This window comes from Camelus dromedarius, chromosome 12, assembly GCF_036321535.1.
Source record: "Camelus dromedarius isolate mCamDro1 chromosome 12, mCamDro1.pat, whole genome shotgun sequence".
NCBI lineage: Eukaryota > Metazoa > Chordata > Mammalia > Artiodactyla > Camelidae > Camelus > Camelus dromedarius.
The window spans coordinates 4,282,527-4,352,799 of NC_087447.1; the positions used below are offsets into that span (position 1 = coordinate 4,282,527).

General features: G+C 53.5%; 2 protein-coding genes across 2 annotated transcripts; one reads left to right on the forward strand and one right to left on the reverse strand.

The window, feature by feature from the left end:
- Positions 1-16,942: 16,942 nt before the first annotated feature.
- Positions 16,943-42,483, reverse strand: IGHMBP2 (immunoglobulin mu DNA binding protein 2). The gene is made up of 15 exons (XM_031447899.2): positions 42,338-42,483; positions 40,453-40,622; positions 39,296-39,479; positions 38,983-39,080; positions 36,843-37,006; positions 35,145-35,339; positions 33,626-33,773; positions 27,409-27,583; positions 26,345-26,527; positions 26,028-26,146; positions 25,360-25,454; positions 24,277-24,400; positions 22,549-23,412; positions 20,229-20,401; positions 16,943-18,020 (listed from the first exon to the last, which is right to left on the reverse strand). Exons 1-15 carry the CDS (start codon positions 42,421-42,423, stop codon positions 17,823-17,825), a joined length of 2,976 nt encoding a protein of 991 aa, XP_031303759.2. The 5' UTR covers positions 42,424-42,483; the 3' UTR covers positions 16,943-17,822.
- A 52-nt stretch (positions 42,484-42,535) lies between these two features.
- On the forward strand, positions 42,536-55,005 carry MRPL21 (mitochondrial ribosomal protein L21). Its single transcript, XM_010998085.3, has 7 exons — positions 42,536-42,661; positions 45,816-45,873; positions 48,459-48,544; positions 49,784-49,947; positions 51,831-51,883; positions 52,263-52,366; positions 54,891-55,005. The coding sequence occupies exons 1-7, from the start codon at positions 42,562-42,564 to the stop codon at positions 54,953-54,955; spliced, it is 630 nt and encodes a 209-aa protein (XP_010996387.1). The 5' UTR covers positions 42,536-42,561; the 3' UTR covers positions 54,956-55,005.
- Positions 55,006-70,273: the final 15,268 nt, after the last annotated feature.

The following is a 70,273-nucleotide window of genomic DNA, read 5'->3' on the forward strand; positions in this document are numbered from 1 at the left end:
CCTCCATCGGCACCAACCAGGCGGGGATCTGAGAGCCTCCCGCACCCCTGCCCTGTGCTGCCTGTGCCTGCCAGCCGTGCACATCCCTGCCTCCCAGCTCCCAGTCCTGCTCCCACCTTTTCCTGACCCCAGCGTCCAGCGGTCACTTTGTAGGCAAACAGCTAGTGTGGGCCAGGTCCTGGGGATGGAGCGGAATGCAGTGAGGAGGGGGCCAAGCTCCCGGGCCTGGACATGTAAAACCTCCTGACAGCAGCCGGGCTTGAGCGCTGAGCTATTAGATACCCCCAGCCTTGGCAGGTGCCAGCCTGTCAGCTGCTGGGTCATCAAGGGAGAGGTTGGGGGGTCCTGGGGGAGGCTGAGCACCTGGGCCAATGAGGGTGCTCAGGGGGCTTGGCGCAAGGGCAAGTCATCAACCGTACCAGGATGGTCCCGGACTTTAATGGCCTCGGAGGCTGAGCGCCAGCCTGGGTGACAGGACGGGAGGGGCAGCCCATGCACAGCCACGTGAGTGGCACAGATGGCCCTGACAGGGGCCTGGGGTGGGCCTGGGGTGGGCCGGGGGCAGCGGGCAAGAGATGCGAATGGAGAGAGGGCCCAGGAGGGCGGTGCAGGTGGGCAGAGGCGTGCAGCCTGGGATACAGGGCTGGATCTGAGCTTCTAGACCTGGCCAGGGGCGGGGGTGGCTGTGAGGGGAGGGGCACTGGGGGCCACGTGAGACATCAGGGCAACGGGTCTCTGTGCCAGCCCTGTTCACATGGAGGCCTGCAGGCCAGGAACAGACCTGGGTTGGCTCACCCCCAAGGGATGGCCACCCCCCAGTGGTCAGTGGTCCCCAGGAGACACAGAGTGGGGCTGTTTCTGCTCAGCCACACCCTATGCCAATGGGCACGCTGCACAGACCATGCATACAGTAGGCATTTAATACCTGTTTGGTCGAGTGCGAGCCACGCTGCCCTGCTCTGAGCCTGATGTTCACAGGGTGCCCACATGTGTGTCCTGGCTTCACTGACCCTCTCCTCTGGGGCCCTTTCCTGCCTCCTTCTGCACAGACCCCTGGCAGCAAGGACTACCCACCCCATCCCACCCCCCTCTGCCCTCATCTCCTACAACATGGAACACTCACTCCAGCCCACCTCAGGGCCTTTGCACTTGCCAGTCCCTCTGCCTGGAATGCTCCTCCCCACACTGTGTGAGGCCCTCTCTCCCTCACCTCCTTCAGGTTACTGCTGTAATGTCTCCTCTACCAAAAGGCCTTTCCTGACCACCTCATATAAAATAAAGCAACACCCCCAGCACTGATCATCCCACCCGCTTCACTTCCCCGTGTGCTCACCACTGATCCGTGTTCACCACCAGGGAAGGGGCTGGGTCCATTTCAGTCACTGCTGTGCTCCAGGCCTAAGATGAGGCCTGGCCCAGGGAGGGGCCCAGGACATGTCTATGGAGTGCCCCACTTGGCAGGAAGGCCTGGGGGTGGTAACTCAGGTGGCTCAAGTCCACACTCATCTCTAAGAGAGTCCCCTCAAATGACACACCCATGAGGGTCCTCCATACCCGGGTGGGAGTGTTGGTGTTTATCTGTTGGATGTATCACTTATAAACAATTCAGAATTGGGTTGAGTTGCAACTTTGAAAATTAAACCCACCACTGCAGTGAGTGGGCCTGTGTGTCCTGACTCCCCTATCCCACCCAAGAGCCACTCCTGAGGGGTTGCACAGGTGAGCAGGTAAGAAGGCCCAGCCCTCACTGAGGGGCCCCAGCAATCAGGGAAAGGACTGGCTCTGGCTTTGAGCCTTGGCTCCTCCACCACCTCCCTGGGAACCTTTGTCCTCTCTGAGCTCATCTGTGATATGGGGACAACCACCTCCCTCTGCTACCAGGCTGCTGTACAGAGAGACATACGGATCCTGCATCCATCCATCAGTGGGCACTGAGACGTGTCATCCCTAAGGTGGAACCCTAGGCCTTCCAGTGAGCTGGCCTGCACTGCATTAGAGGTGTGGGGCACAGCCCAGCCCTGCCTGAGCCATCCCAGGCTCCCTCCATCCTGGGCCCACCAAGGGTTAGGGAAAAGATGTCAACCCCCAAAGGGACTCACAGGATCTCAGAGGTCGAGCTTTCATCCCAAATAAGGCCGGGACTTGCTTGGATCTTACGTAGCCTGTGCTGCATTTTCCAAGGCAGGGCTGTACCCAATTCTTGGCTCAGGAGTTCCACTTCGGACTTGGAGAGCCCAGGGCACACTCATGCCAGAGACATCCAGGGGTAGTAAACAGGGCAGTGAGGATGACCAAGGGGGCTGGATGACCAGGAGAGGCCAAGGTGACCAGGGGAGCCAAGGTGACGCCGTCCTGGCCAGGCAGCCTCCACTCCAGTCTGCTCCAGTCCACTCTGCTGCCAAGGCCTCCTGACCCCCAGAGACTCCTCTCAGCTCCCTTTTGCCAAAGGGAACATTTGCCTTTTCCAGATCTGACTCACTGCGGTCTGACTCAGGGACAGCCAGGAACAGGCAGAAGAGGGAAACACAAGGAGATAAAGAAAATTTCAGTCACCTTCCCAAACCTTCCTCCCTCCCCAAACTCCTGCCTTTTTAAGTAGCAATAGCGGGGTGTGGGAGGAGAGGCCGGAACATCCCCAGTGGGATGTATAAGCCCAAAGCGGCATCTCCTGCTCCCCCAAAGAGGTGCATGGACCAATCCCCAGATAGTGACCGGCTTGCAGAGTGCCTGGACCTCCAAGGCTGCCTCTCTACTGGACCAGGCTGTTCTGTGCGGAAACAAAACGTGGTAACCGGAAAGGAGACAGAATCAGGACCCTGGGCAAGCCTCACCCACCGAGCCCCACCCACCAGGCTCCGCCCAGGCAAGCCCCACCCCACCATGTCCCTCCCAGAAAAGCTCCTCCCCAAGCCTGCCCTGCACCAGAAAAGCCCCGCCTCCAGGCCCCTCCCAGCCCCAAGCCCCACTCTCCACATCCCAAAAGAACTCCCCAAAAGGGCCTGTCAAGCCCACACCGGTGAGGAAGGCCTGGGCCTGGCTGGGGTGGAAGGAGGCATGTAGCAGGGGGCCCTGGAGCTCAAAGGCCAAACTAGAGCCCCATGCCAAGCCGAGGGGCCCCTCATGCAAACTGCTGCCAGCCTCATGGCCTCACCATGGCTCCCATGGACCCTGAGCCTCTAGTCCCAGGGGTACCTGAGACCAGCTTCCCCCAGCCCCAGCCAGGTCAGGGAAGACCGTGTCCTGATGAGGCCCCCCTGCATGAAGACCCACTCAAGGGAGGAGGGTACAGCTCAGTGGTAGAGTGCATGCCTAGCATGCACGAGGCCCTGGTTTAATCCCCAGCACCTCCATTAAAAGAAAAAATAAAGACCCACTCAAAATGTGATTGTTAACTGGTCATGACTTGGACACAGGCGGCCCTCACTAGGGGCAGGGGCGCAGTCTCAGGCACCATGCAGACGAGCCAGTCAGTCCCCCATCGCACCAGCAGGTGGTCCCGCGGGCACCCTCCTTTGGCAGCGGAGGTGGTGGGGCACCTATGGGCTTGTCACGAAGCCGGGAGGCAGCAGGAGTGGACTTTGAGGCCAGGCGTTCTGCTCCAGAGCCTGTGAGCTCAACCCACGTGCCATCCTGCCGGTCAGAGCCAGCACTGACGTGGGAAAGCCAGTCTTCTCTGCACTGCATGCTCCAGCAAACCCGGACCCCGGCACCAAGACACGAGCTGGTAAACAGGTGCAGGCGTGAACCCTTAGTGTTCTCCATCCCGAAACAATCCAACCTCAGGTTTGCATCCAGTGACCCAGACAAGACTAAGAGCAGGGACAAGGCTCATTCTGAAAACCGGAGAGAAAGTGAAGATCCCTGCTGGTCAGGGGGAGCCCCAGCTTCCGGGGCAGAAGGTTGGAGGATTCCTGACTGGGCGTGTTTGTTCCCTGTGGCTGCTGTAAACACACATGACCGCCAGCTTCGCAGCTGAAAGCAATGCAGTTTCATCACGTTGCAGTTTGGGAGTCTGCAGTCTAACATGGGTCTGCAGGGCTGCATTCCTTCTGGAAGCTCTAGGTAAGAATCCATTTCCTTGCCTTTTCCAGTTTCTAGAGGCCACCTACCTTCCTTGGCTGGTGGCCCCCTCCTCCACCTTCAAAGCCAGCAGTATGACATCTTCAAAGCCCTCTCTGTGTCAGCTGCCATCACCGTGTCACCTTTTCTGTCTCTCCCAGGCCTGCCTCCCTCTTTCAAGGATGTATTGGGCCCCCCTGGACAGTCCAGAATAATCTCCCCATCACAAGATCCTTAACTTAGTCACATCTGCAGAGTCCCTTTTGCCATGTAAGGTCACGTTTTCACAGGTCCTGGAGATTAGGACATGAACACCTTCGGAGGACTGTCTACTGCACTGTGGAAGATGGCCTGCCCAGGAGTCAAGACATACAGACAGTATGTAAGGTTTTCCCAAAGTAACCAATGGTCCCCTTCCCGTAAACTGACAGTGAAACCATTAATCAACTCACTCTGCCTCCCCCCACCCCCCCGACACACAGAGCTTTCCATCAGCTTAGTGCTGCACTCTAAGATAAAAATAGAGTCCTGGATCTACAGATATTTAAGAAAAGTTTAAACATGAAAGACAAGGCACTAAAACCAGGAGGAGAAAGGAGCTCAGAGGGAACGGGCCCCCCCCGGGTGCCAAAGGAGCAGGCATGGCAGCAGGATACAGTGGCTTCCAGCTGTGGAGTGAAAATTATCTTCAGCCTGGGATCCACGCCATCAGTCTAAGTGTGAGGCTGGATGAAAAGAAAGGGTCTCAGAAAAATCTGCTTTCCGTTCACTCTCTCAGAAAGTCACCAACAGCAAAAACCAGAAGAAAAGGGGTGCTTCAGTTTTGTGAGAGTGTTTGGGGATGAATTCATGAAAGTACATGGATAATTAAGCAAGTGAAAAAAAAAGGCAATTAATAACTCTATGAGAAACAAAGTTGTATGAGAAAGGAAATGTAATCGGAGTTTGTGGCCCTTCTCTGTTCTGACTTGCCTCCCAGGTGGGCCCATTTAGTCCCATGGCAGGGCCGTGTTGCAACAAAACTTTACTGAGAGACACTGAAAGCTGCTTTTTATAACCAGTGTCATAGGTCACAAAATAGGATTCTTCTTTTGATTTTTCTTCAACCATCAAAAAATGTAAAACTAATTCTTAGCTTGGGGGCTGTACAAAAAAAAGGGCAGCAGGCCAGATTTGGCCTGGAGACTACAATGCGCCAACCCCCAATTTAAATAACATTAGGGCACAAGTGAACCTACTTACAAAACAGACACAGACTCACTGACACAGAGAACAAACCTGTGGTCACCAGCGGGGGAGGGGGTAAATTGGCAGTCAGGGATTGCAGATACTACCACATATAAAATAGATAAACAACGAGGTCCCACTGTTCAGCACAGGGAACTATATTCAATATCATGTAGTAGCCTGTAATGAAAAAGAATATAAAAAGGAACATATGTTTGTGTACGTAAGACTAAAACGTGCTGTGCAACCGGAAACTGACACAATGTTGTAAACTGACTATACTTCAGTAAAAAAAATAAAATGAAATAAGATGTTCATAATTGCTACCAAAATAAATGAAAACAGCAGGTTTACTGAATTTTAAAGAGCTCCATGACGTAGTGCTAGGAGGTGGTTTTATTTCTATCTTTTAACTGAAGTGCAGTCGATTTACAATGTTGTGCTGGTTTCTGGGCGCACAGCATAGTGACTCAGTTACACACACACATATTCCTTTTCTATTCTTTTCCATTATAGGCTATTACGAGATATTGAATACAGTTCCCTGTGCTGTACAGTAGGAACTTGTTGTTTATATGAGGTGGTTTTAAATAATGGTGACAAGTACCAAAAAAGACAGGAAAATGTTTATGACCCATGAAGTGAAAAAAAGCAGGACGCACGAGGGTCCGGACAGCCTGACGGCATCTGTTAGAAGGATGCAAACACGTGGCGGGTAATCGACAACCTGTTAAGGGAGCTGTGCTGGGTAAGCACAGAGGAGGAGTTTATCATTAGCCTTCACATTTTTCTTCAAGAAGAATCACTGTGATTCTTGGCTCCTGTTAAAGTGAGATTCCAGAGGTTGGAAGGGGCAGCAGAGTCAGTGATTAAAATAACTTTCAGCCAGAAATGGATTTGCACCAGCTCTGGTCCTCGCGCCAAGCCTCAGCCCCTCTTCTAGGAAAGCTGCGAGTGGGGAGTGGGGGGTTGTGGGTGGAGCTTCCAGCAGGTGCTCGGCACGTGGGAACTGTGGACAGAGAGGCCCCTGTCCCTTGTAGGCACCTCCCTCACAGCTGTTTCCTGCGTCTCTGTGGTCAGCCAGCGAGCTCTCCCGGGGCCGGCCTAGCCCTCACCAGCTTTCACCCAGCTCCTCCATCAGAGGGAGGTGGCCTCCATCGGAGCAGAGGCTGGAGGCCAGACCGGCCAGTGGTGGCCGATGAGGGGGTGGGGGTGGCCCCCAGCTCCTCTCGCTGCCCTCTGCTTCCTCACCTCAGATGGAGACAACCACCATACCCCACCCCGCACAGAGGACAATGATGGCCAAAGGAGATGCAAGTTATGAATAGTCCGGCTCAAGGGCAGGCTAGAAGGCTTTTCAAGAAGTCCAGGGGAGGCGGGACAGTATGGCTCAGTGGTAGAGCGTGTGCTTAGCATGCATGAGGTTCTGGGTTCAATCCCCAGCACCTCCACTAAAAAAAATGAAGAAGAAATCCAGGGGACACAGAGTGACCATATGACCCGGCACTTCCACTCTAAGAGGAGTGAAAACATTTTCACGTGAAAATGTGTTCACTGACGTCCACAGCCGTGCTGTTCACAACAGCCGGAAAGTGGAAAAAGCCAAATGTCCACCAGCTGAGGGGATGATTATGGATGGAAAAAAAATGTGGTCTACCCGTTCCATAAATCAGTGCTCAACGGTAAGGGGTGAACCCTAACACATGGATGAAGCTTGAAAACATTCTGCCCAGACAGAAGCCAGACGCACACAAGGCTACATACTCTATGACTCCATTTATATGAACCACCCAGAACAGGCAAATCCATAGAAATGGAGATTCGTGGTTGCCAGGGGCTGGAAAGAGGGATGAGGAGGGACCGCTGGTGGGCATGAGGCTTCCTTCTAGGGTGCTGATATGTTTTGGAACCAGATGCAGATGACAGGTGTAACACATTAAGAACGCCACTGGGGGAGAGCAGCAGCTCAGTGGTAGGCTGTGTGCTTAGCATGCGCGAGGCCCTGGGTTCTACCTCCAGTGCCTCTGAGTTTGAGGTTAACAGACACACATTACTATATGTAAAATAGGTAAATAACAAGGACCTACTGTAGAGCACAGGGAACTGTATGCAGTTTCTTGTAATGAGCTGTAATGGAAAAAAATCTGAAAAAAAAATAGAGGTATGTGTATGTATAACTGAATCACTTTGCTGTACACCTGAAACTAACATTATAAACCGACTACACGTCAATAAAAAGTAAGAATTAAATAAAAGGAATAACCCTGAATTGCTCACTTTAAAATGGTTTAATTTTATGTCATGTGAATTTTACCTAAAAAAGAAGTCCAGGGGGAGCTGGCCAGGGGTGGACACGGCAGCTGACCAGTGCCAGCAAGAACAGGAGAGCTGTCACCACCAGCACATCACACAGACACACCCAGCGAGGCTTCCGTCCAGCAGATGCACACAGGCATCTCCAAGGTCAGCAGAGCACACAGCCCGCAAACGCCAGTCAGCCACCCGACAAGGCTGGGAAATCCAGAATTCCTCACACTCGCACATTCCCAGGCATGCACAACTTCTGGGCTCCATGTGTGAGTTAAAAACGAGACAAATACAATTATTATTAAGAACACTTGGACAGAACTTCCTGAGCCATTAAGTCACCCGTCACCCAAGCCAGAAACGAGGAATTCTTCCCTGTCCCTCACCCCACGGTGGGTCAGACAACAAGTTCTGATGATTTAACCCATGAATGTTCAGTATTGTGCCCACCCCCACCCGATCAGCCCTCCAGACCCCTCCCCGTGGCCCTGCCACCACGATTCCTGTCCACCCCGGACACGTCCTCCGCATGGCTGTCCCCAGAGGAATTTTTCTAGAACACAAATGGGGCCACTCTCCCCTGACATGAGGCCCACCTCCCCCTCCTCCCGCACGTGTGGGACCCAGGCGCCCTCCTCCAGCCAACCAGGACCGCACAGGCCCAAGACGGAGGAAGCACGTGGCAGACCCCAGACCCAACAGGGATCGTTCTGTTGTGGCTACAAGACCAGTTCTCACCATCGTGGGAAACTAAACATCCCAAAAGGAGCACACGAAATACCAAGAATCCTACCAAATCCCAAAGGTCGGAGACGGTTACCATTTGACCTTATGATTTTCCATCTTTTTTATGCACATCACAGTGTTTTACATAAGCTAAAGCATGCTGAATACATCGTTTGGTGTCCTGCTTTTATCATTAAACATTAACAAAGTGACTCCACAATGTGATTGTAAAATGATTTTGTTTGATTTTACAAAGACATCTGCAAAAAGAAGAATTCCTAATTATTATGGAAGAACTTCTGGGTAAAGAGGGCAGACCAAACACATACCTCATCTGAAACTCACCCACGAGTCCAACAGACCCAGTCCACAGAACCACCGAGGCTTGGGAGTCTGGGGCCCTGCATGCTCAGAGAGTGGGGTGCGTGGGTGATGAAACAGGGGGCTGGATGAAAGCTTTTTGGAGAAGCAATCTCTCAGAGACAGAAAGAACAGAGGTTCCCAGGGCCTGGGGGAGGGAGGCGTGGGGGGTGATTGTTGAATGGGGACTGAGTTTCCTTTTGGGAAGATGAGAAAGTTTTGGAAGCGGACAGTGGTGATAGTTGTACAATATTGTGTAAGTACTTAATGCCACTGAGTTGTACACTTCAAAGTGGTTAAGATGATCAATTCTATGTTAAGCACATTTTAAACAGAATTTGTGGGGAAAAAAAGACGCCGTCAAATCTCATATCCTCCCAACCTGAGGGAAGACTCAGTGCGGGTCCCCTCTCTGCGGTGGGTGAGGCGGACACCCCTGCGCTGGGACCCAGGGCACAGTGGGGGCGGGGACTCTGCGCGGAGAGCCGGGCGGGCGTCCAGCGGCCGGAGGAACGGCTGGGGCTGCGCGCCTGCCCCGCCGCCGCCGAGGGTCCGACAAGTCCAGGGTGAAAGGCAGAGGCCGACCTCCGACCCCCAGCTCCGGGCAGCTGACTCTCCAGCAGGGCCCGGGGCCGGCGGGCCCGTGGGCGCTCGGAGGGTTCAAGCCTCACCAGGTACACGCGGATAATGACCAGGTCACGCGGAGGGCAGACGAAAGCAACGTGACGCGAACGCTTCGGGGAGAGGAACGCGTCGATCAGCACAGCAGCAAACAGCGCCTGAGGGAGGGAGGGAGGGAGGGAGGAGAGCGCGAGGTGGAAAGGAAGGACAAGGGGGGTTCTTACACCGTGACCACGCGATCGCGTGGGCAACTAGAACGGCTGGGCACGCAAGGCTGAGAAACAGCTCACAGAAAGAAAGCAAAGGACCGAGAGGCAGAGAACGAGGAGGTGAGAAAATGAGAAAACGGATCCAAGAGCAGCCCCAGGGACAGGGAGGGGAGAAGCCGCAAAGAGGGAACTGCTCGGCAAAAGGACCTAAGAAAATCCCCAGGGGACAGAGCCACCAAAGAGTGTTTGCGCTGGCCGCACTGGCCGCACCGGGAAAGTTCCAGGAGGCGCCCCGGGGGCAGACCCACCCCCGGGAGCTTTATAAACATTTCAAACTGAGCCGCAGGGAAAGAATTGCGTTTCCGTCACCACTTGGGACACACAAAGCCCTGAGCAAAAGTTTCATCAAACGAGGCGCACGTGGACGGGATTCATCGCACTCTGATAGCTGCCAGTCTCGTTTATTCTATTCTGTTTCATTGCACTTTTGGTTAAAACCCTGGTCACAACTCACCAGACTGATTTCACAGCCCACTGTTGGGGTGTGACCCACAGTTAAGAAGAAAGACCAGGAGGGAGGTTCGGGGGATAGAGCCTGCCGCACGGAGTCCTGGGTTCAGTCCCCAGGGCCACCATTTAAATAAATAAATAAACCTACGTACTCCACCCGCCCCCACCAAGATAAAACGAACTTTTAAAAAAGGAAGGAAGAAGAAAACTAAAACACTAAGCTAGAGGGGGAGGCAGATACTGTAAGGCTGTCGTGGTCAAGTCTCATGGGTTCCACTTTGCTGAGCTTTGAAACCCCCTCCATCCCAGAATCCCAGAGCCCGCCCTCCCTCTGACAACAGACTCCCGGCCCCTTGTCTCCATGTGGCAGAAGCGAGGAGCCAGATGAACTCCCAAGGACCCCCTGCCCTTGTTGAGAACAGCTGCCGGGCACAAGGCTGGAAGTTGGGAAACCAGGGCACCAGTGGGGTCCAGTCAGGAAGAACAGGCAAGAGGCTGGTTCTGGAGACACCAGAGGGAGCCTGTGAGGGGAGGCAGCTGCTGCTGCTGGAGTGACACTGAGAGGAACAGGAAAATAGGGGACCCAGGTCCCTCCTCCATCTCCCAGTCTCCCTCTGGAGCCTGCCACTGGCAGAGCAGGCGGATGAGAATGTGGTTGGCCGGGTGTGGGCCCAGCACCACAAGATAGAGGAGAGCGAGTGTGGAGAAGGAAGGCGCAGTGTAACAGCCGGTGATCCCTGATCCCCGGGTGGAGAGCCCAGCAAACGGGGAGGGGGCTGTGCCAGGATCCGGGGGACAGGGCAGCAGCAGAGGGAGCGGGAGACACGAGAGACACGGTCAGAGTCTGAGCGTGTTGTGAAGGCAGAGCAAAGAGGATCTGCTGGCTGGCCGCTGTAGGTATAAGAGAAAGAGGGGCTTGGGTGACTGTGAGATTCAGGGTGTGCAACCTCAGAGACAGAGCTACAGGTTTAGAAGGTGTGTCAGTGTCCTGGGGCGGCGACAAATGACCACGCCCCGGGTGGCTTAAAACCACAGAAAATTATTCGCTCATGGTTCTAGAGGCCTAAATCAAGGTGTCAGCAGGGCCACACTCCCTCCCAAGACTCTGGGGAGGACCCTCCCTGCCTGTCCTGCCTCTGGGGGCTCCGGTGTTCCCGGGACTGTGGCCTCATCCCTCCAGTGTCTGCCCCCGTCTCCACGTGGCCCTCTCCTCTCCTTGTGTGTCTGTCCGCTTCTGTCTCTTATAAGGACCCCGTCATTGGCTTCAGGGCCCACGGGCCACCAGGATGATGCCCTCTTGAGATCCTTAATTACATCAGCAAAGACCTTTCATCCAAAAACACCTTACTCATAGGTTCTGGGTATTAGGATGTGGGTGTAGCTTTTTCTTTTTGGTTTTTTAAAAGAATTACTTGGGGGGTATATCTTTGGGGGCCACCATTCAGTTCACTACCGAGGGGCAGACCAGGTGCTCAGACTGGGACATCCTGAGATCGAGATGCCTCTTAAATATCCAAGTCCAAGTGCAAGTGCGAGTCGGCCTCGGTTTGGAGCTAGGGGAAGATGGCAGAACGGTCCTGGGGAGCCACCCGCAGGTAATGGGAATGGCAAGCCCGGAGTGAGTGGCCCAGGCCCAGAAGCAGGCAGGCGCCGGGACTCAGGTGCCTGTGGTTCGCCGGGAGAGGACACCCAGGGGAAGAGGGTGCGGAAACAGGCGGGCTCAGGGGGGCTAAGCGAAGAGGAGGTCTTGGCGGGAGACAGGCACCTGCCTGACCCACAAAAGCTGGGATGCAGATCTCACCAGGGCCCTTCCGCCCCCGAGGCCAGGGCCGGCATTTTGAATCTCTGTGTCCTGCTGTGCTCTCTCCAAATTCCTGAGCCCTAGCCCCCATTAGCACGATGAATGCTCGTTTTATACCACAGAGTTTTGGGTAGATTTGTTATGTGGCCATGGCAACGGGAACCGCCTTTTTCCCCCCTCTGATGAATGGGAAAGCCCTGACAGGCGTTTAACTCAGTGTGACCCTGGCCCCTGGCCCCCGTCCCACCTCAGATTTGGCCCTTTTGTCCCCATTGCCCACAGGAAAAGCACCCCCGCTTCTTGCCAGACCAGGAGCCTAGAAGGCTTGCAGCTCTCGCCCCTCTGACTGCCCTATTTCTGTCTGTTTTCTGGAACACAGGAATGTTTATCTTTGGGGGGTGTGGCTCCTTGTTTTTAAAATTCTTTTTGCATTTTATTAGGACTTCTGGGTGTTGGGTCAGAGGTGGGGGTGAGGAGCTGGGCCCCAAACCTGGCAATGTCATCTTGACTGGAAGCCTCAGTTCTGTGCCTCCTGCCCTCCTCCCTTCATGATGGGGGTCAGGGGGGCCCCGTGGGGACTGCCCCTCCCGTGGCCTCCCCTGGGAGAATAAAGAACGAGATGGTACGACCACTGTTCGCAAGCTCACTGAGGCGGAGGGTCCTGCCATGGCCTGGAGGACGGCTGCCTGCCCCGAGGGAGCAGGAGACAGGCTCGTTCCCGGCTGAGGCCCCGGTTCAACTGCCTGCTACTTCTGTGCATTAAAGTATTTTCCCTGTGCACTCAGAGAGGGGCCAGCAGTCAGGACAGGATTTGCGAGGGCTGAGCCCCCTGGATCTCAGTGCTGGAGGCCGGGAGAGGAGACTTACCTGCAAGCCGCAGTCTCCATCCTCTCACTCCAGGAGAGGGTGTAAAAGACACCAGGACACCCCTCCATTCACTGAAAGGAGCGACCAGACATTCCCTGCCCTGGCTCGGCTGTGTGATCCAGACCTGGCCACCCTACGCCCACCCACAACCTCTGTGTGTCCAAGGCCACGAGCAGCATCTCTGGGCAAGCTGGGAACAGCAGCCGGTGCACGAGACTTGATAGGCAGGGCACAGATGGGTTTCAGCCCCAGCTCGCCCCCAGCAAAGCCCAGTCTGCACAGCACCACACAGAGGCCTGCTGCCGTCCACCCCGAGGGAGGCGAGCAGGGCCAGCCCAGGGGCAGGACCACTCTGCCGGCTGCAGTTTTCCACGTGGGGCTGAGGGCAAAAGCAAGTAGCATTACAGCCTCAGAATGGTGTGGGCCCCGTGTTTCACGGGGAACAGAGGGGCGCGAGAAACCCTTCGCTGGGTTTCTGTTTCTCTGAGCCCTGGAATCTCTCACTGCATGAAGAGACTCCAAGCACGCCTGCCCCATAGGGAGACTCAACTTCCAGTTTGCCGCAGACCCCAGAACAGGATTCTGAATGTTTCTGATCATATACTCCCATCAACAGCACGTGTAAAAATCACGCACTGTGATCGGGTGGGATTTGTCCCAGGAATTCAAGATTGGTTAACATTCGAAAATCAACGAACGTGATCTCCCATATTAACAACGGACAGCCCCTCTTGGGGTCATCACCATGGCACAGAAGAGCATATGACAAAGTCCAAAACCTATTTGTGATTTAAAAATTTAAACATTAATTGGGGGGGGTATAGCTCAGCGGTAGAGCGCACACTTAGCACGCACAAAGTCCTGGGTTCAATCCCAGTGCCTCCATTAAAAAATAAATAAACCCAATTACCTCCTCCCCCCCAAAATAAAAAAACCAAAAAAGTATTAGAGAGTTAATTAAAAATTTATTAGTAAACAAACAAAAACTCAGCAAACTAAGGGAACATCCTCCCATGATGCTGCAATCGGGAGGCAGAGAACTTGGCGGGGGTGAAGGAAGGCACGGCCCTGGGCAGTTACTGACATCCGCTGCATTGTGCGCTGGCAATGGGTAAGTTTTATGGTGTGACGATCACGCCTCCATAAAGTCATGCAACAAAGTAGCTTATTGACAGATGAGGGCAGGGGGAGAGGGCTGAACGGGGCTTCTAGCAGAGAAGGGCAGGGGGACCTCTGCTGAGACGGGCAGGCAGCCCAAAATGGAGAGACAAGGGAGAGATGAAGAGAAGTCACCAACTGGACGACCCAAGCTGGCAGAGCTGACTCTGCCCACCCAGATGAGTCCGCTCGCTCCACTTTTCCTCCCAGTGAAGAAGTTTCCAGACCAAATAAGGCTGCAGCTTCTGCAATGCTCCTGGCAGGGAACACAGTTCCTTTTAAATGCCAGGTTGTAACTCGGGCCCAAAACATCCCAGAGCAGCCTGGTGCCCATCGGCCCACTCTGGTCCCCTGGTAACACTCCAAACAAACCAGGGAAACACAGCAGGGCTGGCCCGGTGGCCCGCCGTGGCCCACCGGCAGGGGGCGAGGGTGAGCCCTGTTGGCCGGGAAGAAGTCCGGGTGCCCGGTGAGGCGCAGCGCTCGCCACACCAGCAACGTGGGCTGGCAGCAGACCTGCTCCCGGGCCCCGGGCACTCTGGCCTGGGCCCAGAAAAGGAAATACCATTTGCTGAACCTGTAGGAGGAGCCCCACGTGCCGCCCCGTGTCGCCTTCAGGGCAGCTCTGCAAGACGGTGACAAGGACAGCAGGAGCCTCCTGAGCGCTGAAGTGCCAAGGGCCGTTTCAAGGGCCTTGTGAGTTTAAAGCACTCACTGTTCACGGCAACCCTGTGAGACAGGTCCTCTTACCTCCCCATTTCACAGACACGGAAACTGAGGCCCGGGGCCGCACAGCCTGCACATGGTAAATCTGGGCGTGTGCCCCAGGGGCGGCACACTCTGAAGCCAGGGCTCCATCCTGCGCCGTGTTGCCCCCGCCACCAAGGAAGAAAACAGCAGGGTCCCCTCGCTGGTGCCCCCACAGAGGAGACAGCCCACCTGCATGGAAGGGGCTCCTCAACACTGGGCGGCTCCCTCAGGAAGGGTGCAGCCTGCAGATGCCGGCAGACACACCCCTTTGGCTTGGGAAGGTTTTGACTTTTGGGGGGCTACCCTGTCCTGGCCGAAGTATAGGATATTTTTTAAGCAGCCAACAAGGTCTCTCTGGGGTGAGAAATGGAAACTTCTGGGGTTGCAGCCTTCATTCAATTCATGACACTTTAATGACGCATCAAAACTGGCTTGAGGGAGGTCCGTAGTGGAAGGGTGAAGGCTCCGTGCAGGGCAGGTGGGCACGGCGACTGGGGCAAACCACACCGGGCACAGCCATGGAGCCCACTAACCCAGCCCGGGCTCTCACCAGCACACACTGCCCACCCCTACTCCGCTGACTTCTCAGCACCGCAGGCAAGGGGGCCGGTTCCAGGCCCCGTGACAGATGAGCAGCTGGGCTCAGAGGGGAGTGACTTGCTGAAGCCATGGGCGGTGGAGCCAGCCTTCAGACACAGGGCCTTTGGCTCCCCACCACTCCACTGCATGGTGCTGCCTGCCTTCCTCCACTCTGAGCTCTTCCTGGCAGGATGGTCCACGGGAAAAGCAGGTGGACGAAGGTACAGGGCCTGCTCTTTCCCTAATGAGGGGAGGTGCACTGACTTGGCCAACACCTCCACGCCGGGACTGGGTAGACCCAGTAAGATACGCAGACGGGCACAACTGGATCAGCAAGGATCCTTTTCAGCCACGATTGGCAGAAACCCCGGGCAGACTTTCTTCAGCTGGAAAGGGATTTCTTAGTTCAGGACACCGAAAAGAATGGAATGGGGGTCGGGTGTGGCTGGATCCGGGTGCTCAGTGTGATCAGGCACCCCCCATGCTCGCTGTGGCTGTTCCTGTGTTGACCGCCTCCTCTCCTGCAGACAGGCTCCCTCTAGGTGGCAGGGAGGGTGGCGGTTGGTCATCCCCAACAGAAGTAGAACCAACATATCTTTCAGCAACTGTGTGTGGACCCTGATGAGCCCTGTTCGGCCTTGCGTGGCCATTAGGGTTTCTCTGACAGATCAAGCTGAGGACCCAGAAACTCCTTGTGGCAGGGGATTAGGGCTCATGACCACAAAGACAGGGTGATTGGTGTCCTCAGCAGGAGAAAGAGCTGCCACCGTGCCCCTGCGCAGCCACACTTCAACCAGACACCTGGTCATCTCGTAATCATGTCCGCATTTCCCATAAGCCATGGGCCCCCGAGGGCAGTGGGCACTGTGGGTGACGTCGACACTGCCCTGCACACGGAGCTCTGTGCGGACTGTGTGTGGCTCTTAAATACACAGTGCGATGGGGTTCCCGCTCCTTCCTCTTCCTGAAAACTTCAGTCCCGAAACCACCTGGCAGGAGCAAACACGGAAGACACCCACACGCAGGGCAGGAGGGGGCCTGGACATGGGGATGGGCCAGGGTCCCCATGAGAGGTGACACAGAGGGGTGCCAGGCCTGGGGTGGGGGGCGGGCCCAGCACTGACAGAGGAGAGGCCAAGTGTGTGGGCCTGGCAGGGAGGATGGGCTCCATCGTGCTAGACAAATGGTGTTCAGGGGCCGATGGCACCAAAACCCCCGAGAAACTGCGGCCCGAAGCACAGACCCTGCACACCAGTCACCGGGACAGCTCCGAGACTGGAATGACAATTAGGGGGAGGGATCCGGGGGCGAGCCCAAGTCGGGAGGGCGAGAGCGGAGGGGCGAGCCCTCGGGCTGAGCAGGTGACGGGGAAGGCGTCAGGCCCACCGCGGAGGGTGGACCCCCAGGTGCCGGAGAGGCCCCCGCCCTGATGCCAGGCCCTCTTCTCAGCAGCGGCTCGAAGGCAAAGTGCCCTCCTCCCCACTATCTTTCCACCGAGCCTGGCCTTGTGTTTCCCTCGTATGTTTACAGCTCTCAACCTGCCAATCTGAAACTTCCATTCTAGTCGGTGTAAAAGTCAAGCAGATCAGTAACGTCTTCTCCCCATCACCTATGACAGGACCAGAACTTTCCCGGCTGCGGCCTGACACCCACCTTCCCCAGCAACCAGAGTATTCAGAGCAAACACTGGCTCACCTGTGCTCTCAGCCACTTCAGAGAAGTGACACTTTGAGCAAAGAGGGGAAGAATGTTCACTTAGACACAAACATACTGTGAGCCGCGTGCATATGTTTTTATTTAATTTTTAAATAATTTACATCCCTTTGAAACAAATAAAACTCTGAGACTAAAATAATACATCCGTCTGAGGTTCTCTCAACAAGGGACCCCGGAGGACACCTCCGAGAGGGCTCTGGACTGCAAGTGTTACCCCTCCGCCCTCGGGGACGGCTCTCTCCGCAGACCACCACCGGGCACGGCGCCGAGGCCAGGCTCACACCCGCCAGGCCCGACCTCCAGGCTTCCCGGAGCTGGGAACGGCCAGAGCTGTGTCTGCTGCCCTGCGGGGCCAGGGCGGGATCACTGCAGCCACCAGGAAACGGAAGACAGAAGCGGCCTCGGCGAAGTCACAGCGCCGATGAAGGGTGAGCCGGCCGCACGGGGACACGCGGGAGAAGGGCTGGGCGTCCTCAGGCACCGGCTCCCAGGGCACAAACTGAGTGCTCAGGTGCCGCCCTCACCTGACAAGCTGAAAGCTGGCCAGCCCTGGACAGTGGGGTCGTCACTTGTACAGAGCCTGAGGCCCAGGCGCCTCTCCAAGGGAACAGAGCCTCCCCGACCCTGGGCAGCAGCCCAGGAAGCTGATGGCAGGACCAGGACGCAAGGAAGGGGGACGGTCCAGGGCAGGAGTGAGGAGGGGGCGTGGCACTGCCAGGCCCACCCCAACACTGGCACTGAGAAAGGGCTACAGGCCCCAGCTGCGTGTCCCCGGGCCTCTCCGCCACCTTCGTCACGTCAGAGAGGCTCATGACCGCGTCCGCCCACAGGCACCTCACCCCGCCACCCAGGGCAGATGGTGCAGGTCTGGTGGCAACACTGTCACCAGCAGCAGCTACGAGGAACAGAGGGCAGTGTGGGACGCCCAGCCCTCACTTCCCCTTCTCCTTCCCCTTGCTCCTCCTCTGGCCGGTCAGCTCGTCCAGCTTCCTGTCCAGCCTCCTCTGGAGCTGGGCCCTCTTGGCAGGGTCCAGGGACCTGTCCTTGGTCCCACTACCAGCGTAAAGGACTCCTTCCCGGCTGATCCTCTGCCGGGCATGGGTGTGAGCCCTCTCCCCGCAGCCGTGGATCTGGGAGGACAGGACAGTCAGTGCCAGGCCGGGTAGGGACGAGGCCCCGAGGGCTGCTATCACAGGGCTGGGGACCATGAGCCCCAGCGCAGACCTCGGAAGGGCTCCCTACTCTTCCTGCACATGGACCCTCGCCTGCAGGCTGCCGGGGGCAGTAGGGAGGGGACCCCCCACCCTGGCAGGGCTGGCGGCTGGAGCCCAAAACCCATCCTGCAGCCCTGCCCTCGGCTCAGCCCAGACAGTCCTCCGAGCCGAGGCCAGTGCGGGGCAAGTCCCCACCCCTCCCCGGCAGGGCAATGTCATGCCACTTAGGTGGCATTTAAGGTGTCAGCACACTCGGCGGAAACCGCACTGTGCAGGTCAAGCGCCTTTCCGCCCGATTAGCTCACGGGCGCGTCTCCCGAGGAGGAGCATCGTCAGCTACGGATAAACACTTCTTTCTCATGACCCAAGTGCCAAGTGCTCCACAGCTCGCACCAGCTGACGGGTCCCCGCTGCGGGCGGGTGTCACACACTGCGTTTCAGTGAAGCTCCAGCCCGACTCCTTCCAGGAGGAGGGAGGAGGGAAGAGCTCACTCGGCTTCTCCAGGTGCCGGCACCACGTCCAGTGCTCAGCACGCGTGTTCTGTGATTCCTTCTAGAAAGCGGAGGAGCAGCCTGAACCCACTAAAGCCTGTGCTTCCTTCGCTGCCCAAAGGAAGGGTGTTTGCCTTGGAAACCGCGAGGTGGGTCCCATGTTCAGACCCAGCAAGATCCCAGGACAGGCAGCTGGTCGGCTCCTCTGGCCCCGTGCAGGTTCCCCGAGCCCCCTGGGCCCGCCCCCCCCCGGCACCCGTCCTTCCTCTGCCCCTTCTGGGCGCCCCCGCCCGCAGCCCCCAGAGACAGACGTGCAGTGGTACCCCGTCCACGTGGCCCAGGACCCCAAACCCACCGCCTCACAGCAGCACCGAGGAGCACAAGCCATGCATGTGACGGGAGCCGGCGCCCAAAGCCCTCACTTGACCATTTCTAAATGTTCCAGATAAAAGTCTAACATTCCGTGCACCTTATGAACAGGCTTGACCATGGAGAGGCCACGCCACTGTTGGAGGAGGGCCAGCCTCTCACCCCGGGCTTTCTGGGTTCAGAGACGAGCAGAGCCACCCAGTGGACGGCAGCCACGCCCCCCGACCTGCAGAGAGACTCACTGGGACAGACCTAGCCCCTCCACGACGGCGTCGCCTGCCCCTCCTCCCCCTTCCGAGAGCCCCACTGCCACCCTCCCACCACCCAAACCAGAAACCCAAGGGCCACTTTGGGTCTCTGACCTCTTCTCATCCTTGACATACCACCAATTCAAGGAGCTCCAAATTCATCCCCATCCCCAGGGAGACCCTCGAGGTCTCTGGCCCACATCCCTGCAGTCACTTCCCACTGCCTCCTGGCCTCACCTGCAGGGCCACTGAGTCTCCGGCTCACAGCTCTGCTGAACCCCCAACGCTCCCCACTGCCCTCAGGACGAGGCTTGACCCCTCGAGGCAGCTTGTTGGGCCCTCCTGGGTCTGGATTCTCACCCTCACACATGACCCCCAGTGGCCCAAATGCCCTGCAGCTTCTCCCCAGGGTTTCCACATGTGCCACCCAGCCCAGTTCCCTGCCTGTCACCTGTCAGGTCTCAGCCCATGTTACTTCCTCCAAGAAGTCCACTCTGATGGGCAGCTGGGCAGCCCCGCTCCCTGCTGCCACCCCTGGGTCCCTCTTTGGAGCACACGATACCATGTGCTGGCCTCTTATTGGCTCCCTGCCGGGCCCTGCACCTCCCAGGGCAGAGATGAAGTCTGCTCTGACCCCCAGCTCCCCATGCCTGGCAGAGGCCCTTCCCACTCATATGCACTCAAGGAACAAATGAAAATGCGGCCAGGCTGCCAGCCCACTTCAGACCGTGGGCCAGAGGCCCCCTCCCACCTCTGCTAAGTTAACCCACTGATCGGTCCCCAGGACACTGGAATAAAATCTCCTGTGCCTGAGCTCCCGCCAACTCGGCTGTAACTCAGCGCATCTGGTGTTTTACTTGCTTGTGCCCTGATGTGCTCTAAACAAATCATGAGTCGGTGTCGGCTTTGAGACACTGAGAGTTCACAACCCGCTTCCGTCTCCATTTGGAGCCCATCTACGGGGAACAAAGCCCACCACCCCTGCCACACCCTGAGCCCACAGTGGGCTGCGTACCTCGGGCAGGTGGTGGCTGAGGCAGTACCGGCGGCCGCAGTGCTGGCAGAGCTGGCCCAAGGTCGCGACACTGGCTGTGCACTTGGCAAGGCCACAGGTGTTATCAGCCTTGATGGCGGCCGAGACTAGGGCGTCAAAGTCCTCCTCGGCGGGCAGATCCATGGCTGTGAGTCCTGCGGGGAAGGGGCGTCACTCAGATGGGGAAGGACAGAGCAGCAGAGGAGAACAGTCCTGCTGGGCCCGCGGTGGCTTCCTGCCCTCGGGGTCACAGCGAGCGAGCAGCTGCACACTCACTCCAGCAGGGTGTCTGCCCTTCACTGAGCCAAGGACCAGGCGCCCGGCGGTGTGAGCTTGGGCACGGGCTCCTGGAAGAGGCTGGCAGGGCACGCAGCGTGCCTCTGAAAAGTGCATCCTCTTAAATCCAGAAAAGCACTTAAATAAGGAGATATTCCTTTGTCATTAACTATCAAGACAAAAACCCTAAACAAATGAGGGTGCCACACAGGGGAAATGGTGAATTGTGGCCTGTTCACAGGCCCCGGGGTTAGGACACTGTAACGTCTATAACCAGATGCACAGAAATCTCCTAAAGTTGCAGGAAAACGCTCAAGAGTGGAAAAGAGACGCGATTACGTATAGTCGTAGTTCTACAACGTACACACACGTGTGATAGACACAGACTCGGAGATGGGATGACACACAGGAAACCATGGGGAGGAGTCTCCCAGCAGCTGACACGGATCATCTGGGGAGGAAGAGGCAGGACGCGCTGGCGCAGCACGTTCCCAGCTGTCCTCCGTAAAGGGCCCCGAGGTGGCCAGAACATAGGTCCCAGCGGCTGACCTCGGGGGGTAGGGGGCACACGAGGAGAACTGTGATGCCTCCCAGAGCCCCATTCACCTGCAATTGCCTCGTCCACGGTGGCCATTGCAGTCCTTCGAGGCAGACACTACTTAGCCATGGTCACCTGTCCATGGGGACACGTCCCCTACCCTGTGCCCCCAGATGGGCTATGAAGCTGATGCTTGGCCACGCCCCTCAGAGCAGTTCCAGGAGGCAAGAGACGGCCCGGGAGGCACCCATAGAAGAGAGTGATCAGGCCACAATCCAAAACAGTCTTGTAAACATGGTGCTGGCCAGCTGTCCTAGAGGACTCACACCCGCCCAACCCTCCCACAGGACGGGCAGGGCCGCCCGGAGCCCCCGGGCAGGGCCCATGCAGACGCCACGGGGCAGCCAGGGGCTCCATTCGGCCGCCGCTTTGCTGGTGGGCCTCCAGCCGTGGCCCTGGGGTCTACTTAGGCTGCGCCCTACTTCTCAGCTGCTGGGACATCAGCACAGAGCTTGGAGACCCCTGACTGCACAGGTCACATACGAGCCTGAGGGGCAGATGGCTTCTGAAGGTGGCTGCTCAAAGAAACGCTTCAAACACCGAGCAGAGACAGCATCCCTGAAATGGGACATAATCTCCCCTGGGCGCTCTGTCCTCAAATGACCACACCTCACACCGACCTCCGGAAGGCAGGCAGGTCCTCCGCTCACACTCCCGGCTCCCGCCCCCAGGGCCCTCACAGGCTCTCAGCCTGGTTTAAAGAGGAGAGGAGCATCTCTTTCCCAGCCAGATCCCCGCTCCCCGAGGGCGAGGTGGCGTCAGCCTTGCTCACCAGAACAAAGCCTGGCACGCAGGAGCGCTCACTAAATGTCGTAGACGGGACCTCAGGCCCTGGGAGGCCGGCTCTGAAACCAAGAAGCCTACTTGTGCAGCTCTGCTCAGAGGAATTAAGTGACAGGGAGAAGGAGACCAGCTCCACGGTCTTGCCAAGAGGGAAATGGCTCTGACGAGAGCTCACAGAAGTTTCCAGAAAATCCAGGCTGTGACCACCAGGTCTTAGAGCTCCGTGCCCACAGATGTTCAATCACAGTGCAGGCTGAGGGCAGAGCAAACGGCCCACGGGAGACCCCGCATAGAGCCAGCATGGCACAGGATGTGACAGCAGGGCACGCAGCCTGCCTGGGACCCTGTGAGAGCCCACGGAAGGAGGGTTGGGGTCCGTGACCGCCCTCCCATCTGGAGGGCTCCCGTGCCCACCCCGCCTGCTCCTCTAGGCCCTGGCCCTGCAGCGGAGGCCCTCCAAGTTCTTCCAACCTGCCAGTCCCTGCACGAGGCCACTGTAACCAGTCACTGCCCTCAGGGAGCTCAGACCACACACAAAACGCAGCATCAGGGAGACGGCACCACCAGGTGGATCGCAAGCAGGGTGGGGCAAATCCCTGGTTAAGGGGACCCCACGACTGTGTTCTCGCCAGTTGACCGACTCACCTTTTGCTTTCTTCTTCTTTTCTGGTAACTTCCGCAGCCCTGAGCCCGCGGCCTGCGGCCCCTCCCTGGTCTGCTGCTCCTGCCGGCCCCTCGCCCTCTGCAGCCTTTCCAGGTGTAGGGCCCTCAGGTCCAGCTGGTCCCGGCTGCCCGGGCCCCTGATGGGGGGCTCCGTCTGCTCCAGGCTGGGGGGCTCCGTCTGCTCCGGGCTGGGGGTCTCCGGACAGACTGGGGCCTTGCTGTCGGTGCCGGCTGGAGGCGGAGGAGCTGCAGGGGCTGGCAGGACTCTCTTGCTCACAGTTATGAACCTCTCCTTCCCTTCACCAGAGCTGTCGTGCCTCAGCCCCAACTCCTCTGCTATCTGATGTACCCTCATCCTGTCGTGCGAATTCAGGGAGGCAGGAAACTCCAGTTGCGTTTCCTCACTCGCCACAAACTCCGCTATCATAGCCCTGAAGTGGTCTGCGCCATCTCTTCGGGCTCCCTCGGGGCCACCTGCATTGACGCTGGGCTGAGCATGGGCCTTGGAGCCCAAGGGCACCCCGCCCGGCTTCTTCCGGCCTGGCCGGGCCCCCACGGGCTGCTGGCTCCCAGGGGCCTTCCTGGCAGGCACAGCTGAGCCCTGGGGCTTCTCCCCAGCCTGGCCGTGGACCTGGGGACTCTCGTGGGAGTAGTTTTCAGGGACAATGTCGTCCAGGTACTCAAAGGCAGTGCGCACTTCCCCGTGCTCCGTGAAATAATCCACCAGGGTCTTCAGGAAGGCGTGGTTGCTGACAGTGTGGGAATCGCAGACGACCGCCACATGGCGGCGTGCACGGGTGACGGCGACGTTGATGCGTCGGTCCTCAGCAAGGAAACCAACTTCACCTACAAAAGAGCCGGGGTGGGTGGAGGGTAGCAGAGACTAAGGAACAGGAATCGGGCTCTTCCCCCGAGTCAGCAACCATCACCCAAGAAGGCCCATCTCGCCGCTCCGTCAGCCTCCCCGGCACCATGCCCCCCGCCCCTACAGAACCATGGGGCCACGTCCACTCACGCACCACCGCCTCCAGCACGGTGCCACAGTACCTGAGGGGGCTCCTCTCCAGTTAGTACAAATGCCTCTCCCTACGCCCTGGCCTGGGAGACAGCCCCAGGGACGGGCTGTGGCTGAGACACGAGGGCAATGCAAGGGGCGTTCCAGTACCTTCCTTCTCATCCGCTTCCAACCTTGTACTGCACCCGAGTGACAAAGCCCCTGAACCAACAACTGTTCCTGGGGACAATCTTCTCACCAAATGGAGCAGGCACCAGCCCTGACAGCATGAAGCCGTGCCCTGAGGCTAAATGCACCCTGAGGCCAAAGGACAAGCTCTGGGTTTAGGGCCGCACCTCCGCAGCGGGGAGCCCAGGCCCCCCCAGCACGCCGAGCTCCCAGCCCACAGCCCCCTCCGGTCTCTAGGCCCCCACGCTGTCCCTCCTGCTGGAACACCTCTCCCCACCCGCCGACGTGGCTCATCCTGCCGCGCTGGGCTCGGGTCACCTCCTAGGACCACTTCTGCTAACTGGGCGCTGGTCCCAAGCGGGTAACCACAGGGGCCCTCGGCACGCCGCTCTCACCACCGGCTGTCCCGTCGCTCTCCCGCCTGACGCTGAGCTCGGAGGACAGAGACCACCTCCACCGCCACACGTGCAGCAGCAGAAACCCTTCCTTCTGTGCTCCCCTGGAGGACCCTGACGAGCACTACGCACCTTTCCTGTTGGATCTGACGAAGGACAGTATCACGGCCTCCTTCTCCCGGCCCTGGAAGCCATCGACGGACTTAATTTCAAGCTCGGGGTGTCTGTGCGCCAGGCTCTGTCTGAGCAGGTCCACCTGAAAACAAAGCAAGGCCGTGGCCTCCTCACAGCCCAGGTCAGGGGGCTTGGACACCCGGCCCTTCAACTCAGCGGAGGCCTCGCACAGCAGAGCTGCCAAGTCCCTGGGGAAGCCCAGCAGGAGCCTCGGGGTGACGGCTTCCAAGACCCACCCTTCTCCCAGGCGCACGTGAACCGGCAAAATTACACACGGAAAGGGTCAGATGCGACCCCACACCCCGACACTGACGTTTCACCACCTCTTTTGGCTCATGACGACCATCCCCTCACACAGCCCTACATAAGATGCCTCTAAACCAGGATGCCAGCATCCACCAGCCTCATAGTCCTTTGAAGCAGGTGCATTTTTCCTACCAAAGGAGATAGGCTTTGCTTCATAAGCACACAGACACTAAGAGGAAAACGTGAGAAAACCCAAGAGAAGGGCGACGCCTGTTGCTTCTGCTGGCCCACCACCTGCACCCTTCTCCAGGCGACAGCGGCCACCCGACTTTCCTTAAGTGCCGTGCTCAGCCCTACGGTGTTCCACAAACTGGGAGGGGCAAGGACCCAGCTCTCAGCCACATGACGTGCTCCAGGATGGGACAACCTGAGCCAGACCAGGAAAATTCAAAGCTAGGACTCCTGTGGGAAACCACGTAAAAAGATAGGCTGCCCCCCAGGACTGCCTGTCAGGACGACGTCAGCCTGAGGCTGCCCAGCCACCCGGGAGAGCAGGCTGACAACGAAGCCAACGTGGGGAGCCGGGCGAGGGCTCAAGACGGGGCAGGACAGGTCAGACAGAGGCTCCTGCTGATGTCATCTGAGCCCTGGATCCAGTCCTGATGTGTCAATCCCAGCCTGGAGTTTTTGGTCACAAGAGCCCAGAAATCACCCTTTTTCTTTAAGCTAAGAAAGGGTGGCTAAGTGGCAAAGACACGTGCAGAGACGGTAGTGGGGAGGGGTGTGCTCTCTCACCTGCAGGTTGTACGGAGTGATGACAGCAATGTCGCCCGCTCGGACGCCAGCGTCCACCAGGGCCTGGACGTGCAGGCTGACGAGGCGCACTTCACCTGGGGAGTGAGCAGTCTTCAGTACGAGGGCCGCGTGAGCTGACACCCGTCAACCTAGCATCAACGCTGGACCTCCTAGGTGCTGTGCTGTCTGTTACGATGACCTTGCCCTGTGCCTGAGGCAGCTTCCCAGGAGCTAGTACCCTGAGGCAGGGGCTGCCAGATGGAGTACAGGACGCAGGAGGCCCAGCTGAAGTGCGCCTCCTTTCTGACGGAAGCTGGACCAGGCATCCTGTTTCCCTGGCAGGCCTGTGAGCGAGGGTCTCATCCCAAGGCCGAGCCAGGCAGTGCTAGGCCGCTTGGTCCACAGCGAGAATACACGATGCTGCCCAGGCTGACCCGCTCTCTTGAACCGGTCCCGCCTGTCCATTTAGGAGAAGACTGATCATGCCCAACCTCTGCGGGCGTCTGGCTCAGGACCCCTGCCCGCTCCCCCGCCACGTGCCCCCACCTCCTCTCCCCCTCCCTTCACTCAGCTCCTCCCCAAAGTGGGCAACTAGAGGGGCTTCCGTTTTTAAAGAGGAACTCAGGTCTATTTAAACAAAACAGCTGACCCTTTCCAAGCAAGCTCACCAGGGTTCCCTTTAGACTGATCATCCTCCTCTTCCAGTTCAAACAGCCCGCAGCCGGCCGTGTCCACCAGCAGCAGAGGAAGGCCCGTCTCCTCCGTGGCAGCCACTCCCGGGAGATCTCTGCACACGGCCAGAGACAGAACATGTGAGGCCACGGCGATAATGCAGCTCTGGGGTCCAAGAAACAGAGCCCGCACTTCCCTTCCTCCCCGCGGCACAGGCCCTCCCACAGGAGAGCGGGGCGCACAACCAGCACGAGGAGCCGCAGGTAGAGCAGCCCAGCCCAGCACCCAGCATGACAGACACTGCGTCACTCACCGCAGGAGGTGCCTGGCCACAGAAGGGTGGGCTGTGAGCTGCCCACGGTACAGGGCCTGCGAGGCCCACTGCATGATGGCCCCGTGCATGCGGTACTGCACCGTCAGTGTCCGCACCGTGCTCCCGCCGTGCTCCTCCGCCAGGCGCTCCATCAGGCTGAGGGACAGCCCCGCCAGCGCAGCTCTGTGCCCGGGGAGGAGAGAACAGGGCAGGAAGGCCTGAGCCCCCGAGTCCACCTTGAAACTGGGGACGATGGAGGAAAGCAGCCCCCAAACCTCAGACGCAACTTGTTCCCCACTTCTGATCTGGTCCTAGTCCTGGGACCTGAGAACATGTGACTTTACGTGGCCCCACCGAGGGAACTTCAATTCAACAAGTAGGGGCTGAGTGTGCACCAGGTTCTGAGGCCGCAAGGACCACACCACCCAACCCTGGCCTCCAGGAGCCCACAGGCTGGCAGAGCTTATGTCTGGACAAGGAAGGGTAGTGAGCTGGGCAGGGGATGCAAGCAGGAGAGGCACCGAGGTCGGCACAGCCAGCGTGACCAGAAACACCGCCCTGCCCCGCTGGGCTGCTGCCCCAGCACTGCACAGCCCGAGCACCTGCTCACACAGCAGGCTGGACGTTCACAGAAGGACTTGAGCTCAGGATTCCTTCTAAAACCGCCACTTAGAGTGCAGCCCTGGGCACGTTCATGACCTCTGCCCCCACCACCTACAAGCCATTGGTCAGCTGCCTGCTGCCCACGCCCTGCTCGCTGGTGACCTGGGACAGATGGCTGCCCCTCCCTACTCGAAGAGCCCCCATTTCTGGAATAGGTTCTTCTGTGTGGGTGGACTGAACTGTGCCTTCAACCAAAACATCCCCAGGGTTTTCCCTTCCCCAGAGCGGGAGCTCAGACACCCAGGAAGCTGCCTGCCCGGCACATACCCCTAACTAAATACACCAGCTCTGGCTTCCCAACACAACCTAGAGCTCCAGGTAAGCCCAGGGCTTCCTGGAGGACAGACAAGGGGGTGGTGGGTGAGGGGCAGAGAAGGGCACTCCAGGCAGAGGGGTCTTACTTGTGAGAGACTGTGGTGGGGGGCAGCTGCTTGTGGTCTCCAGCTAGGATGCACTTTCTGGCCTGCAGCAGGGGGATCCAGCAGCTGGCTTCCAGGGCCTGGGCACACTCATCGATGACCACGATGTCGAAGTGGCCATCAGGCAGCAACTTCAGAGGGCCGTCCAAAGAGGCGCCTGATGGAAATCAGAACTGTAAGCCTCTACAGAAGGCACTGGCTATGTCATAACAGCTGTCGTCATGCTGAGAGAGACACGCAACAAGCCGCTGTTTCATAATCTAGCCTCGCGCTAAGGCCGCGAGTAGTATGTCTGCATCCCGGGACAAAACTTGGGAAGGACATTCAGAAGCTCGTGGTGCCAGCCCACCTGTGTTTAAGGGTAAAGTGGAGTGTCCCTAGCCACGGGCCACTCCAGCGTTCAGTCACCAAAATTAATCACCCCTTTGGGTGACTGGAAGGCTGTCTTAATTCTAAATATTGTCTCTGTATCATTTTCTAAATTTACAATTTAATTCTCTTCTCAGGTATTTTCTTGGACACACAGAACGTTAACCGCTGAGCATTCACCCAGGGAAAAACCCCCACGTGTCTGACAACATGAGACCACCACCCCGACTGCTCTGACGCGGAACACAGAGCGGGACAGGGGAACGAGGTCAGGTGTGAGCGAGACCCAGCCCCACCCCACACCAACTCTCGCAAACAGTGGTGGGGCCTTGGGCAAGCCAGCCAGCCCTGGGGCCTCATCTGCCAAAGTGGGCAACCCCTGTATCTCGCAGGGCTGTTAGGATGGCACATGCTAACACAGCACACAGGTGCCCTATAACACACACACGATGTTTAAGTACATATACAAAAATGCAGCATGTGTATCACATAACACGTGTGAAGTGCCTGCCACAAGAAGGTGGGCTTTAGTAAATGCTAAACACATTAGCTCTTGCCCTTTTCCCTAGGTTACTTACACTGAGATATACACACACACATATGTAAATATAAATGCATACATATTGCTTTATGACTAAGATCTATATGCTGATAAATGTCCTGAGGTTGGCTTTTCAGAGACGGCCAGGGAGAGCGTCTGTAGAGGAAGCAGAATGTGGACCGGGCTCTGGATAACGAAGAGATGTGTTCAGATTATGGATGTGACTTCAGGTGCAAAGGGAAGCATTTCTAGGAAACTCATTCTGGTTTCCCGGTCCAACCAGGAGGGACCTAAAAGGCCACGTGCTAACCTTTTCAGCAAGGTGTGGGGGGGAGCTGTGATTTCCAGCCAGGGCTGCATTTAAAGTCAGTCAGAGAGCTACGTGTAGAAGAATGAAATTAGAACATTCTCTAACACCATACACAAAATACATTCAAAATGGACTAAAGGCCTAAAGGGAGGACCGGATGCTATGAAACCCCTAGAGGAAAACAGGCGGGACACTCTGACATAAATTGCAGCAATGTTTTTGAATCCGTCTCCTAGAGTAACAGAAACAAAAGCAAAAATAAACAAATGGGACCTGATTAAACTTAAAAGCTTTTGCAGAGCAAAAGAAACCATAAACAAAACAAAACAACACCCTGCAGACTGAGAGAAAATACTTGCAAACAATGTAACTGATGGGGCTTAATTTCTAAAATATACAGACAGCTCATACGGCTCAGTAACAGAAAACTAAACAACCCAATCAAAAAAAGGGCAGAAGATCTAAATAGACATTTCTGCAAAGAAGACATCCAGATGGCCAACAGGTGCATAAAAAGATGCTCCACGTAGCTAATTATTAGAGAAATGCAAAACTACAATGAGGTATCACCTCACACCGGTCAGAACGGCCATCATTTCTAAGCCTGTGTAAGTGCTTACGTATAAGTATATAATTGTATAAATATTTCAAAATATATTTATATAATAACAATTAAAAAAAAAAAAGAATGGCCTATCATTAAAAAGTCTACAAACAATAAATGCTGGAGAGGGTGTGGAGAAAAGGCAACCCTTCTACACTGTTGGTGGGAATGTAAATTGGTGCAGTCACTATGGAGGACAGTATGGAGATTCCTTCAAAACCTAAAAATAGAGTTACCATACGATCCAGCAATACCACTCCTGGGCATATATCCAGAGAAAACTCATAATTCAAAAAGACACGTGCACACCAATGTTCATAGCAGCACTGCTTACAATAGTCAAGACGTGGAAGCAACCTAAATGTCCATTGGCAGATGACTGCGTAAAGAAGATGTACTCTATATATACAGTGGAATATTACTCAGCCATAAAAAAGAATGAAATAATGCCATTTGCAGCAACATGGATAGATCCAGAGATTGTCATACTAAGTGAACGCAGACAAAAAAAAGACAAATATCATGGTATCACTTACATGTGGAATCTAAAATATGATACAAATGAGTTTATTTACAAAACAGAAACAAACTCACAGACATAGAAAACAAACTTATGGTTACCAAAGAGGGAAGGGAGGGAGGGATAAATTAGGAGTCTGGGATTAGCAAATACAAACTACTATATAAAAAAATAGATAAGCAACAAGGTCTTACTGTAGAGCACAGGAAACTATACTCAATATCTTGTAATAAACGATAATGAAAAAGAATCTGAAAAAGAATACGTACATGTGTATATGTATGTATTGTGTATATATGTATAACTGAATCACTGTGCTGTACACCAGAAACTAACCACAACGTTGTAAATCAACGATACTTCAACAAAAAATGTTTTTATAAAAAGTCAGAGAAGGATGTCAGCAGAAACAGCTGAGTAAGGACCTCTAAAAATCCTCCCCTCCAATAAAGCAACGAGAACACTGGCAAAACTATCAGAACCAACCTTCTCAGAACTCTAGAAATTAACCAAAGGCTTGCAGCAATCCAGGAGCATCTAGTCCAAAAAATGGCTAACCCTGGGCAGGACGAGTGGGCTCTGTGGTCCCTACGCACAGGCACTGTTCCCCGGCTCCTTGGTGGCCTAGAAACAAATGGCCTGTGATCACAGTGACAATCAGCAGCCTGACTCATGGGGGGACAGAACTCCTTCCAAGCCCCATCCCCAAAGAACTGCCACCATCAGAGCTGTCTGCTGGCTCCCTGGAAGGTCCCACTGGCAGGACCGTCTTTATCTGACCTGACTTGGAGCTTGGCCACTGCAAACAGCCCTCTCCCCGGGACTGCTGGTGGAAAGCAACCAGAGGCCAGTGCTGCACACCAGTGCTCTGGGAGGCAGTGGATAACAGCTGGAGCAGAAGGCCACACTCATGAAGGGCCGCGTGCTGCTCGGGGAAGACCCAAGGGGGCCTTGAGCACTCACACCTGGCTCACCCCGCAGCTCTGTGCCAACAGGAGATGAAGGCTGGGTCAGAAGTCGCCTGGCTGAGCGCTACAGTGCTCCCCAACACACACAGAGCTCTCGGCAAAGACCAGCAGACTTACTGGTCCCAGGACTTCAAGGGCATCTATCTAACCATTGCCTGACCACAAAGCCAAGTGAGCAGGGGCTGCAGCGGCCACTCAGGACGCAGCGCACAGACTTCACAGAGCCAGCTCAGGAAAACCACTAGACAAACACCAACAACAAGGAGCAGCAACAACCCTGGGGAGGGAAGAGAACCTGACCTCCAGAGCCACCACGCTGTTCTTCAAGATACTCAGTCTCCAACAAAGAAATCACCCACAAGGAAACAAAGTAAGGCCCAGATACAGACAAAAAGCAACTGACGGAAACCGTCCCTGAGAAAGCCCAGGTGCTGGCTTACCAAGCAAAGACTTTAATACCAGTGACTTTAAATACGATCAGAGCAAAAGGAAGTCACAGCTGATGAAATAAAAGAATCTAAGAATAATGTCTCACCAAATAGAGACTCTCCATAAAGAGCCAGGATTTTTTTTTTAAACTCTGCAGCTGAAAAGCACGATAACTGAAATTCACTGGACAGGCTACACAGCAGATCTGAACAGGCAGAAGACCCAGCGAACTTGAGGACAGGTCAACTGAATTATTCAGTCTTGAGAAACGGAAAGAAGAACGAACGAAGGGAAACGCGCAGCGCCTCAGAGACCCTGGCGCGCCGTCGCGCCGTCACACACATCGATACACACTCAACAGGGGTCCCAGAGGGAGAGCAGAGAGCGAGGGGCCGAGAGAACATCTGAAAAAAAATGACTGAAAACTTCCCAAATCTGATGAAAAACAATGCTCACATCTAAGAGACTCAACACACTCCAAGCGGTTCCCTCAGAGGCAGCCGCACCGAGGCTCATAGTCAAACGGCCAAAAGGCAGAGAAAGCAGCGAGAGAGAGGCAACCTGTCCCTACGGGGGTCCTCGGTGCGACGGACACTGCCTTCCCGCCAGAAACCGCGCAGGCAGGAGGCGGCGGGGACATGTTCACAGGCCAAAAGAAGGAGGCTGTCAGCCGAGAATTCTGCCTCCAACAGACACTCAAACACAGACAGGAAAAAAGACACCCCAGAAAGAGGGAAGCCAAGGCCCACCCTTCAAGAAGTGCTGAAGGGTGTCCTTCAGGGGCAGATGAAGGACGCCAGACAGTAACTCCAGTCCACAGGAAGCAGCGAAGAGGCCACCAGGGGCAACGACGCAGGGAGACACAGAAGGCGGCGGCACAGTATTTCTGTAGCTCTTTTCTTGTCCTGTCTGATTTAAAAGACAACTGGACAAAGCAATAATCACAAAGTGAAGCAGAACCCGGACTCTGTTCCTTAGCGCAGGTCCCATGAGAGGCTGCGGCAGACAGACCCCAAGGCGACCCCCGTGCCCCTGGCCTCCTGGTACTCACACCAGCTATGACCCCCAGTGCCTTGCTTCTAGCCCACAAGACCTGGCAAAGGTGATGGGGTGTCACGTCGTGATAACATTACACAAGGTTATAACCCAGCTTGCTAGAAGACTGTTGCTTGCTAGCTTTTAAGAACCAAGTGGCCACATTAGAAAGGTTGAAAGCAGCTAAAAGTTGTCTCCAGCTTAAGCGGCTACTTTTAGACCAGACATGGTAGATTTCAAAGAACATGACTAGGGATAAAGAAGGTCGTTCCACAATGAAAAACTGGCTAACTAATAAAGAGAACACAACGTTTACGCCCCTGATAAAAGAGCGACCAAGGACATGGAGCAAACACTGACAGAACTTCACGTAGAGACAGACAAACCAAATAGTCGCAGGTGATTTCAACACCCCTCTCTCAACAAGCGACAGGACACGTACACAGAAATCAGCGAGGACGCAGATGCGCCGTCAGCCATGACAACGCTCCAGCAAGACCAAAGAGCACACTCTTCTCAAGTGCATGTGGAACACTCACAAAGACCATATTCTGGACCATAAAGTAGGTCTCAAGGAAATGGCCCAAGTTGCACACAGTATGTCCTCCGCCCACAAGGAGCTAAATCAGAAACCAGTGAGAGGAAGATAACCGGAAAATCCCCAAACATTTGGGAAGAAAATAACACACTTCTAAACAATCATGGGTCCAAAAAAATTAAAAGGGAAATGAGACAGTGTTTCACAATGAATGAAAATGAAAACACATCAGGATTTACGGGTGTCATGAACCCAAACACGCGGAAACCCGTACAGCACTAAATGCCCACAGTGTGAAAGACAGCAGGTCCCAAGTCAGCATAAGCCAATGCCCTCAGCTCCCACCTCAAGACAACAGAAATTGAGAAGTGAATTAAAACCAAGTGAGCAGAAAGGGACACAGTAAAAATCAACACTGAAATCAACGAAACACAAAACGGGAAAACAACAGAGAAAAACCAGTGAAGCCAAAAGCTGGTTCTCTGAGATCAATAAAATTAAGAGACCTCTTGCCAGCATGTCAGGAAAAAAGAAAAGGACACAAATCACCGATATCGGAAACGAAAGCAGTGACATCGCTACAGACGCCACAGACGCCTTCAAAATCACAGGGGGCCCTACGGACAACTTTGTGCCTATAAATTTAACAATTTAGATTAAATGGACAAATTCCTTGAAAGACACAGGCTGGCTCACTCAAGAAGAGACACACTGAATATCTCATTTCAATTAAAGAAATGGAATTTGCAGTTGAAAACCTGCCCACACAGAAAACTCCAGGCCCAGAAGAGCCCCACTGGCACATTCTACCCAGTTTCAAAGACAATTCCACAAACTGGTCCCAGGAGACCCAGGAGGGGGGCACGCCTGCCGGCTGCGCCTCACCTGTGTTTGTGGCCAGGACCACGCAAGCGGCCGTCAGGCTCTGCAGGGCAGCCGCCTCCTCCCGCTCCTTCAGCTCTTTCCTCAACAGCCTGATCTCATTTCGAAAATCACTCCTCTCTCTCTTGTCCTGGGTCTTCTTGTTTTTCAACTACAAAGAAAAGCAGAGGGAACATCAGAATTCTGATACGACCTCAGACTTACTTAGCTCTTTTTAATTTGCAAACGGCTTTTATTTATGGTCACTTGCTCCACTTCCGTGAGTCCCTTAAAAGGCGCTAAAAGGTCAAAAATCTTTCCTGAAGGAGCAACAGATCCACGCAGTGGCATCCTGACCTCAGCACCACTGTCACCTGCACAGCGGAGGGAGAAAGGGAGAGTGAGGTCCACGAAGCAGACGGCGTTCTCAACTGGGACCTGAGCCAAGACCAGCGGTCGGACCCCAGCCCCAGTCCCGCCCTGAACAGAGTCATCAGACCTGCTCTCGGGGAAGAAACAGCACCTGCCCACGCCAGGATTTGGGTTTTAGCAGCTTTTACACAAAGAGAGGCCGAGCTTCTCTCAGTATCCCTCACCTGTCAAGAGATTAAAGTATTTTCTTCAACCCAAAAAGTGTTTCCCTGGACCCTGCCTTACTTCCACACTCAAAGACACGCAACCCTCTCCTCATCTGTGGCGTCTGCCTGGAGCACGGAGTCCGGCAGGGGTGACAGGAGGGGTGCCTAACTTACAGAAAAGAAAATTCCAAAAAGAACTGATTTAAAAAGGAACAAGAAACGGAATTACTCACATCTGTGAGAGCACAAATCCCATCACTGCATATTCCTACAGCACCTTTAACCCCGAGTGACACACGTGTGCCCTGGTTTCCGCCCCTGGTGTTCCCGCTACTAACAGGCCCACGGGAACGCCTGCCTCTCCGCACCAGGCCTGTGAGGCCAGGACTCCGAGGAGAGGAACGTGAGGCAGTGAGACCAGCGGACGGTGAACAAACACCTAAGGGGATGTGGGGACGTGTAAACCAGAGGACCCATGAGCTCAGAAGTACTAAACTGCCCGAGGAAACTCGGTCTCAAACTGGCTTGTCACCTACCTTGTTCTCTTTACAAGGATCACGTAAAATGGACCCAAAAATTAGGGACAATACATATTTTCCGAATTTTCATTTTCAGTCTGCCTGTTTTTGTTTGTCAATATTATCCAGCCAACAGGATCAGTACTCACAGAGGGAGTGAAGGGTGGGGGTGTGGGGGGAGGCTGTTCAGGACCCTGAAGAGGAATGTTTCCCGTAAGACACCTGCTCTCCTCTTCATGAAACTACCTGAAGACAGGTGAGTCCCTGTTAAGCGCTGAGCACAGGTCTCTGTCAAACGTGGGCGTCCCGACGTTTGAAATGATTAAGTGACTCGCCAAAGGCCAGAGAAGGGCGAGAGGAACACAGGCAGACGTCCCGCGCTCCGGGACCGACGGCAGAGGCACACGCTGCACGCAGCGCGGACACAGCGGGGTCACACTCAGAGACCTGGTCGATGTCCCTCCGGATGTCGGCCACGATCTGGGCGCCATCGCTGCGCGCTAACACCGCGTCCAGGGAGTGCCGCTGAATGGACTCCAGGAGCCGCGCGGGGTGCCCCAGGCGCACGATCCTCTGCTTCCACCGGGCGAGACGCTCCACCAGGTTGTCCACGGCGATGTTAGAGGGGGCGCAGCACAGAACCTGCGGAGCACAGCTCAAACTCAGGCTCGTGATTTCTTTTTTAATGAAATCACTTAAGTTTACATTAAAGCAAACAAAGTCTGCAAGAGAGGTGGATGGAGCGCGCACCAGTGGGGAAGTGGAAGTGGAAACGCACAGCGGAGAGGGCGGACGAAGGCAGCCTGGAGGCGCACGTCGCTGCAAGCCGACATGACTTCCAGGCAACCAGGCCTCAGTCTCAGGAGCCTGTGAGCCTTCCAAGCCCAGGAAAGTTGACTTGCAACGGGAAGGAATGTGCCCAGAGACAATCAGGGTGGGACATCCGTCTCACCCCCAGTCAAACCATTTTATCATCTGACAAAGTGGAACCTTTCTGAATGGGCTCAAATCCTGCTCCCAGAACTGCAGTCCCACTCTTAGGTGGGGTGGGGCTGGCAGAGGAGGTGGAGGGGTCAGTCCCTACCCACGCCCACCCCTAGAGCAGGAGGCCACGGCCAGCCCTCCCAGCACCCTGGCTACGCCTCCACCCCACCCAGGTGGCCTGGGCACATCTGCGCCACAGCGGGCACACAGGTGCCACAGAAGCACCCAATTAAACCCCCAAATCTGCTTCCCGCCAGTAAGTCATCTTTTACAAGTTTTCAAACATCTGTGCCAAGACACTCTGTGGGAAAGCACTGGACGTGGCTTTGTAACCAAGTGACACACTTCCCTGCAGCTCTAAGGGCCGCAGCTCTGCCCACAGAGAGGCGAGGCTCGGAGCAAGGGCTCTGGGAGTGGGTCAGCCCAGGTTCAACCCCGGCTCTGCCACTCACTGCTGAGTGACAGCACACGCGACCTTGCTTCTCAGTTTCCTCTGTAAATGGGGCCACACAGTCCCTGCACCAGGTCAAAGGAGCAGCACAAGGGAAAGCTTAGGATGATGCCTGGTCTGTAAGAAACACCCAGTGTCACCCTAAAAGTCAGTAGCCAACGTTTATGAACCAGAAATTTTTTTAAAAAGCTTTCCACGTGCTCAGAACCCGTGATGACTCGTGTTGATGCAGATGAGGATAAAAGATCCTTTCTCAACCATTAAAAATATAAGCGAACAATAATGTTATATACGTGGATGTTATATTCCACATCTCAGAAACCAGTGGTATCAATTAACCGGACCATCTGATTAACTGAAACACGTCTGTCCCCCTTGACCTGCCGCAGGGCCTCCTCCTGCAGGGCACAGACAGGCTCTGACCGCCCCCATGCCCACGGCATACCCAGCATGCCAGGCAGGGCCTGGACACAGAGCACGGGTCCTGGACGATGGCCTGGTCTACAGTAACCCGGACCTCAATACCCCAGACAGACATTCCCAAGCGTGATCCCAGAAGTCAAAAGGGCCCAGCCCAGCGCTCAGTCAGAAAACACTCAGGATCGCTCCGGACCAAGCCCACCCGAGCCCAGGCCAGGGCCCCACTGAGCACCTGTGAGCTGCAGCCCAGGGCGATGGGTGCTGATGGGGACCCAGCGCCCACTGCCCACCTTCGAGCCCTGTTTCACAGCTTGAAGAATGATTTCGACCACCGTGGTGGTCTTCCCAGTGCCAGGAGGCCCATGGATGATGGCGAGTTCTTTCTGGGATAGTGCGAACAGAACTGCCTCCTTCTGGGAGGCGTCCAGGGAGGCGTTGCAGAACGTCAGCGGGGCTGCAGGAGAAGCGGCAGTCAGGACCAGCTCCCCACCACCACCACCACCACCCGGCATTTCCTCCCTACACCTGCACAGATGGGGGCGAGCAAGGCACCAAAGACAGAGCTGGACTGCCCAGAGCTCAGCCGGTCAACACAAAACCTGCTTTGTTTCCACAAGCTCTCTCCTGGAACTGGATGCTGCAGCCCGGGGACCACAGGCCTGCTTCCCGAGTCAGGTCTGGCTGGAATGCAGCCCCGCCCGCCCACTCACACACTGTCCCTGGCTGCTTGCTGATATTTCAGCCCAAAAAGCTGAAAATATTTACCATCTGTCCCTTTATTGAAAAAGTCTGCCAAACCCTGCTCCAGAATAACAGATTTTTCTGCAGTAAATATTTCTCAGAACATGTTCATTTCTACCATATTATCCCTTTTTATTTACCCATGAAATGACAAAAACAAATGACAAAAAAGAATTACTAGTAAATCCAGGACCTGTGTCTGCTCTGAATCTTCTGCGACCAAGAGTAATTATCTGCTATTAACTACTATATATAAAAATAGATATTTCAATTTTAAAAACATGCTAGAAAACAAATACATTTAAAAAAAGGTTAAAAAACAAATTTCTTCCGTATAGCACAAAGAACTGTATTCAATATCTTTTAATAAATTTTAATGAAAAAGAATATGAAAATGAATATACGTATGTATGTGCATGAATGGGACATAGTGCTGCACACCAGAAATTGACACGTTGTAACTGACTATACTTAAATTTAAAAAAAACAGTTATCTGCTTTGTATGTGCGGTGCTTCAAAAGCAAACACCGTTGTCCCAGCCTCGAGCCCGCAGCCCCACCACGCGGTGCTGGTCGCACAGAGGTGAGTGTGCTGGACCCAGGAGCACCTGGTGCTGACCCAGACAAGTAAGACTGAAACTGACTTGGAAAAAGGAATAGAGCATCCAACCCAAAGTTCCAGCCTGTGTCCCACTCCGCGTCCCTTCTCCCCTAGACAAGACGTTAGCAATAACCAGGACACATCGTGTCCCTTAAAACACAGCAAATAAAGCGCTAATTCCGTGTCCAGCTCACAGTAGCCTCTCAGTAGATATTTGGCAGAAATAAAACATTACTGTAACACGAGTGCTTCTGGGACGTGAGAAAGTACAAAGCAGCCCTGAGCTGAAAGCCGTCACATGGCCAGTGTATTAGCACAGGTGTGACGGGAAGAGGGTGCAGGGTGGCCTTGCTGTTAGAGTGACTGAGGCTATGCTGTAAAAATCGGCAAAGCCCAATATCTAGACGACTGTTAAATTCTGGGCAGCTGCTTAATGAGATGATAAACTCTCAGCATGAGGTTCTTCAAGACACTGAAGGAGATGAGAGTGCAGAGGACACACTGTGTGTGTGTGTGTGTGTGTGTGTGTGTACACAGATGTGGAGAAACGACCAGAAGAATACACACACACCCGTGAGGCTAACCCTAAACGGCAGGTTTCTGAGTGATTTGTTTCCCTCGTTGATACGCTTCTTTATTTCCGAAGTTCTACGACGAACACATATCACTCTTACAACTAGAAATAAGCTGTCTTCAATTTGAAGGATGCTGAGAAAATAATTAAATGCATTTGGAACTGAGACTTCACATACACACAAAAAAAATGCCATCAGGCATAAAGTACAATCAGCTAGCCTCCGTTTTCACAGGGCACTGAGCTGGAAGAAAAGTCCTGACATTTTAAAATAAAATGTTTAGACATATTAGAAAAAAATCATTTAAAAAAACCAGTGAAATGAGCTACTTCTTTGACATTGAAGGACAGAGTTAGTTCAAGCAAGTCACACTAAGAAACTTATAAGGAGACACGAAGGTAGATTTCTTCTCACTGCACATCCTCAAACCCCTGCTAAAACAGCCCACGGTCACAGCATTCTCGATATTGTCCACAGTGATTTCAATCAGAAGAAGAAAACCACAGCTCTTACGTATTTCACTGGCGGGACAGGGGGCTGCTCCCCCGAGAAGGACCTCTATGAGTGAGGATGCAGGGCCAGAATGGTACTTCTTTAGGGTAATCAGAGCCCTGCCAGGGGAGAAAATGAAAATTAGGCGCTTAGTGAGAACCAGCAATGAACTCAGAGCCAAGTCCCCACCCAATGCGGCCACCCGCAGCCCACCGTCTCATGCGAGGGGTGCGCGACCGACCCCAGTCCAGACATGCCTGCTTGCTTTCGACCAGCAGGAGTGAGATGTGTTTAGGGAAAACGTTACTTGTGATTGCCAGTCACACACACTTACTTTTTCAGTCGCTTATAAGTGATGTCATTGGCAAGTTTTAACAGTCTGTAGGAATTCTCTCGGTCCAGACTCAACTGGAGATCATGGGACTCATCAAAGGCCACCGTGACCAGTTTTGGGGTGATCCGGGTCAGGATCCCCGTGGCCAGCTGACCACTTTCGTCATATAGACCCACTATATCGCCTGCAGACACAAAGGCCAGTTACACAGAACAAAGTTCAATGTGAATACCTCATATAATAAATTTCAGCACATTTCAAATACCGCATCTGTTAGTTTCATTAGAAATGCAATCGGCAGCAGTATAAGAAAAGACATTTTTAACTAACATCACATATGAAAATTTACTTGAGCTCAATAAAATATTGAAAACAAATGTAACAGTCAATAAAATATTTAAAGTGCCTACTCTGTGCCAGGCACTGTTCTAGGCACTGGTCTGTATTAAGAAAAAAACATAGACCCTGCCCTCACGTCAGGGAGGAGAGGAATAAATACAAAAACCTCTCAGGTGTCAGTGCCGAGCGCCTCAGGAAAGATGAAGCCCTGGGTCGAGGAGACGAGGGTGCCATTTTCGAGTGTGGGAAAGGCCTCTCTGAGGGGTGACAGGTCAGTAGGTGGGTTCTCAGTGAAGCACATGTAGGGGAGAACATTCCAGGGGGAAACAGCACTGGTGGCAGGGGGCCAGTGGTGGTTTGCTGCCCCCTCAGCTGGACCTCTCACTCCTGTGATAACTGTTTGGGGACTCGCCCATCGCCAGGTGAGTCTGAGGGGCCCCCCCAATGCCAGGGACAGAGCGCACCATCCACACCTGAGCCCATCAGAGCTCCACATACCCCCTGGCCAGTGACTGGCTCAGGGATGGACACAGGTCTAGATGACCAAAAGCCTCGTGATGGCTGAACTGAGAACTCCCTACTGTCATGCTTTCCTCTCCAATTGATCACACGTAACCCGGTCTTCACAATCCACACCTCAAGACAGCAATACTCAGTGCATGCCCATGTTGAAAACGCACAGCGGGGGAGGCGCAGCACAGCGGCAGAGTGCTCGATCAGCACGCAGGAGGCCATGGGCTCCGTCCCCAGGACCTCCATCAAACAAACAGCAGTAAGCTAATTACCTCCCCTCACAAAACGAAACAAAATGTACAGACCAGAAGTAAAGCCGTTACTGGGAAGCACGGCGGCAGACGCGCATTTCCTGGGCTCAAAGGCGACCAGCAGCCGTCCGTACAGCCCGGTCTGCTGGCTTGACACCTGCAGCTTCAGCAGACAAACGCCTCGGCTCTGGAGTTCTTTCAGAGGCACGTTTTCCTGCCAGGACCTGGGAGACACCCAATGTGGAGACTTCAGTATTTGTACGTTTCCAGTTTTGACTTCCAACCAGGCAGGAGGAAGGCAAAAGGGAGAAAAAAAAAACAGATGGAGATCTGTGCACAGGCTCTAAATCTGACCAAGGAAATTCTGAATCAGCCCCCCTCAAACCTGCTCCTCCAAGAGCCCCAGTGCACCCTGAGACAGACCCTTCACTCTCCCTTATCTTTTCTCCTCTCATTCCCACATCCTGGGTCCCACATGTCCCTGAGTCCGACCAGGTCCCTTCCATTTATACCCTGAATCCACTTCTGCCTCTCCCTTGCTGCCACAGCTCTGGCTCAAGCCCACATCACTGATCGTCCAGACTAAACTGAGCCTTCTAACTGCCTTACCTCTGGGTCCTCCCCTTCCAGTCACCAGAGGCAGCCTAAATGCAAAGCGATTCACTTCCCTGACCTGCTCAACTGCACTGAGGGCCACCCTCTGCATAAGAATATAACACAAGCTTCTCTGCAAGGCCTTTCGCAAACCGACCCCTGTCCATGTCTCCACAGGTGCTGACTCTGCACTCGGCCCCGGGCTGAGCACTTTACTTAGAAATCATTGTATTCCCGCCTCACTGGTTTGCAGTGAGAATGATCTCGTTTTACAGACAGGATAACTAAGGCTGCCAAGTGACACAGCCACACATAATGGGGGATTCGACTAAGGTCAGTATGACTGCAAATGCTCTTAACCTCTGTAATCGAAAACCTTTAAAACAAATCCTCTCAACTTCTGTAGTGCAACAGTTGAATGCAAACTCTGGAATCAGCCTGCCTGACCTCACATCCTGACCCGACCTGTGTTACCTTGGGCAAGTTACTTAGGCTCTGTATGTCTCAGCCTCCTTAGACATAAAAGGAGAATTACAGTAACATACTTCACAGGGCCGGCATGAGCTTCAAAGGAATTAACGTACCTCAAGTGCTTTTACAGCCCTGTGTCAGCTCTCAATGTTTCAGTAGTTCAGAAACAAGCCCAACTCTCCAGGGCTCCCGACTTCGCTAGAAGGGCTGCCCTTGGTCCCCAGATCTCTTCCAGAAATGCTCCGCCCCCGCATCCACCTTAACTCCCATTGTTCTGCAAGCGCAGCTCGGGGACCACCTCCTCCAGCAAGCCACCCTCAACTTAATGCTCCCCAGGATCAGATGTTCCTCCTCCACGCTCCCACCGCACTGTCTCCACACATACACACACACAGCGTTAGCATGTCACGCTGGAAGGGAACTGTTTACGCTTCCATCTGCCCCTTCTGCTCACACCCAGCCTCTAGGTGACCGTATCCATGACTCTGCCTCACTCGGGGCCTGGCACAGAACAGCAACAAACATTTATCGGGTGGACGAATAAGGAAGAGGGCTGAGAACACGCTGGGGATCGAACTGGGGAGAGAGACAGAATCTACGAGTCAAAGTTCAGAAGGGGACTTCAGGCGGGGAACAGAAAGGGCTTCCCGAGGGTCCCCAAAACGTAACAGGCTGCCCTGGGGGTGAAGAGGCTTCCATCCCCGGAGGCGGCCGAGCCTCCTCACAGCCGCGGTCGGGACTCGAGGGGCCAGGAGAGCAAATCCCTGCCCCTGGCCGGTCAGGCCGAGCTCCACAGAGGCTCCGCCCGGGGTCTGAGCTGGGGGCTGGGGAAACCGCCGGACCGACCCCGAGAGGCCCGGGCAGGCGGCCGTACCTGCGCTCCTCAACCTCCGCGTCTCTCTCGAGTTCCAGCAGGTCCAAGTGCTTGGTCACGAAGCTCTCCACAGCCGCCGAGGTCATGGCCGCCGCCCGGTCCGGGCGTGGAGCCGCGGAGGTCCGTTTGCCGCACGGGGCGGTGCTTCCGGCCGGGCCCGGTGCGTCGACGCACCGGGTTCGCGCCACTTCCGCTTCCGTTCTCGGCTCTGAGGCTGTGGGAAGATGGCTGCGGCCGTGGTGGCCTTGGCGTTGCCGGTCACCTTCAGGCGGCTGGTGTCTACGTGCGGCCGCAGCGTCCTGAGAGCGTCGGGGCCCGAAGCGGGTGAGACCCGGGCTGCGGGGTGAAGGGAGGAACCGGGGCGAGCAGTGCGCCCCGCCGTCCCGCCACGTGTGTGTCTCTGTCCGACCTGATGCTTTGGTGGTTGCTTTTTTTGGTGCGGTGAATATAGCGCGCGGGCTCTGGAGTCGGGGGAAACCCGGGTTCAGAGCCTGGTTATTAGCTTAGTAACTTAAATACTGTAGCTTAAATACTGACAGTATTTAAGTAGCTTAAATACTGACAGTACCTCTCCAGCGTCTACATGGGCTCTATTTAACCGGAGGAGCAAATTGAGATTCAGACTAGTTAGGTAACTTGCCTATGGTCACACAGCAGGGACGTGGAGAGGACTGAATCAGACAACTTGGTCTGGCTCCAAAGCCTGTACTTTAACCTCTGCCCCCAGGCTGCGAACCACTCTCAAAGCCTCATTGCCCTTATCTGGAAAATGGAGATGAATGTCCTAATCCTAACCAGAATGTCTATTTGATGATGAAAAAAGAATCGTTTCCCTTTTCAGGTGTGATGATGATGTTGTGGTTGTATTTTTTAAAAGAAGGCTTGTCTTGTCACAGAAGGTTGGGACAGAGGCCATTGTAAATGAGCCAAGCTTGGCCTTGAGCTGGTAACTTTGCATCTGGGGAGAGACACTTTAGGACTCGCTGTTTCTGTTCTCTTCACTCTGGTGTGCTTGCCATTGTCCTTGATAAAACTCGGGTTTAAGCAGGTAGGGGTGTTTCTACAGAAGCTGTGGGACTTATTCCATTATGCTGACGTAAAACCACCTCCAGAATGCTGCATTCTAGACCCACCGTTTTAAGAGAGAAACATGGATGCAGTGAACTGAGTACAGAGAAGGGACCAAAATGGTGAACGGGCAGGACCTTGAAGAGTGAATGAAGGAAACGAGAGGGAAAGATGCTGTCACCATCTAGAGATCTAAAGGATCTGGTCCCCTTCGAAGGGAGGGAGCACATTGGTTACCTGTGGGGTCTAGGGTTAAGCTAAGACCATAGGTAAGAATTTCAGGGAAGCAGATCAGGTGCTGAAACTTTCTAGCTGAGCTTTCAACAGCAGGATGGCTCTCAGGAGAGGTGCTGAGTTCCCAATCATGGAGTATCCCAGCAGGGGCTTCATTTGATGGCTCCGCAGAGTAGATTTCATTCATTCATTCATTCATTCACCATTTAATGAGCACCTGTTACGTGTCAAACACGCATCCAAGTATGGCAAATACATCAGTTATAAACATAAAACAATAATCCCTGCTTTTATGGACCTATCTTTCTGAGGGAGAGGGATGTGCCAAGAGACAGCCAATGTTTAAGAAGAAGCAAGTTCCGTAGTATATTAGAAGTTGATAAGTCTTAATGGAGAAAAATAAAGCATGAGTTGGGACGAAAGTGTTCCTTTTTAAACAGGATGGTGGGAAGGCCTCTCTGCTGAGATGGTATTTGAGTGGAGGCCCAGAGAAAATAGGGAATTAGCCTGGCAGATACCTGGGGCGGGGGTATCCAAGGAAGAGCAGTCAAGGCTTAGGCTCTGGTACCTGGCCTGTTCCAGAAATAGCCAGGAAGCCAGAGTGGCAGGTGTGCAGTGACTAAGGGGAAGCTCATGACATCCGTGGGCTCAGGGAAGCAGAGGGGAGCACACAGCCCACCGCCCTGTCGGCCTCTGTGGGGACTTTGGCTTTTTCTCTGCACAAAATGGGACACTCTTGGAGAGTTTCCCCAAATAGTGACATGACCTGACCTAAGTTTTAACAGGATCACTTGAGCCACTGTACAAAGAGGGAGGCAAGATGGAGGGCAGGGTGTTAGCCATGATCCAGGCGGAAGGTGGGGGCGGCATGGGGGGATTTAGGTGGTTAGAGCTGGATTTCTTGGAGAGCAGCCAGGGGGTTTGCCAGTAGGTTGGCTGAGGGGTGAGAGAGAAGGGTCATAGGTGACTGAGATTTGTGGCCTGAGCACCTGGAAGGAGGCAATTGTGTGAGATGCAGGGGGCATGGGAGAAGCAGGCATGAGGGCGAGACCAAGAGCCTCTCTTAGGTTTCAAGGTACCTGTTTGACACGCAGGTGATGACGGCAGATAGACAGGTGGTTGTCATATCCAAGCTCAGGCTGCAGGTGTGAACTTGGGAGTCACCAGTGATGTTGAGAGCCTTTCTGCTCGAGCCAATCACCAGAGGAATGGCCATAGGTAAAGAGGAGGTTAGGTCCAAGGTCTAAACCCCAAGCACACCAATGGCTGAGGGAGGGGAAACCAGCCCAGGAGATCAAGAATTGGGAACAGCTGCTAATGAGTGAGCTTTAAAGGGGTGCATTTTATGGTATGTAGATTAGAGCTCAATTTTTTTAAGTGGTTATTGAGAAATGCACCCTCTGTTTTTGCACTAACGCGCTGTGCACTTTACTGCTGAGCCCTCTCGAGAGACTCTGAGCGCCTCTGTCCCTTGATGGGTTTCTCATCTGCTGCTGAGTACCGAATCACCCCAAAACTTCACAGCTTGACATAACTAGCGTTTATGACGTCCCACCACTTCTGACAGGAACGCCGGAGCAGCCCAGCCGGGCGCTCCTGGCTCCGGGTCGCTCATTTGCGTCAAGTCAGGCTGTCAGCTGGGGCCGCCAAATCTGCTTCCAAGACCCCTCCCTTGGGGCTGGCAGGAGGCCTCCGAGCTCACAGCGTGCTGGCCCTACAGCCGAGATGAGAGAGGGCTTTCAAGACAGCAGTACTCTCCTAGAACTTTCTCTCGGAAGTGCCATCCTGTCACAGCTCCATACGGGGGACAACACAGGGGTGCGAACACCAGGAGGCATGTTCATCGGGCCATCCTGGGGGCTGCTTCTGCATCTGGGTACCAAACAGAGCCTGAACTCAGTGGGCACTTAGTGGTCAAGAAATGGGTTAGTGGGTAGGTGATTAAGCTTTAGGCCCTTTTGGATGGTGTGATGAATGCATCTTGACGCTTGCAGTAACAACCAGTAACTCTAAGTGATGTTCATTGAGTTGTGTTGGCCTAGATTCTTCCGCAGACGCATTGTGATGTGGTGGTTTAAATCCGGTACCAGCTACAGTCACAGCACTCGCGCCCGTAGCATCATGAGGGGCAGTCTGCACACAGTTAGTAACGCCCGTGTTTCTCTTCTTCCCTCAGCTTCCCTGTGGTCTGCTTCTCGAAGGTTCAGTTCACAGAGCGCTTCATTTCCACAAGGGTAATATCAAAATGTGGGTTTTGATGACTCTTTTTCCTATGTCTTTCTAAAGTCAAAACTTCATATGTTTGGATTTTCAAAAATATTTACATTTTCTTTCAACTCTTTTGATGATATTTTTCTTAGGTCCTTGACATATAGAAATACAGAGAGAACCTCAAGAGTCCAAGGACAGACGTGTCTTTTTAACGAAAATCTTAACTTCTAATTGGACATTTTTAACTGGGAAGGTCAAATCACAGAAAGGTTGTATCAGAATCTCTAGGAGAAACTTATGTGACTTGAAAGGGCATATTCAGTGGTAAAATTTTGTCTTTATTTGTCCTTAAAAAAAAAAAACCGTAAAACTAGTACAAACCAAGGAAGGTAAATCTGACAGAGTCACACTCAATGGGAATGTACAGGAGTGATACTGGGAGTGGTTCTGCCCCCAGGAAGCCGCCCAGGTCCCACCCCGGCCCCGCCCTGGTCCCTGAGCCAGGGTTAAGGTTGTGTGCCCCCCCCCAAAGCTTTGTTTCCTCTTCGGCAAAATGGAAGCAATGTTAGCAGCTCTCTATGGGTTTCCGTGAGCCTCGAGTGAATCCCTACCTTTCAGGAGCTGAGCGCAGCTCCTGGCACGTGGTGAGCTGCGCACCTGAGATTCTCAGCAGTGGGAGACCCAGGGCTCTGTTGTTTCTCTAAAGGGGAAAGGGAAACCCTGAATTAAGACGGAGGCAGCAGACCTAGTGGGTGTTTCTGTGAACTTAGCTGAGTTTTCCTGTTGCCGCTGTAAGATCTTAGTAGCAGGTGCTCCGACACAGCATGGCGGGGGGAGGGGATTTAATGTAGAGGCCAGGTGACACCAAAACAGCCAGCGAGCCCCAGTGAGGAGGGGGCCCGCTCACTTCCCGGGCCTGGGCTCCGCACCAGCCGTGACCATGACCGAGGCGCCTGGCCCTGGGGTGGGGTATTCCCTGTTTTTGTCCTGACCCAGCCCTGGAGTAGAAGGACCAGCCCTTTGCTTTCTGATGGCAGACAGCAACAACAGCTTCAAAGTGGTTCTGAATAATTTGATTTGAGCCCCACCGACCTCTCCCTTCTTTGTAGACTCCAGGAATTCGTGTCCAAAACAGGTCAGGGAGTTAGGGAGACCCACCCCCTTCTGTGTCCAGGCCCCCCTTCTTCTCCCACCCCTGCACCCACTCCGATCACATCAGTACGTGGGGCGGGGCAGACTGTTGACGATGGTGGGCCTCCTCTCCCCAACTCTGCCGCGTCCCGCTGGGCCCCCTGCAGCCCTGGAGAGCAGGGGGTTTTACTCCCACTTTCTCGAAGAATCCAGGATGCAGAGTAGTTAAATCCCTGCCAAAGCCATGTGACTGGTCAGTGGCAGAGCTGGGGTGCAGACCATGGCCTGCCTGCCTCCCCTGGGGCCTGAAGGAAGAGTTGGCCCCTCCACAGTGGGAGTTGGAGGCTGGGGTGACTGGGTGGGGAAGAACATGGGAAGGGGTCCCACTGGGCGAGAGGGAGGGGAAGGTATCAACGCCCCACTTTCTGGGCCCTTGGGTGCCAGGCGAGCGGGGAGAGCTGCTTGCTCTTGTGTTGAGGGTCGTGTAAGGAAGCGAGAGAAGGGTGGGGCGTCACAGCCCGGGCCTTGGGAGGAAGTGTGCCCCGAGGACACCGGGAGCCCAAGCCTTGTGGGCTGGGGCACAGCCTGGGATCCTCAGCTACTCCAGGGAGGGTCTCTTCTGGAACAGAATGCTTAGAATGCCTGTTTTGATTACTGGGTGATTGGCCTTTGTCGCACAGTATGCGTGGCCCTTCTAAGTGGATGCGTGGGAGCCTGTCCTCAGGATTACACCAAAGGCGGGGTCTGTGCTAGACAGTCATAGCCACCCAGGGGGCGAGTGTGACACGTCCCCGCCAGCATCTGGGCCTCCTGCACGTCTTCCTCACCGTGACTGTCAGAGAGAAGAAACTTTCCGGGCCTTTCTGGGATCTTCTGGCTAATCCAAGAGTTGAGCTGACAGGAGACAGGTTAACAGCAACACGCACACACGGGGGAGACCCAGGGAGAGACGAGTAACTCGTCAAAGTGCCTGCAGCCCTCGCCTTGAGCAGCGTCTCCAGCTAAAGACAGAGGATGTTGACGGCAGTGCTTTGGGACTTCAAGGGGAAGGCAGTTCACCTGGAGATGGAAAAGCAAACGCTTGGTAAATAAGTGTTTGCTGGGCCGTGCAGACGCGGGATGCAGAGAGGCCTCTGTCCTTGGCAGCTGTCTGTGGTGATGCTGTGTTGCGGGGCAGGCCCTCCATCTCAGCCCTTTCAGACCCAGGCCGGCCTGCCTCCCATCGGTCAGGATTTCTTTCTGAGTCTTTTGGGCCTTGATTGTTTTCCACTGGAAGTAATCCACTTGCCACAGAGACAGCTGGGGTGGCAGATTTTGCTCCCCTGTTGACCACAAGGGCAGCAACCCCACCAGCAACGTGAGCATCCAGGATGCACTGGGCCCTTGTCCCCGCTAGTGTCCTGGGCACAGCCCTTGCTCAGAGATTTCGCACTGTCTCTTCACGTGAGTGACCTGCATGCACCAAATATTTTTACAGATACGTTCCTAAAACATCGCTGAGTTCTCCACCTTGGCCAGAGGTGGTTCTGCCAGACCCTGTTGAGGAGACCAGGCACCATGCAGGTAAGAGAGGCAGAAACTAGGGGGTGACACCCCTCCTCCCGCCACGGAGGTGGCCCCCTGGCCACACAACAAGGATCGCACTTTCTGGGTGCCCGAGACACGGCACGGTGTGAACACTCAGGTTCACTCACCCAGCACTAGAATTGAAACCCACACTCATTGAGCAAATCCTCCAAGAGCAGCAGCCGTGTTGCAGGCAGGTGATGCGGGCGAGGGGAGGGGTTGGGCCTAGCTCTGTCTTCCTGCCGCTGGTGAAAACGTGGGTTCAGGGAAGAGGAACAGCGTGCAGTCGTCAGTGGACCAGCCCCGTCCACGTGCTGGGCAGGGGTGTGTCAGATGGAGCACGTGTCGTGGGGAGGGCGGTGTAGCTGCCACGTCCAGTGTCCCCAGGAGGCAGTGTGAGATCCTTAGCTTCCAAAAGCTGCAAATCATAGTAATTTGTCCAGTCTTCCAGTTTGAGGTTTTTGGTTGGTTTTGTTTTTTGGGTTTTTTTTTAATGGAAGTACTGGGGATTGAACCCAGGACCTTGTGCATGGTAAGCACGTGCTCCGCCACTATCTATCTGCCACCACCCCCACCCCAGTTTTTTAAAATACTGTTTTGGATTCTGTGCGAGATAAATAAAGCTTCGGACCAGGCTCCTCCCTGTTGACCCGGTGCAGCTGGGGTCTTACCTGTTTCCAGGGCGGAACTGTGTCCTGTTGTCTCCACGCGGCTGCCCCAGGCACGGCTGGGCAGGCTGGGACCTGAGGGGAGGTGGGGAGAGCGGGGCGGGGATCCCTAGTGGGCAGAGGCATGCAGGTGGACTCTCCACCACGAGGTGGAATCCTAGGTTTTCCTTGTTTGCACAAAGGCCTCTCTTCTCGCTTCACCAGACCCCTGGCTCCTTATTAGTAATAACTGGGAACCAAACATGGTGAAGGCTTCTCCACCCCAGAGCAGAGAAACAGGGCCAGGCATGCCAGTGCTCAGGCCAGAGGACCACAGGGTGCCACGTCTTGGGGCCTCCATCTGTAAGAGCCCCACGTGCCGAGGTGCCAGCCCTCCTGGGGACAGTGGGCTCACCCTGTGCCGGGCACCAGGCCCTCCCCGGGAGGGTGAGGAGGAGCCCACACATGCCCTGCTGCCACCCACTCCGTGGCGCTCGGAGCCGTGCGGCTGCAGGGAGCGGAGGGCACCGGGAGTGGGGACGTCGCTGCCGCCTTCTGGCTGTGACCCTGACCGCCCTCCTCTCCACAGAGGCCACGGGGAGGGTGAACGAGCTTATCGCCACGGGCCGGTACGGCAGGCTCTTCGCTGTAGTGCACTTTGCCGGCCACCAGTGGAAGGTGACCTCTGAGGACCTGATTTTAATTGAAGGCGCGTTAGACGTTGCTTGTGGAGAGAGGATTCGGCTGGAGAAGGTGAGACTGTCTGTTTCTTGTGTATTCGGGGACTTGGTCCCTGCTCTGCAGGGTCACCTCTGGGGAGGTTTCCTCAAGGCGGAGGTGAAGGTTGCACCGTTCCCCAGGCTGCGGCGGGTGGCCCAGCGGGCGCGGGCAGGGCCGGGCGGTTGGGCAGAGCTGCGCCACAGCCCCGAGGGCGGCCCTGACTGGGATGGCCCTCCTTCCAGGGAGACAGCCAGCACACCTCCCGTCTGTGGCTTTGTCTCACGTCTCCTTAGCACATCCTTACAGGAGAAAACTGATCACAGATATTGAAAATCCCAGTTAAGGTTGTAAAGAATTTTCACGCCCATGTTTAGAAGGAGAAAATGTTCAGTTTCAGCTGGAACATCCCTCTGACGCTAGGTTTCTTTGACGGCCGCTGCTGGTTCTGAACAGAAAGTACTGGTTCAGAGGCTTGTCCCCGGGCGCTGGTCCCCTTACTGACTGTTCGGAGCTGCCTGGTCTGTCCTGCACACTTAGCTAAGTGTCTGCCCTCCAGTATGCTGTGTTTAGGGGTCCATTTGGTTTTTGCCTGTTGTACTTCTGTTTATAAAATTATAGATAAAAGTGGAGGAGGGTATAGCTCAGTGGTAGAATGTGTGCTTAGCATGCACGAGGTCCTGGGTTCAGTCCCCAGTACCTCCATTAATTAATTAATTGAACCTAATTACTTCCCTCCTCCAAAAAAAAACCAAAATAAATAAAAAGCACAATAAAATGTTTTAAGAAACTATTAAGAAAATACAAGGTCTCTACACTGGATCATTTTTCTGGGACATGTTTAACTGTTGATATAAGATAATGTAACATATGGTTTTCCTTATAATTTAAAACTCCCCCTTGCTTTGTAATCATGGAGTCTTCACACATTTACATCCAGGAGAGCGTCAGCTTGTTACTTCTTAGGTGACCTCACGGTCTGTGACCCAAGCACAACCACTTGGCCCAGCCGCCAGCACAGCCGTCCCCTTTCGGGCAACCCCAGTGGCTCCACCATGAGCTCCCGGACAAAAGCACATTTACTTTTTCCTCTAAAATAAACCAGAGACTCCTGGAGTGTATTTGTGAGATTTCTAAAAATATCTTATTTTGAAACATCTCAATGCTAGCAAAAGCACGGGAAGCCCCACCCAAGGCAGATGGTGTTTCAGAACCTGGGGGACCGGCTTTGGAGAATGCGCCCTGCTGAGAGCCGCCGCACTGGTGTTTCATCACTGGTCGTCGCCCAGCAGGCACAGTGCACACGTGCTGTGGTAAAACAGGCTTTGTCTTTGGTTATTCAAGTTTAGTACAGTCGAATTCTTTTCTGATCGGTAAAATTTCAGTCTCCCAGCGTGTCGCAGAGCACTACCGCGCTTGGAGCGCAGAGCTGTCCGCACCGAGGCCATGCTCAGCATCACAGTTTCCCGGCAGCGGGAGTGGCTGCTTGGCCGTGTGGGATTTTCAGTTACTGAAAATACACTTGAACCTAAATCTTTGCAGTGTCAGGAGGACTGTGAACTGCTTCAAAAAACACCACAGTCTGATTTGCACATTTTCCCCCTGTACGTATTATTACGTATTCAGATAATAAAAGGTTTTTTAACAAAGACACCGCTTCCATAGGAGGTTCCCCGCTTACCTGGAGGCGTGGTGGAGTCACACGTGTCCTGGTCTGACGGCTCGGGTGTTTCCACAGGCAGCCCGGCGCCCCCGCGCACCGCCGCGTCATCGGCCGGTGTCCCCTCTGTTCCGGGTTAAGGGAGCTGTTAGTTAGATGGCAGGTAGCCAGCGCCTGTCTCGCTTCCCAGCGTGTTCAAGTCACTGCCTGTCCTAGCAGCTTTGGGCTGTTTGTTGGTAACGAGCCTGTTTGATTCCAGGTCCTGCTGGTTGGGGCCGACGACTTCACGCTGCTCGGCACGCCGCTCCTCAGGTAACGGGCTCTCGGCTGCTGGGCCGGGGGGGGCGGTGGGCGCTGGGGAGGCCGGGCAGAGGGGCTCCCACCACGCTCGCTGCCAACCCCAAACTCACGGTGCTTACACTTCCTAATGGGGGGTGCTTAGTGTCCCGAGTGGAGAGCATGGGTCTGTTACTGACTCACTGTGGTTTGGCCCTCTTGAGATCTGCCGTGAGACCACACTGTTCTTTATTGTGCTTTTCTGTAGTTTTCACAGTGTTTGCAGGGAGGGCGTATCGCCTTGATAACCAGCAGAAAAGAAAGTAGATCTTGATTTAGAAATTCTTACGTAAAGCATTAGTAAAACTGAAGAGAATCAAGACGGTGCATCGCTGTTCGCTTTCCTCCCTCCTAGAAAGGATCTTGTTCGAGTAGAAGCCACGGTCATTGAAAAGACAGAGTCATGGCCAAAAATCAGTATGAAGTTTAAGAAAAGGAAAAACTACAGAAAGAAAAGAAGTAAGTTGGAAAAAGCGTAGCTGGCTGCGTTCGGGTCCTGTCTGGGTGGTACCCCCACGTCCTGCACTGGGCCAGTCCAGGTCTGCCCTCTGCCTGGTGCTGCCGGGGGTTCGGGGCCACAGAGACCAGTCAGGGTGCTGCCCGTCTCCCGGCTCTGGTGGGGAGGGGCAGGCGGGGTCATCCTTAACTGCCCCAGCGTTTGCGGAGCCTCAGACAGGCTGCCAGGGGACCACTCGCCCCACGGGAACACGCCACGTGGTAGCTTGGCATGCTGGAAAAACCAGCGGCACCACGCATGTCCACCTCGGGAAGTGGACAGACAGATGGGAGATTCTCTCTCAGTGAGACAGTCTAGCAGGGCAGTGATGGCCACCCTTCTCCGAGGCGCAAGTGAATCTTCGGTTACACACAGCCTGATGCCATGTTACACGACCTAAAGGTGGACAGTGCTTGGCCCTACATGGCCAGGCACATGCCCGTGTCCACACACGCGTGCACGGTGCACGTCTCTTAAGGGAAGAGTGATACACGCAGAATCTTGGGTGTGCCCCTCTGGGGAGGAGGGGCAGCAGGAGGAGGAAGGGATTGCGGGGTTCTTGTGCCAAGTTCACCTCTCTGTGGTGCTTCAGGCCTCTGTGTTTGTCCCTGAAGTAGAGGCGGGTGGGGCCAGCACCCTTGGAAGGTGACTAAAGGGAAGAGATGGTGGCAGGAAGGGTGTGAGGTCAGGACTGTGCTGGGAGACACAGGCAGGGCTGATTTGTTTTAAGTTGTGAGAGAGGCTTTCAGAGGATGGAGGTAGGCTGCCCTGGAGCCTGAAGGAGGGGATCCCAGCAGAGGATGGCAGTCTGGACCCGCCTCCAGGGAGGCTGGGCAGAGGTGAGGCCTAAAGTCCAGTGGCCCCTGGAGGGTGTGGTTGTCAGGGCGTCTGGCTGGCGGGACAGCGAGGAGGGTGGGCTCCAGCCCAGGGAGTGAAAAGCCTGGGACGGGAGGCCCCTCCATCCTGTCCCCGAGCTGAAGGGGCGTGCGGTGCTGGCGGTTTAAAGAGCTAGTGACGGGCTTCACAGGTGGGGCTGCTGGGAAGGGAGAGGGCATGGAGGCAGGAAGGTGTGGGGTCAGAGGGCAGAGAGGTGAAGGGACAGAGCCCCTGTGTGGACCAGAGCAAGCTGCGTGATGCTGGTTCTAGTGGAGGGGGCCACAGAACCGAAGCCACGGCAGGGGGCTGCAGGAGGGGCTGGCGGTGACCAGGAGGTGGAGCTGCAGGAGCAGCGAGTCTGAGGGGCGCCTCCAGGGCAGAGGCCTGGTGGCAGTGCACGAGGGAGCAGAGGGGCCAGGTCAGCGGGAAGTGGATGGAGAGGGTGAGTCGGTCCACGCCGCAGAGGGGGCACGGTGGAAGGAGGTGGCTCGGGCGGGGACGAGAGGGGAGCGAGTGTCCTGAGTGGGGGCGGGAGACCCAGTGTCCCTGCCCAGCCTTGCGGGGTGGGCGCCAGGACCAGGGCGGGGGGCACCCGGGGTCAGGGGAAGCCAGCAGCTCTCGTTCTGGCCATCACTGCCCCCTTCCCGCTATCCTGTCCTGGAGGGAGTGCCCGGCTGCTCCCAGCCTGCGTCTCCCCGTTCTCCTCGACCCTGGGTGACCTTTTGTTCCCATCTAGGTGGGAACACAGGTTGGAACAGAGCTGTCCCTGCGGGGGCTCCACTGGAAGTCACCGCCCCACAAAGTAGGGGCTCCCAGGCCAGGACCTCGCCGACTGTAGACTCCTACCTTGAGAAATGTGTACTTGGTTCTCTGTATCCCCGCATTTCCTATCTGGAGTCAACCAACCATAGATCGAAAGTTTTTAGGAAAAAAAATTGTAGAGAGTTCCTAAAAGCAAAGCAAAACGTACTGTGCTAGCAGCCACTTACATAGAATTCACATTGTACGTGCAGCTGTTTACACAGCTTTACAGAGTGTGAGGTGCTGCACGGCATCTAGAGCTGGGTTGCGGTGCACGGGAGGGTGTGTGCGCGCTGTGTGCGAACATGCACTGTTTTATGTAAGGGACTTGAGCATCCTTGGATTGTGGTGCCCTCGGGGGTCCTGGAACTAGCCCCCTGCACGTGCTGAGGGACAGCTGACAGCGCTCGCAGTTCTTGGTGGTAAACATAAAGTATATCAGAGACAGTCGCGTCGGCTTTCCCAGAATCGGGTCAGCAGGGAGCCTCTCTCACCCTCCGCCGCCTCCGCTTGCCTCCAGGTAGCCAGGTGGGGTGTCCCCGCCACGCAGTGCAGGGGTCCCTGGGCACGCGGGGGAGGCAAAGCCCTGGCCTCCAGGCCCCCGGGGCTGCAGCTCCTGCTGGGGCCCCCGCAGTGAGCGGCCAGGCGGTCAGCCGTCGCGGCAAAGCATTTGCAGCACGTGCGACGTGGCTGGGGTCGGTGCGAGGCAGGGCCCTCGTGGGAAGAGCGGCAGGTGACGGTCTTGCTGTAGCCCGTTCACAGTGTCAGACCCCGTGTTCACGCCGTCGCCGTGTTCCCTCTCTCTCGCAGTTACTGTGAACCCCCAGACCGTCCTCCGGATAAACAGCGTTGAGGTCGCTGCACGTTTGTGCTGACGCCCTGCTGACGCTGACGGAAGTGTGAAAATAAACTCGTTTTCTGAGGAGACCGAGCTTCCGTGTTCTGCTGCAGGAAGGGCTGACGTAAAAAGCTCGGCCCTGTTACAGATGCACTAGATTGAGCGCCGCGGCCGTGAGCTCATGGTTAGTGAGCAACAGCCTCCCTGATCCAGGGGAGCCGGGAATTGGGGCGGAATTACAAGCCTGGCTCTCCCAGGGCTGGGACCCGGGCGCTGATGCCGGGAGAGACGACCTAGATTCCACTTCCAGGAGAGATGGACAGACACATGGGCAAATTCCACGCCCAGTCATCCGGGGTACCTGCTTCTAGTGACTTGCTTTTCTAAGAAGCTGGGATTCAAACCAGGCATTCTGGGCGCAGAGCCTCTGGTTTGTTCCACCGGCTCCGGCAGGGAGGGAGGGTCATGGTGCTGGCAGGGGGCTTTCTGATTGTGGGTGGCCAGGGTGGGGCCCTGGGGCCTGAGAGCCAGGGCAGCCTGGCACATTCTGGGAACTGAGTGTGAGGGGACAGGAGCAGAGACACACCAGAGGGGCGAGGGGAGTTTCGAACTTAATCCTGAAAGCAGCCTCCTGTCCCAGAGGGGTTTGGGGTGGGTCAGGCAGGCAGCTAACACGTGTGAAGGGGGTGCATGCTTAGCATGCTCTAGGTCCTAGGCTCAATCCCCAGTACCTCCACTGAAAAAACTTTTTGTGTTTAATAAACCTAATTACCTTCCCTTCCCGCCCAAAAAATAAATAAATAAATAAATTTTTAAAGAAGAGAGGGAGGGATCCTAGACCCAGACTGGCCAGGGGTGGAGGGCAAATGGAAGGACTTGGTGGGTGAGTGTGGGAAGGAAGGGGCTCCCAGGCAGCCCAGGCTCTGTGTCATTCTGTGTCATTCACAGAGGCCAGGCCTTCCTCCAAGAGTAATTAGGGCTTTCAAGTGACACAATAAAACTTTTTATCAAACCATAGTTCGTACTTCCTTCTGCAAGATTCCTCCCAGAGTCCCATGAGGGCTGGTCCCTGTGATGTGGAAATGAGAACGGCAGATGGACCTGCACCAGGCAGCCTCCCCCTCTCCCTTCCCTCTTCCTGCCCCTCTAGGCACCCAGTCACCCCGGGGATGCCCGCCAGGCCCCTGGGACACTCCCTCTCCTGCAGTGCCCTCTGTGTACAGCAGGGGGCAGCAGTCCTTGACCAGGAGATCCTGGCTTCCGGCCTTGTTGGTTACTGGCTGCGGTGACCCCGGGTGGGCTGGAGGGTGGTGGGCTGACCTCAGAGGGTGGAGTGCCCTCCCTGACGCTGCCACGCTGGGGATCTGTGATAACGGTCTACACACTGTAGCTTGTGCAGACCGCTCTATCTGAGAGTCCAGGCTCTGGATCCCAGGGCCTGACTCCCAGTTCTTTCGGCCAGCTTGGCATCTTCTCCTGTGGTCCTTTTTCCACGTGCAGGTAGTAAAACATTCAAGACAGGAATCACTTTCCACATTCTTCAACTTATGCACATCCATATGCTTGGAATACAGCAGATTCTGAAATCATCTGCTACAGGCAGGCAGTACAGCTTAGTGACATGGGCAGGGGGTGGCTAGCTCTGGATCCAGACAGACCTGGGTATGAGCCCCAGACCCACCCCCAGGAGACCCATGTGATCTTGGCCAAGTTGCCCAGTCCCTCCACCTCAACATCCTCACCCCTCAAGTGGGGCCAATACTAGTACCCACCCCCCTGGACCACTGTGAGGACTCTGGACAATAGTGTATGCTTGGCCCATAGTCACCATCTGTGTTTCTACAAAGAGGCAAAGCCACTGCTCTGGGAACGGGTGGCATGTCTACAAAGCATTAACATCAGTGTTGAACTGGTGAAAGTTCACTCCTTTTCAGAACTGGACTGGGCATCATTCACAGTGGCCAAAAGGCAGAAATAACTCGTGTCCCTCCAGAGATGGGTGGACAAGTGTAGTCTATGCATACAATGGAATATTATTCACCAATAAAAAGGAATGTCATTCTGACACCTGCTACAGCACCGATGACCTTGAGGACAGTGTGCTGAGTGAAAGAAGCCAGACACAGAAGGACGGATACCGTATGATTCTATTTATGTGAAGTCCCTGGAATAGGCAAGTTCATAGGCACAGAGTAGATCAGAGGTTCCCAGGGGCTGGGGGAGGGAGGAAGGGAGAGTTATTGCCTACTAGGTGCAAGGTTTCTGTTTCAGGTCAGGAAAAAGCCCAGAAGTAGACAGTGTGATGGTTGCACATTATGAATATTGCTAATGCCACTGAATTGCCAGTTAAAAATGACTAGGTTGATAAACTATATGTTATGTATATTTACTACAATTTTTTTTTAATAGAGAAAAGAAACAAACTAGGTTAATGAGTCACATCACTTGACTTGGGGAAAAAAGCAAAAATTGGATCCACGTGGCTGTCTTTGAGGAATGTTCCTTCCCAGCTGTTTCCAGTGGGTGACCTGGACACACTGCGGGTCACCTGGGGGTTGGCAGGAGGCTCTGGCCACCCACCGCTCGCAGCCTCTCATCCGCTGCCTGCTGGGCATGCCCAGGCAGGGTTTCTGTTTCCTTTTTCACAGGAACACACTCTGCAGCTCGGTCAGCAGTGTGGGCTTCACCCAGGCCTCCAAGCACCCACCTGCCTCCCTGTGCCCCCCTCTGCCCCTGTGAATGCAGCCACCCACCCGGCTGGCACAACCTCAGCCTCACCTAGCTCCCCAGCTCAGGCAGCCCCTCCATCCCCCGGCCCAGCTGGCTCTGCTGGACTGCAGGGCCCACCCTCTCAGAACCACAGACGGCCTCCAAGGCTGCTGCTGCTTGTAAGGAGAGCCTGGAAGGGAATGGGATGCAGGACAGCCCAGGGACAGGCACGAGGGCTTTGATCAGACTGTCAACTCCATTGCTAACCAGCATGCCTGGCTGTTATTTGAGACGTGTCACTCGTTCAGATGGGCCACCAGGCTATCCCACCTTAGGGGGTCGGTCCCTCCCCCAGGACACTGTCTCTGCTCCCTGTCTTCTTCCTGGCATCTGCACACATGTATCTATTTATCTGTCCCTGGTTTCTCCCCTGTGCCCTCCCCCACTGGGCCGCCAGCTCCAGGAGGAAGGATGTACCTGTTTATTCACTAATGTGTACCCAGCATCCACTAACACACCTGGAACCTGGCACCTGGCCAGGATGCAGCTGCCTGCATGTCTCTGTCCAAATTGCTAATTCTGCACTGTTGCTGACCAGGGGCTGGTCCCCCAGAGGGCTGAAGTGGCTCCTTCCACGATGCACAGACATCTGTGGGGTCCCAGGCCACGCTGGGGGGTAGGGCTGGGTGCGGGGACCAGGGCTGAGGGAGGAAGAGGGTGGGTGCAACCTGCTCGGCGGTGTCAGGCAAGGCTGCTAGGGGTTCTGTGGAAGAGGTGGAGTCCCTGGCGTCTGGTGGGACCACAGTAAGACAGCCTAGAATCCCTGAAGCTGTGAACTGTTCTGCAGGGCAGGCTGGCTGCTCTGGTCCCCGCAGGCGGGATGGCAGCTTCCTCCCACTGTCTCCAGCCCTGGGACTTCATCTGAGGCAGGCACAAACCCTCTGGGGCTGCTCCTCGGAGATAAGAGCCACACACCTGGAAGGCTGGGTGCCCTTTTACCCACTTTCTGGACAGACAACCCAGCAGGGACACACCCAGGTTGCCTAACCTCCCCTAAGACCGCCATCTGGTTCCTTCCTTTCCTCCCGCTGCGGCTGCCAGAGACACACCATCCCCCCTGGGAGCACGGCCGAGGCTTCCAGGCCCTGATGTGCAGAACAGGATGGCCAGATAGGGTCTTGCCCTACTCCCGCCTCCTGATAAAAACTCAGGGCTTGCCGAGTCTTTATCGGGTTGTCCCGGGATGATCTCAGAGGGACAAAGATCACTTCATCGAGGGATCGTTTTAAAGTATCATTACCTGGCGTGGGGGCTGCCTGGAGCCAGCAAAAATCGGGAAAGAGGGGGAGATGCAGCCCCTGCCTCGGGGAGACAGAGGAGCAGGGTGGTGCCCAGTGCTCCCGGGTCCTGGGGGTGGGAGCTCAGGGCTGGAGGCTGGGACACGGACGATGGCAGGGCGGCCGAGGTGCAGTAAACCAGCCGCCCAGCACAGGGGAACATCGCTTTTCACTGTTTTACACACGAAGAGACATTAGAAATTTTTATTTCTCAGTCACAAAAAACCTGGTGCAGGTTGGGTTGACGCCTATAGTTAGGACCCCAGAACCAGTGGGGTGCTGGAAGGTATTGTTTTCCCGGGGCGCCCAGGCAGAGGAGCCAGTGTGCACACAGGAGTCTTTAAAAAAGCCACCCCCAGGCCCCGGCCCGCCACGTTCTGACTCGCTGGGTCTGGGCGGCAGCCAGACCCATGCCGGTGTTTGTTCTGCAGCCAGTTCCCGTGTGGGCGGCCAGGGCTGAGCTGTTCAGCTGCCGAGCCTTCCCAAACTTGTTTTTGAGTGGGGGAGGTAATTAGGTTTATTTATTATAATTAGGTTTATTTATTTATTTATTTACTTGATGGAGGGACTGGGGACTGAACCCAGGACCTCGTGCATGCTAAGCACACGTTCTACCACTGAGCTCTACCCTCCCTCCTCAGAGTCTCCTCTCTCAACCAAGGTCAAGGGAGGTCTTCTCAGGGCTGAAAGTTTGGACAAGTGAAGAACTGAGGGGATATCGGAATCATTCAAAGCAGAGCCTCCGTCAGCCCAGCAGGGCCGAACCCCACTGCTGCCACTTCCTCCCTCTGTGACCCCAGCAAGGTGGTACGTGCCTCAGTTTCCTTGTCTGCAAAGTGGGGGCATTAACTGTACCCACCTAGCTTTGCACTAGTGGGTGTGCAAGGGTAGGCATCAGTGTCAGGGACATGTTTGTGACTAATTGTCACAGGCACTTTCTCGCCTTCCAGAAAATTCTCTTCTCACAGGCCAGTGCAATGCATACAGATGGAAATGCATGAGTTGCCTGCCCCTTTAAGGTCCGACTCTATTTAATTGTCCAGCCCACAACTTGACATTGAAACTGGTCTTTCATCTGATAAGAAAAGTTTTCCTGGAGAAAACCTTCCATATCTCTGAAGGAATCTGAGAGAAGGCATTCTCCCAAAGGGCCAGCCTGAGGCCCGAGTTTGGAAGCCAGGTCTGATGGGCCCTCCTTCCACCCCCCAGCCCCACCCCCCCGTCCCACCTCCGCCTGCTGCCGATCTTCCTGTAGGAGGAATTCCCTCTACTAGGAATGTCCAAATTGAACTAAAACCCCCAGGATGCTGAGAAGAGCCTCCAGGATGGGGCTGTTTCAGGAGGCAGGACTGAGGCCAGGACTTGGCGCCCTCCGTGACCCCAGACAATGACCCCCCTTAAAGACCACCTGTTCTCCCTGCCCCCTCTCCAACCAGCACATTTTCAATGTCACTGTATGAATGACACTTGTCATTAAGAGAGTTTACCGAGCTCACATGGGGTTTTCTCGTGGGATCCCTTCACTGTCCCAAGACAGGTGAGCTGGTTCAGCGTCCCAGCTCTCGCGGGCAAACAATTTCCCCTTTCTGAGCCTCCTCAGCCAAATGGGGCCACAGCAGTATTCACTTCCTGGGGCATTCGGTACTGGCCACTAGCCTCGGTATCCAGAGGGTGCAGAGACCTCTCCTCTGGCCACTCATGACATTTTGCCGCCTGGACATACATCCCAGGTGGTCACCTGTGCAAACATCTCTCTCTCCTGGCCTCTGGGAGCCACATCCCTGTTTTAAAAGGTAGGTTTTATTTATTTTTTTATTATTATTATTATTGAAGAATAGTCAATTACAATGTGTCAATTTCTGGTGTACAGCACTATGTCCCAGTCATGCATATATATACATATTACTTTTCAGGTATAGGGAGGCCATCAGATTGGAGATACTGCCATTGAAGATGGTTTGTTACTCACAGTTCCTGAGGGGAGGGGGACAGACCATGCCGGGGGGACGCCACAGAGAAGCACCAGGGTCACTCAGGAAGCAAAGGGAGAGAGAGACCTGTGGGCAGAGCCTTTCCTGAGGCCTCCTAGGGAAGGAACAGGTGACACAAGATGGACACTTTTGGGCTTGGCTAGTGTGGGTCACCTCAGCGGGCCCTGGGGCATAGGTGCTGTACCCAGTTGTCTGGTGCCCGCCCTGGGATTATTAGGGCTCCAGGCATTCGTGCCAGGGCCCCAAAAATACAGAAAAATAAACAAGACAAGATTTCAATCTTAGCAATGTTCTCCTAGGGCAGTCTACCCAGGCGGTAGAAATAAATGCAAACCTATAGAAAGGGAGACTATATTTGCGAGTGATGCAACTGACAAGAACTTAATTTCCATAATATACAAACAGCTCATACAACTTAATAGCAAAAAAAAAAAAAATCCAATCCAAAAATGGGCAGAAATAAACAAGCAATTCTCCACTGAAAACAAACAAAAGGCCAACAGGCACATGAAAAAATACTCAATATCACTAATTATCAGAGAAATGCAAATCAAAACTACAATGAGGTATCATCTCACACCAGTCAGAATGGCCATCACTCAAAAGTCCACACACACACAAAAAAAGTCCACAAACGATAAATGCTGGAGAGGATGTGGAGAGCAGGGAACCCTCCTACATTGCTGGTGGGAATGTAATTTGGTGCAGCCACTGTGGAGGACAGTATGTTAAGAAACTGAAAATAGGAAGGAGGGTATAGCTCAATAGCACAGCGCATGCTTAGCGTGCAAGAGGTCCTGGGTTCAATCCCCAGTACCTCCATTAAAAATAAATAAATAGATAAATAAACCTAATCCCTCCCCCCAAAAAAACCTAAAAATAGACTTACCATATGATCCAGCAATCCCGATCCTGAGCATATATCCAGAAGAAACTCTAATTTCAAAGGATACACGCACCCCAACATTGATAGCAGCACTATTTACAGAAGCCAAGACATGGAAACAGCCTAAGTGTCCATCAACAGACGACTGGATAAAGAAGATGTGGTATATTTATACAATGGAATACTATTCAGCCATCAAAAATGACAAAATAATGCCATTTGCAGCAACATGGATGTCCCTGGAGAATGTCATTCTAAGTGAAGTAAGCCAGAAAGAGAAAGAAAAATACCATATGAGATTGCTCATATGTGGAATCTAAAAAAAAAAAGGAAGAAGAAAAAGGCAAATAAACTTAAATATAAAACAGAAACAGATTCACAGACATAGAACACAAACTTGTGGTTGCCCGGGGGGTGGTTGGGAAGGGACAGCCTGGGAGTTCGAGATTTGTAGATTCTGACAGGTATATACAGAATAGATAAATAAGATTATACTGTGTAGCACAGGGAAATATATACGAGATCTTGCAGTAGCTCACAGTGAAAGAGAACGTGACAGTGAGTATATGTATAGTCACGTATGACTGAGAAATTGTGCTCTACACCAGAAACTGACACAACATTGTAAACTGACTCTAATTCAATTAAAAAATGTAGGAATAAAAGAGGAAGTTGTGGTATACAAGAGAATACTACTCAGCTATAAAACAAGAACAAAATAATGCCATTTGCAGCAACATGGATGCACCAGAGATCATCATTGTAAGTGAAGTAAGTCAGAAAGAGAGAGAAAAATACCATGTGATATCACTTATATGTGGTATCTAAAAGAAGACACAAGTGAACTTCTTTACAAAACAGAAACAGACTCACAGACATAGATAACAAATTCATGGCTACCAGAGGCGGGAAGCGGGTGGGAAGGGATAAATTGGGAGTTTGAGATTTGCAGATACTAACTACTATATATAAAATAGGTGAACAAGTCTCTCTGTACAGCACAGGGAACTATATTCAATATCTTGTAGTGACCCATAATGCAAAAGAATATGAAAAGGAATACATGTATGTACATGTATGACTGAAACGTGACGCTGTGCTCCAGAAATTGACACAACATTATAAACTGACTATACTTCGATTTAAAAAAAAAAAAAAAGACATGATTAAAGAGCAGTGGATTTAGAGTCTGGATCCCAGACTCCTGGCCCTTTGACAGGTGCTGGTTGTATAACAGCACGGAAGCTTCCTGAGCCTCTATTCCCTCAGACCCTAAACAGAAACAGCTCCCTGGATTCCTTGTGCTAACTGAACGCAGCCCCATGCATTATAAGGCACAGCAAACGTTAGAGCCCGTCCAAGGCCTTTCTCCTGCAGGACCCCCTTCCACCACCCAAACAGCTCGCCCTTCAGACCAGCGCCGGGGGGCCTGTGCTGGGGACGCTGCCGTCAACTGGGCCACTGGCTGGCCTAGTAACAGACAACGTAGTTATGAGTCTATCCCGTCATTGCCTCTGGGACATCTCAAGACAGCAGATACTTCCCCTGGGTTCAACAGCAGCTTTCATGCCAAAACCAAGTTCTGTTAATGGATGATCTGGCTTTCCAAGACCGTCTGTTGTTTCACCCTAAGGAAGTATCTGCCCTCCTTCGTGCCCTTAGGGTCCATGTCAGGATTGCTCACCACAAATTTCATCTACTGTGTAAAACACTAAAACAAAGCAAGCATATGCATTTTAAGCAAGTAAGTGTGAATACGGTATTTTAAGCTCATGGACATTCAGGAGTGGCTTCTTTCCAGCTGCTAGTTGTCCAGCAGCTTGTTTCCCAGCAATGCAGGGAAACACTTTCCTTACTAAACGACTCACTTATTACAAAGGCTAGTAAAGGATGCTAATAAAGAGGTGAACGCAGGTGATGAGACATGCAGGACAAGGCCTGGCAGGGTCCCAGGCACAGGAGCGTCTGCTCCTGTGGAGTTTGGGGTGCGCCACCCTCCTGGCACATGACTGTGTTCTTGTTCACCAATCATGAAAGTTCTCCAAACTTTGTACTTTAAGGATTTTTAAGGAGGCTTCATTAGAGGCAAGACTTTTATTTTTTATAGGGAAAAAATTTTTTTTCAAGCTTTATTGAGATGTAATCAACATGTAACATTGTGTAAGTTTAAGGCGAACAGCGTGATTTGATTCACACATATATGGCGAAATGATTACCCCGTGGTGTTAGCTAACACCTCCCGTCACTTCAGGCAAACACTAAGCAGGCGTCGTTGATTAGCTCATTGGCACTTCGTGATCAGCTCAACCTCTAGCCCCACTCCCCTCCCTAAGGTTGGGGGTGGGGCCGAAAGAGCCAATGAGCCCCCATCCTGAGGCTGTCTAGGAGCTTCCCAAAAGTCACCTCCTTAATATAAATTCAGGTGTAGCTGAAAGGGACCAGTTATAACAAAAGACATCCATTCCACTTGGGTGACTCTTGTCACTTAGGAAATTCCACGAGTTTTGTTTTGGGGTTTTTTTTTTTTGTTTTTTTTTTTTAGGAACTCTGCACCAGGAACAGCGATGAAGACCAGATATACTTTCCTTATTATAAATCACAACATCACAGCTTGGAAACAGGGTACAGGGGCTGTAATTCAGAAAAATGGTTAAAGGAAATTTAAGAGGATTGTTAATGTCTCTAGGGTGGTTTGCAGGAAAAGCCAGCAGGAAGGAAGGACAGGTGCGGGGTCCGGTCCAAGGGAGCCCTCAGTCTGCTGCAGACCTGAGAGTGTTAGCAGCAGCAGGCAGGCAGCCAGGAGGTCTTAGGGAAGGCCCAGTGCTCCCTCTGGGATGGGTGTCATCGCAGCAGAACGGGGACTCACTGTGGGGACCCACCAAGGCAAGATAAGCCAAAGCTGCCCAGCTGGACACCTGGGAGCTTCCAACACCTCCCATCCCCCGGCGACTCTAGCTGGGGGTGGGTGTCTGGACACCTGGGACCGGCGGCCTTTGTCCTTCCTTCCCTGGAGAGTGGGGAGGGGTCCGGGGCTGGGTGCAGGGCTGGGAAGGTGAGACCTGTCTTGCTGCCCCAGTAGAGTGGGGCACATGGAAACTGAAGGCCCCCATTCTCACCTGTCCTCCTTACCTGCCCTACGCTCCAGGAGGACGGAGTTTCCCTGGGGCAAGGCGGAGCAGCAGGACCCCGGCCTATCACACCTGTTCCCAGACTCCCTTCGACTTTGACCTTGGTGATTTCTGCCGTGCCTACCACCCTGGGTGCTATTACTTGGTACTCTTCTATACTTGCCCTCACTTTTGTTTTTTATGTGAACCTCTCCATGGATTGGATGGCGCTGCATCACTGGTGAGGGCAGGGCCACCTTCTTTACTCACTGTGATTCAAACGCTAATCTCTTCTGGAAACACCTCAGGAACACACCCAGAAATAATGTTTTACCAGCTCCCTGGGCATCCATCAGTCAAGTTGACACATAAAATTAACCATCACACCCAGGTAATTCTCACAATAATCTTACAAGGTAGGTTTTATTATCCCTTTAATACAAACAGAGAAACTGAAACTTAGAGAAATGAAAAAACACATCCAAAGCCACACCGCTAGTAAGTTGAGGCACCTGGATTTGAGGCCGGGACCACCCTTGAAGAGTGAGCTGCTCTATCTCCTCCTCCCCCTTCTTTTTTCTTTTTTTCTTTTTTTCTCATTATTTTTTGTACTAGAAAGATTCAACTTTTCAGAAAGAAAATCAAATGCAAAGTGAACATCATACCTAGCAAGCCTTATGAAGAGGATTTGGCAAATTGCCTCAAAAATCTTAACATTGATTCATAACCTTTGGCCTCGTAATATCAGTTCTAAAAATTTGTCTTCAGATATGTGGAGAAATATGTGTTACAAGGATGCACATCCTGGACGGATTAATGAAGAACAAAAGTGGGATAAAGGTGGGTGTCCCACAATACAGAATTGCTCCGATAATTATGTGACAGTCACATGGTGAAAACTATGGGGTCATTATCAGAAAACAGAGTGGTGGTCACCTGCGGACAAGGAGGGGAACACCAAGGGCAGGAGGAACTTTTGGAAGTGAAGGATGTACTCACTGTGTTGATTCTGGTGATAGTTTCACGGGTGCACACATATGTCAGAACTTACCAAATCATACCCTCTAAATATGTGTAGTTTATTGTGTCAGTCTTAAAAATAAAATAGCCAGTTACTTAACCAGCAAGGTGATTCAGGAATAGCAGAGGAATTACAACTTGGGGCGTGCAAGCTATGGTGAACCACAGGCAAGTTCGGAAAACTCAAGAGAGGAGCGATCTTTTATACAGGAGAGGCGGGAGTTGGGAGGGGCTATTGAGACAGGATGGAAGCCGGCAGGGCACAGCCATTCAAGGAACGCTACAGCAATTAACATCAAAATGGTGAAAGGTTCCACCCCCCAGGAGGCCTTGAGGCTCAGGGTGGTGGGAGGTTTAACTTCTAGCAGAGCTTGAGCTTCATTACACGCCCATTGTGATATATTAACATGGTGAATGACACGCCCACAGGCGCCATGGCAGTCCCGAGGCTGGCCACAAAAGGTCAAAGAGTGGGAAATGGCCAACTTCCTGGGACTCCCAGCCCCTTCCCCAGGCTACTTAGACTGGTCCTTCCACTTATTAGCATATGAAGCCACCAAGCCCATAAAAACCAGCAACACGGTGTGCCTCGCGGCCACCCCTCTCACTTCCTCTTCGGAGACGGCCCACATTCTGTCTACGGAGTGTGTACCTACTTTTAAACTGAGCACCCAACCCCCCACACCTCATGGCCTTTTTCTTGCCTTTCAATGTATCTCTGAATAAATCTACCTAAACTCAACCGTGGCTCCCTCTTGAATTCTTTCCTGCGTGAAGCCAAGGACCCACGCCTGGTGGGGCACATCCCAGGGGCTCAAACGAAGCCTGGGACATGGCCCTCCTCATGCCTCACATCTGTTTTCCTGCATGACTATTATAAACAAAGCCCATTGGAGGAAATCGAGAGTTCAGGGTGATGACAGTTTCTCATTGGCTGAGTGGTGGTAGTTTCTCATTGGCTGGGGCAGTTGCTGGGCAAAGTGAAAATCTTTCTTCCTCTTACTGTAGTAGTAAATTAGCAGCCTTCTTCCAGTTGGAGATGCGAGGTACAACTCTTCCTGTTTGGAGTCTGCAGACCATGAGGAGTGGCAGTGCGTGAAAGCAACTCCCACTGCCTTCAGGACATCTGGACTCCATTTTAAATGTTTCCTTTTATTAATTTTCACAACTATATGTCAGTTATACCCCCAATGAAGATTTAAAAAAACATTCAGTCATTAAACTATGTTTTGAAAATATTTAATAAAATAGCATATGGTATTGAATTAACATAAAGTGAAGAGGGAGGGAAAATAATTTCATACAGCCTTTTTGGAGAACAAGTTGACAGTTTGCAGCAAAATTTGCAGTGCCACCAGGATGGCTATGATCAAAACTACAGGTAATAACAAGTGTGGTGAGGATGTGGAAAAAGTCAAATACTGCTGATGGGAATGTAAAATACGTACAGCCAAAAAGTGGAAAGAAGTCAAATATCCATCAACTGATGAATGGATTAACAGAGGTCATATATCCATACAATGAAATCATATTCAGTCACAGAAAAGAATTAACTACTGATATGTATTACCACACAGATGAACCTCGAAAATATTAAGCTCAGTGAAAAAAGCCAGACTCAAAGATCACATATTGTATGATTCCATTTATATGAAAAGTCCAGAACAGGCAAATCCATACAGACCAAAAAGTAGATTAGTGGTTGCTGAAGCCTGGGAGGTTTGCGGGCAAATGGGAATTGACTGCTAAAGATAGGATATTTCTTTCTGGGATAATGAAAAATATCCAAAATTGATGGTGATGAAACTGCACAACTCTATAAACATTCTGAAAGCCATTGAAATATACACTTTAGAGGGATGAATTCTATTTTATATGAATTATACTTTGGTAGTGCTTTTTTTTTGTTGTTGTTAATGCTGTTTTTAAAAAGACACGCTGGTAAAAAAAGAAAATTTCTTTTTCAGCTCAATCTATAAAAAGATCAGCAACTTAATAGAAAAATAGTCAAAGTATATGAGCAGCATACTGAAGAGGAAATACAAATGACCCTCACATTTATAAAAAGAAACTCAGCCTTATTCATAATAAAAGAAATGCAAATTAAAACCATACTGGGGTGGGGGGGGTATAGCTCAGTGGCAGAGTGAGTGCCAAGCATGCACAAGGTCCTGAGTTCAATCCCCAGTACCTCCATTAAAATCAATCAATCAATACCCAATTACCACCCCCACAAAAAAAAACTAAAAAAAAACTTAAAAAAAGAAGCATATACTTGGATACCATTTTTCACTTTTTAGACTGGGGGAAATCCAACATTTTGACACATTTTGTTGAGACCTTGTGAAGCAGCACTCTTACACCAGGCTGATGGGAGGGCAAATGGGGAGACCCACAGAGGGTGTGAGGATTCATTCTATATGTTAAATTGACCGGGCCAACTGAGGCCCAGATATCTAGTCAAACATTATTCTGGTTGTGTCTGGGGGGGGGGGGGTTAGACGAGATTGACATTTGATTAAGTGGACTAAGTAAAGTAGGTTGCTCGCCCCAATTTGGGTGGGCCTCATCTAATCAGTTGAGGGCCCAAAGAGACCAAAAAAGGCTGACCTCCCCCTGAGTAAGAGGGAGCTCCTCCTGCCCAACTGCCTTGGAAGAGGGACATTGATTTTTTTCCTGCTTTTGGATTCAAACGGAAACATCAGTTCTTTCTGGGTCCTGAGCCTGTTGGATTTCATAGTAGAAATACACCATGGACTCTTCTGGGTTTCCAACTTGTCAACTGCAAATATGGGGTCCTGTCAGCCTCCAAAACTGTGTAAGCCAATTCCTTATAATTATTAATTATATATAGGATATATAAATATTTTATATTTAATCGGTCTGTTTCTCGGGAGAACTCTGACTAATACAGAAGACAGTTCAGTAACAGACATCAACACTTTACACATACAAGGCCTTGACCCAGCAAACTGCAATTCTGAGAACCCACACTACGGATGGACTTGCAGGTAGAAGAACTGACCTTTGTACAGTTAGTCACAACAAAGTTATAGGGGAAAGACAGGAAATACCCAAACGTCCCAGGGTGCCATAAACTGTGGAAAAATAAATCATATGCTGGAACATTGTGCCCTAAAACAATATACAAATAACATGAAACAAGAAAGCTCTCTATGTGATGACAGGCAAATAGCACCAAGACATATAAGTAAATGTTTCAAAAGGCAAACACAGAGTAGGGAGCTAGCAAGCTTCCTTTTACATGAGAAAGAAGGGAAATATTTGTACAATCTGTTTTTGCTTATATTTTCATAAGGAAATTCTGGAAGGATAACAAAAGAAAGCAGTGAGTGTTACCCTGTGTGCCAGATGGGGCAAGGGTGGGAGTTAAGACTTTTTCCTGGATACTTTTTTGATATTGATTTGATATTTGAACCATACTAATGATTGGAACACATTCCCTATTTAAAAATTAAAATGCCCCCTCCTCGCCCACCTACAGTGTACTTGTTCGTTGTCCTTGCAGAAGGGGAGACCAAGGGGGGTGGTGTCTATTTTGTTCATTATGGTACTTCCTGAACCTAGGAGAGGTCTGGGTCCGGGGCACAGCAGGTGCCGGGGAAACACATGTGGGAAGAAGGGCTGAATAGAAAAAACTGGAAACAAATTGAAAACAACAAACAACAGAGAACGCTTGAAACAAGGATGGTGCATTCAAACTGGGGGATATCATGAAGCGGCTAAAAAGAAGAGTATCTAGCCTAAGTGACTTCCAAAACAAGCTGCAAAGTGGGGGCAGGAGGATTCCAGAACCATGTACACAACCCAGTCTGGTTTACGTAAAAGAGATCCCTGAAGTAGCGAGGAGGGTATAGCTCAGTGGTAGTGTGTGCTTAGCGTTGCGTGAGGTCCTAAATTCAGTCCCCAGTACCTCCATTAAGCAAAAAAATAAGAGATCCCTAAAACAAAGCCATGCATCGTACATGAAACCTCGCGTATATATATAAAAGGTGTGACATAAAATGTGGAAAAGTCTGGAAGATTATCGGGGGTGGGGGAGGTGGATGGGGTAGGGAGGGAGGTGACCAGGGCTTCTGTACAGTTTCCATGTATTCCAAGCCAATGCATCTATTACTTGGGAAAAACAAATAACGTCAAATCAAGAAAAACAACAGAAACTTCGTAAAACTTCCATTGTGTAATCAGGCGCGAAATGAGGGTGAAAAGATGCGTAGAAAGTAGCACCCACGAAAGACGGACAGGAAGGGCAGCCGAGGGTTATCAGGGAGTGAGCCCCCAGGC

Coding starts and splice junctions, on each gene's coding strand:
- MRPL21 (XM_010998085.3), top strand. CDS start 42,562: ATGGCTGCGGCCGTGGTGGCCTTGGCGTTGCCGGTCACCTTCAGGCGG. Junction 45,874..48,458: donor AGCGCTTCATTTCCACAAGG/GTAATATCAAAA, acceptor ATATTTTTACAG/ATACGTTCCTAAAACATCGC. Junction 51,884..52,262: donor CTCGGCACGCCGCTCCTCAG/GTAACGGGCTCT, acceptor CCTCCCTCCTAG/AAAGGATCTTGTTCGAGTAG.
- IGHMBP2 (XM_031447899.2), bottom strand. CDS start 42,423: ATGACCTCGGCGGCTGTGGAGAGCTTCGTGACCAAGCACTTGGACCTG. Junction 39,480..40,452: donor CAGTAACGGCTTTACTTCTG/GTCTGTACATTT, acceptor TTGTGTCTGCAG/GCGATATAGTGGGTCTATAT. Junction 18,021..20,228: donor TCAGCCACCACCTGCCCGAG/GTACGCAGCCCA, acceptor CTGTCCTCCCAG/ATCCACGGCTGCGGGGAGAG.